Source organism: Bufo bufo, chromosome 3, assembly GCF_905171765.1.
Source record: "Bufo bufo chromosome 3, aBufBuf1.1, whole genome shotgun sequence".
Taxonomy (NCBI): Eukaryota; Metazoa; Chordata; class Amphibia; order Anura; family Bufonidae; genus Bufo; species Bufo bufo.
In genome coordinates this window covers 73,469,431-73,541,519 of record NC_053391.1, presented here as the reverse complement: position 1 = coordinate 73,541,519, position 72,089 = coordinate 73,469,431, and positions in this window count along the sequence as shown.

Genomic DNA, 72,089 nt, shown 5'->3' with positions numbered 1-72,089 from the left:
CTACTTTATGAATGAAGCAGGCGGTGCAGGCACGTGACGTCAGTGAGTGACGCACCAGCCGCCCGGCCTGCCTGCGTTGTACAGAAGCTGTTAGGGTGTATGGTAATATTAGGAGTGAGGGGGCATGTTTATTCACTTTTAATTGAATGAGACATTTTATATTTGTATACTGCAGCACTAGAGCGGTGGGGGGGATCTGTGGATGACAGTTTTATGGGGTGGGGGGTCTGTGGATGGCACATATATAACAATGCCATCCACAGATCCCCCATAACAGTGCCATCCACAGATCTCCCATAACAGTGCCATCCACAGATCCCCCATAACAGTGCCATCCACAGATCCCCCATAACAGTGCCATCCACAGATCCCCCATAACTGTGCCATCCACAGATCCCCATAACAGTGTCAGCCACAGATCCCCCCTGTAACAGTATCCTTCACAGATCCCCCCATTACAGTGTCCGTCACAGATCCCCCCCATAACTGTGCGTCATCCACAGATCCCCCCCATAACAGTGTGTCATCCACAGATCCCCCCATAACAGTGCATCATCCACAGATCCCCAGTAATAGTGCCATCCACAGACCACCATTAGTTCCAAACCCACCAAAAGCACATCTTTTGGTTAAAAATATTTTTTCTCTTATTTTCCTCCCCAAAAACCTAAGTGAGTCTTATGGGCTGGTGCGTCTTATAGGGCGAAAAATACAGTAAACTGAAACAGGCTGTTTTTTCAGCTTATCCACATTTTAGGACCACATGCCTTTAAAAGGCCAAATCTGTGCAAAGATGTGGATTCATTGTCATTTTCTGTCAGGTAGTCACACTTTGTGATGGCAAAGGCAAAAAAACTCTCCCTTTTTGAACGTGGTAAGGTTGTTGAACTGCATAAGCAGGGTCTCTCACAGTGCGCCATCGCTGCTGAGGTGGGACGCAGTAATACAGTCATTTGGAATTTCTTAAATGTCCCTGAGGGTTATGGAACAAAAAAGTCAAGTGGAAGACCCAAAAAAAATTCATCAGCACTGAGCCGGAGGATCCAATTGGCTGTCCGTCAAGACACTGGACGATCCTCGACCCAAATTAAGGCCCTTACTGGTGCTGACTGCAGCCCCATAACCATCAGACGACATCTGAGACTGAAGGGCTTCAAAAACAAAAAACGTCTTCAAAGACCTCATCTCCTTGAATGCCACAGAACTGCTCGTTTGGACTTTGCAAGAGAGCATCAAACATGGGACATTCAAAGGTGGAAGAAAGTTTTATTCTCTGATGAGAAAAAATTTAACCTTGATGGTCCTGATGGTTTCCAACATCACTGGCATAACAAGCAGATCCCACCTGAGATGTTTTCTACGCGCCACAGTGGAGGGGGCACCATAATGGTCTGGGGTGCTTTTTCCTTCAGAGGAACAATGGAGCTTCAGGAAGTGCAGGGGCGTCAAACGGCTGCTGGCTATGTCCAGATGTTGCAGAGAGCATTCCTCATGACTGAGGGCCCTAGTTTGTGTGGTAACGACTGGGTTTTTCAACAGGACAACGCTACAGTACACAATGCCCGCAGGACAAGGGACTTCTTCCAGGAGAATAACATCACTCTTTTGGCCCATCCTGCATATTCCCCTAATCTAAATCCAATTGAGAACCTTTGGGGATGGATGGCAAAGGAAGTTTACAAAAATGGACAACAGTTCCAGACAGTAGATGGCCTTCGTGTGGCCGTCTTCACCACTTGGAGAAATGTTCCCACTCAACACATGGAAACGCTTGCATCAAGCATGCCGAAACGAATTTTTGAAGTGATAAACAATAACTGCTGAGCTACTCATTACTGAGTTCATGTTTGGAAGTTGGATTTCTGTTTTGGGGGGGTTTAGTTTTTTTTTGGAGGTGTGGTCCTAAACTTTTGATCAGCTGAAAAACTGTCTGTTTCAGTTTATTCGTTGTTTTCATTAAATTGAATGCTCAAAAAATGTTTTGTCTCACTCCCATTTCTTCTTGTTGCATGTTGAAGCTTTACTTGGAACCTTGTTAAGATCCAGCCATGCTAAATATGATTTTTTGCCATTTTTCAAGTGGTCTTAAACTTTTGATCAGGACTGTATAACTTTAGACAGTATTAATGATGTATTAGTTAGCGGAGTTATTTTAGTAGGTGGAGAATAATCTGGATGTGTGAAAGGTTTATTTATTATGAAGACATGAGTATAAGAAAATGACAATAGCTGGTATGTAGAACAAATTTGTTCACACTGGGTTTTCTCCGCTGTGTATAGGGTTCCCACCCCAGAAAGTAGTATAATAAAAATCACAGCAGTGAGAGATTTTCTTTGATTGCAATTTATTTTTTGCAGGTTATATGTTTGCAGGTTATTCATGTGTGAAAGCGTTTTCGGCTATATTAGCCTTCACCAGACACTATGGAACAGAGAGTAATAGTGTCATATATATATATATATATATATATATATATATATATATATATATATATATATACATACATACATATACAAGGCATATACATAAACCTATGTAGTAAACCATGGGCGACAATAAATCATAAAACGACATAAAAGGTGAAAAAAGAAGAAAAAAGAAACAAACAAGCAAAAATAAAGAATAAAATGGCAAGCAGATAATTGATGAGAAATCACCCTGATGTAGAATTACAATTCAGTAGCTACATAATATTACACTAGCATATAACATAGGATTTACATGGCGATGCGATGGTTCCTAAAGAATAAAATTAAGGAAAAGCCATATCTAAACAGAGTCCTCTGATTCTAGTATGATGCCAATTCTAATAAGTCACAGACTAAGATTAATAACCCCAGGTATGCTAATGAGAACAACATATCAAACAGATAAATAAAGGAGCCTAATCCCCACTCAGGAGGACCTACCATTGCCGCTGGAGATGGAAGGAGAATGTGGAGGACACACAAGTGTAGATCAGGTGCTGTCAGCACCAGTGGTTTGAGGTGTGTGCCCATAGCAGTGCAATCCACTGCTTTAAATGAGTGCCAGGGAGCGCGCCAAGCGAGGGGGGCGGACCTGGGAGATGGAGCACGTGTGACGCCGTGCGTTCCATTGGCCGGAAGTGAATCGGCAAATGGAACGCATCGGGTCACGTGACTGCGTTCCAACGACCGGAAGTGAATCGGTCTGTTGGATGCAGTCATCTGAAACAACACTGGGGACTTTAGGAAGAAACAAAAGGATAAGGGATTGTATAGCATAATAGAAGGGAAAAGAAGATATGAACATGGCAATATGTGATTGTATGTGAAGGGATAATATTAATGGATGAGTGTACATGGTCAAATGTGTTAGTATATAAACTGGTAATATAGTGCAGTGTATATTGAGAGCTAAAGTGATGTAATAACAGTGTGAAGCTAGATGAAATGGTGTGAATGGTATATGTGAACGGCACTAATGTGTAGTGTATATCTACGTGATGTTGTATTGGTGTAAACTAATAGAAAATATAGATCAAGGATACAGTAGACGGCACGTGGTCCAAGAGGTGGGGATCAGGAAGCCTGTCAGAAAAAAGGAGAAATAGGAGTTAATATGATAATTGGACACACATACATAACCGCATTATAATAAACATTGGATCTCATATTCTTTGTTCATTCCTTTTGGATGGAGCGTCTGCAGTGTGTGAATCCAATAAGCCTCTCTGAATTTGAGGTTTCTGATCCTATTACCCCCTCTGCGAGGTGGAGGTACCTGTTCTATAATCTGGTATTTTAATTGGGATATAGAATGTTTGTGTTTATCGAAGTGCGCCGGGACTGGTAGCAGTAGATTTTTCCTCCGTATTGTTGATTTGTGTTGACAAATCCTGTCTCTCGCTTTTTGGGTAGTTTCTCCTACATAAGCCGTTCCACAAGGGCATTTTATGAGGTAAATGACAAAGTCAGTGTCACAGGTAAAGAAGCCATTTATATTAAACGCTTTGCCAGTTTGGGGGTGTGTAAATTGGGAGCCTTTCTGTATGTTAGAACACTGGGAACATTTGAGGCATGGGAATGTGCCTTTCCTCTGGGTCTGTAAAAAGACCTGTCTAGGTAAGCGTGTCTCGGAGCCCAGGTCTGCCCTCACCAAGTTGTCTCATAGATTGCGGGGACGACGATTGCATGAAAGTACTGGATTGTGAAATTCCTCTATTTTCGGATACGCCTTCTTGAGAATTGGCCAGTGGTTGCAGATGATATGTAAAACTTTGTTGGAGCTAGGATGAAAGGTGTGGACAAATGGGATTCTTTTATTATTATTTCTAGGACTCCTATTTCTGATGTTAGTCTTGAGGGTATGTTCTGGGTAACCCCTGGTCCTAAACCTCTGTTTCATCTCATCCTCCCTTTCTATTAGTATGAGGGGATCATCTACTATGGACTGTATTCTTTTAAATTGTGAACATGGTAAAGATTTTTTTGTCATGGGTGGATGGAAACTGGAAAAATGAAGTAAGCTGTTACGGTCAGTCGGTTTGCGATATAGATCAGTTTTGAGTTTGCCCTGAGAATTTATGGTGACGACTGTGTCCAGATAGGCTATTGATGAGTTGCTATGGTGGATAGTGTACTGGAGCTCTGCCCAAATGGAGTTTAAATGATTGTGGAATGTGAGGAGTGATTCTTCTTTTCCAGTCCAGAATAGCTGGTATGTGATTTATGTATTTTGGTATTATGATAGAAGTATTTACTGTGATAAGGTAAAAAAAAAAAAATTATTTATGAAGTTTAAAAAAGTGTTTTTTTAATCGAAGGGGGATGGGAAAAGGGCTGTATGTTATTCCAAGACCAGTATAAAAGGAAGGCCCAAATGTGGGTGCAGTATCTGCTCCTGATGAAGCTGGTGTGGCGAAACCTGGGTCGGGTGGTGTTATAACCACAGAGATTTTATCATGTTTTATGTCTACAGATTTTTTACCTTTGTGAGTATAATAAAATCAATTATAATTGGAAACATTGGTGGACCTTCACTATGTGCTTAACCTTTATATCTACAGAAGGGTGGTTTTGTGATCGAGATTATCCTCCTTTGGACCTTAGTTTTTTGGCATCACCAAAAAGCTTTTGTATCCTATCCTGATCAAGGAGTCATGAAATATAGCTAAGTGAGGCAGCGCGACTCCTTTTCTGAACTAACCTGCGAGATCCATGCCTCATTAATTTTTAAAAATGTGAGGTAGTCCACACTGTCGTGAGCTAGGCGAGTGCACTTATCGGTCATGATCCATCATGCTGTGCTGAACGTCCTTTCAGACAGGACACTCGACGATGGGCAAGCCAAGAGTTCCATGGCAAATTGTGCAAGCTCTGGCCACAGGTCAAGCCTGCACATCCAATAGTCAAGGGGTTCCTCGCTTCTCAGAGCGTCCACTTCGGTCGTTAACCCAATGTAGTCGGACACCTGTCGGTCTATGCATTCCCTGAGGCTAGATCCGGGGGGCTGCTGTCGATGGGTTGGCTGCAAGAATGATCTTATATCCAAAGTGACCAACACATCTTCAAACTGCCCTCTTCTTGCATGCGCAGTAGGATTGGTACCCACAACTGTTTATCTGTGGTTGGAAATTCCTCTACCAGTGCCTGCAACAGCAGAATGCAGCATCTCTCGCAGCAAGACCTGGAAATGCTGCATTCTGACAGCCCTCTGTGATGTTGGTAACATGTCCACAATTTTTGGTTTGTACCAGGGTTTCTAAGTAGGTTGTCACCCAGTACAGGTCCTTGATCTTTATGCTTTTAATATGGGGTCCCTCTTCAAACACTGGAGCATGAAGGCCCCCATTTGCACTAAATTGGAAGCAGTGGATTGCCCTGTCTCCTGCTCAACGCCCCGGGAGAATGTCATTCTCGGTCTCCTCCCCCCAGCCACGGACAACACCAGGGATCCCCGAAAAGTTTAAAGCCTGCTCTTCTTGCTCCTCCTCCTCCCCCCAGTCACCATTCTCCTCTGACTCCTCTACAGACTCCTGCTGACTTGTCTCATATGGAGTAGCCCCTCTGGGAATTCATTCAGCATTGCAACCTTCATCTTCAAGCTCCTGCTCCTCGACGGCTTGATCAATGACACGACGCAATGTACGCTCCAGAAAGAAGGCGTAAGGTACAATGTCACTGATTGCGCCCTGGCTGCGACTGACTAGTTTGGTGATCTCATCAAATGGCCGCATAAGTCTGCATGTGTTGTGCATGAGCAGCCACTGGCGCCGTGAAAAGAAACCAAGCTCCTCTGAACCTGTCCTGCTGTAGAGTTAGTACAGGTAGTCATTAACAAAAAGGAGAAGTGTAGCAGCTCTCACCTGCCCTTCCTTTGATTGTGACCACGGATAGCCCTTGTCAGGTGCGGGCAGCAAATGCAAAAAGAAGTTGAGAGAAATCCAGCTCCACTTGGATAAAGGAATATGCGTTTATTCAGCTTGCGGTTAAAAACTCATCCATGAATTACAAAATTAGCAGTCTTGTCTATGCGTTTCGGGCTACCAGAGACAATTCCAGCCCTTCTTCATTGCTGCCCGCACCTGACAAGGGCTATCCGTGCTCACAATCAAAGGAAGGGCAGGTGAGAGCTGCTACACTTCGTCTTTTTCTTATACTACAAGTCAGGATTGCGTGCACTCCCTGCCTCAGCTACATCAAGCGGTTTTCATAAGGGTGTTTTAGAGGACGATGAAGATAGACTACAGCAAATGATTGCTATTTATGATGCACCCAACAAATCCATCCAGGAGAATTTACAACTTACCATGTCAATGTCTTCACTTGAAAATCTTATGTCTAGAGAGCTCCGCACATGGTGGGATCTTACCTCCTTGAGAAAATATACAGATAAAGGAATGATCCCCAGAGGGCTCAGACTAAAGAAAAAACCTACCACCATATATTCGGATACCTTTTTACAGGAATGGGAAGTCATTTTGTCAGAGTGCTCTCTGAAATTGATGGACTTAATCATTACTAATGAGAGTCAAGCTCTTGTGGATTACAGGGCAAACATAAAAAAACACAAGAAACCCTATGCACACAGATTAATAATCCTGAATTTATTAACCTGGATAACAAGTTAAAAGATGATCTTCAAAAAATGGAGGACGATCTTATTAAATTCAAGCAAAGGAAATTTAACCGTGATCTGCTTGACTATCAGTCCAACCAGGTGTATACATGGACAGACTCCAAACAGAACACACCCCGTTCAATCCTAAAAAAGTTGCGCAACAAAAAGAAAAGAAACAACCAACAAAGAGTTTCCTTCAGCTCAACAGATTTGGACTCTGCCGATTCCGAACAAGATTTTATCTCGTCATCGACGCAGGCCACACAAAGTCAAGAGACTGTTTCACATAAAGCGGTTTAAAAAAACGGAGAGCAGGCCGAAAACATGGCAAACCGCCGATATCCGACAAGATACAAAAAGGACAGGATGAACTGGAAGTAATTAATCTATCCGCTTCCATATTGTCAGCTGATGATATCAGCATACTTAAAAGAGGCTTAACTTTTTCTCCTACCTGTCAATTTGACCTGTATAGGACGCTCTTGGATGTCAACAGGCTGGCCCGCGCCCTCACCCTCCGGCGGCATTTTCAGGTGGGTGGTAATGATGTTTGTGCTGCGGAGGCTGGGGATGCTGATCACCCTGTTGCATCCAATAGTGATCCCACCGTCTGTGCTGATGCAAATACTTTAAATAATAGACATATGAGTTTCCATGAAATGATGCATGTTTGCGAATTGCAAGAGTCTAATACAGTTCTGGATGATCTGGATTTGCACAACAGGTCTATGCATTTTCATACAAAGAATCGGGATTTTTATCCGATTCAATCCAGATCTCCAGCACTGGATAGATACCAGGATTTGGTGGAACGTGATTTAGTTTTGCTGCATGATCAGATCAATCATGATTCTGGGGGTTGTAGTAATATTACTAAAAAAGAAAAAAAGGCACTCCAGGATCTGAAAACAAGAGATGATGTTGTAATTAAACAATCTGATAAGGGGGGGCGGGGGTTGTCGTGCTGGACAGTGGTCTATACAGGACCCTGATTGAATCCATGCTCAGTGACACATCAGTTTATGTCACTCTCAGCGACAACCCCCTCCCCTCTTTTCAGAAGGAGCTGAGGGCCATCTTAGATTTAGGGATCCAATCAGGCTTCCTAACCAATAAAGAATCAGAGTATATTTATACCATGTCCCCAGTTATCCCAGTGTTTCATGCACTTCCAAAAATACATAAAAATGTTTTTCCACCTCCCCTGAGGCCAATTGTAGCGGGCATTGGTTCCTTCTCGGAGAGAATGTCACAATGGGTTGACTCCATCCTTCAGCCACTTATACCATTAATACGGGTCATCTCAGGGACACTATGTCTGTTTTGCAAACAATAGATAATATTGAATGGTCCTCAAATTATGTTTGGATCACAGCAGACGTAGTGTCCTTGTATACTAATATTCCTCATGAATTGGCCATTAAATCCTTAACTTGGTTCCTACAGATATATGGCAATATCACTGTAGGCTTGCAGGAATATGTCCTGATGGTGGTGGACTTCCTCCTCAGGCGCAATTTCTTCATGTTCAACAATAAATTTTATCTTCAGATATCGGGGGTGTCAATGGGGGCTAAATTCTCTCCCTCCATCGCCAATATTTTTATGGCATGGTGGGAGAGGTGTTTTCTCTTCATCGACACCCACCCATTTTGGCACCACATTAGGTGGTATGGCCGTTACATCGATGACCTGATCCTGATTTGGACGGGCAATGTGGCGGCCATACCATCCTTTTGTGGTTACATCAACTCCTGTGTGGACACCATCTCCTTTAGTGTCCACCATGACACATTGGAGGTGGCTTTTTTGGATTTGCGCCTGAGGGGGGACCCCGCCACCAGTCGGGTTTTGACCTGCACATACAGGAAACCTATGGCAGGTAATACAACATTACATGCGACATCGTGTCACCCAAAACATGTAACTGTCAACATACCCAGGGGGGAAATAATCCGTGCAAGAAGGAATTGCACGGAAGAAATAAGCTTTATGGAGGAGGCTGGATATATATCCCATAGACTGGGTAAAAGAGGCTATGGTGTAAAACATGTAAAGGATGCCATAGTCCAGGTTTCAACCATTGAAAGGGGATCCCTCCTCTATCCTAGACAGGAGGATCTATTGCAAAGGGAGACTCCACCACCTGATATAGGCACTAATAGTGAAAATAAAAATAGAAATAAAAATCATAATATCAAGGACAAGGGCAGAAGGAATAATCTGTTTGTGACACAATAAAGTACAGAGTACCAACAGATATGTCATATCATAAAAAAACATTTTCCTGTCCTGTCTTATGATAGAGAATGGACTGACATAGTTGCAGATGGGGTTAAATGCGCAGCTAGAAGGGTGCCCACAATTGCAAACTATGTCAGCCCCAGCCTATACCAAGAAGAGAAAAAAACGCAACCAGTGTGGCTTAGGACCAAGGGGAGTTACAGTTGTGGACACCACAGATGCATTTGCTGCACACACATGATAAAATCCCAAACTTTTTCCTCAACTGTAAACAACAGAGTTTTTCCAATGAAAGCGTATCTCAATTGCAATACAACCCACGCTGTTTATTTTATCACTTGCACAAAATGTAAATTGCAATACGTGGGCTGCACTATTAATGCAATAAAATCTAGAATACGCAAACACATCTCTGATGTGCCCCACCATGGCAGTCGCAATGTGTCTGCAGCTAGTCTGCATTTTGCTGTCTGCCATGGTGGGGACACATCAGACATGGTAGTACAAGGCATAGAAAAAGTTTTTCTGCCTAAGCGTGGAGGAGACTATAGAAGAAAATGATTAAACAGAGAATCTTTCTGGATTTTTTCGCTGAACACGTGTCAACCTGAGGGGCTCAACAAACGCTAAGATCTGATTTTGCAGCAATGATTTGCGTACTAACAATTTGGTGTATGATTTTCTCCTCTTCTTGAGAATTCTATAGCAACTAATTTTCTGGTGATCTGACATCCATTACGTTCCACCATATTCTGTTAAATTACTGTTATATATCCAGCATATATCCCATGTATCCTATTTATGTGTATACCCCTGTATGACATAGTTTTTGCATAGCTATTGCATGTGTGTATATATATATATATATATCTTTTCTATGCATACATCTGGTTATATTTTTGTTTTTTCTTTTATTTAATTTTCATGAGAAGAGTCAACTGAAGGTGTGGCACCTTTTCCTGGGGGCGGTTACAGGCCTGTGGAAACAATCAGTGAACACAGGTGCACCATCCCCTTTAAAAGGTCTCACTTTTAATGTCTTTCTGTGTCATGAAGAAGGGCTGGAATTGTCTCTGGTAGCCTGAAACGCGTAGACAAGACTGCTAATTTTGTAATTCATGAAAGAGTTTTTAACCGCAAGCTGAATAAACGCATATTCCTTTAGCCAAGTGGAGCTGGATTTCTCTCAACTTCTTTTTGCAGGTAGTCATTAACGGAACGTTTCTGCTGGATCAGCCTATCAATCATAAACAAGGTGGAGTTCCAGCACGTCAGGCAGTCACAAATTAGACGTCTGACTTGCAAGTCAGACGTCTGACGTCTGGCTTCTAAAATGGCCAGAGATTATCCTGGCCTGCTGCTAGATGTCCTGGACCCCGGGGTATTTGTAAAAGAATCTCTGCACGACTAAGTTCAGGACATGTGCCATGCACGGCACGTGTGTAATTTCTCCCTGTTTCAGCGCGCTCAGCAGATTAGCACCGTTGTCGCACACCACTTTACCAATGGTCAAATTGAGCAGGGTTAGCCACTGATCGGCCTGTGACTATAGAGCTGTAAGCAGTGCAGGAGCGGTGTGGCTCTTGCCTTTCAGTCACAACAGCCGCAGCACAGCATGGCAACGTCTCACCTGGCACGTTGAATAGGTTCTGGGTTGCTTGGGGTTGCAGCGGAAGAGGCGGTAGACGAGGAGGACACAGTGGATGGAGTAAGAGGAGGAGAAGAAGAAGCCAGCCTGCATGCAATCCGTGGTGGTAACAACAAATCCACATGGGTGCCATGGGTTACATGCTTGATGGCTGTCAGAAGGTTAACCCAGTGGGCATTAAAAGTTATGTACCTTCCCTGCCCATGTTTGCTACACAACGTGTCTGTGGTCAGCTGTATCTTGGCACCGACACTGTGTGCCAGAGATATATTAACTTGCGGCTGAATGTGGCCATATAGTTCACGGATGCCCTTCTGGGAGAAATATTTCCTTCTGGGGACCTTCCATTGGGCTGTGCCAATGGACACAAAATTTCTAAAGGCCTCCGAGTCCACCAGTTTATATGGCAGTAGTTGACGGGCTAGCAGTTCTGACAAGCCAGGAGTCAGCCGTTGGGCAAGAGGATTATCCGGTGTCATAATTTTTTTCCACTCGAACATTTGGTCCACGGAAGCCTGCCTTGTGCCAGATGAATGCGACAACGGCACGGTGAAAGGTGGAATGGAGGACAAATTGGAGGAGAGAGGAGAAGGATAAGAGGCTCTTCCTCTCTTGTGAGCACCCACGTGATGTCCGTTGACACGTCATCATCATCACCTTCACCACTACTGACATTAGAGATCTCGGAGTAGGCAGCAACAGCGGGGAACACTCTCCTTGGGCTAATCTGGATACTGTTGTCAGGCTGCTGGGTGGCGGCCGGTGCTACCTCCTCTTCCTCATCCAATGCCAAGAATGGCTGCGCATCGGTGAGGTCTGGGAATGGATGGGAAAATAATTCTTCTGACTCGAGTGGAGGGGGGCTATGGTGGTGGTGTCTTTGATGGCGCACACAGAAGAGAGTTAGGAGGGTGCAGATACAGAGGATGATTAGGGTGCAGAAGCGGAATCTGAGTGAGCCACTCAACCAACTCTGGTGCGTCCTTTGTCATAATCGCAATCACCTTCTCCCAGTTTCCACTTAGGCTCCTGCCTGACCCCTACCACCCTTGTGGAACAGCCTTCCTCTTCCTCTACCTGTCATTTTCAAAATGACCCTGTGCCAAAGTCCCTAGAGAAGAGCAGTATTTGTGGAAGCTGATATATGGCATGCCTCAATAATTTGTTAGTTGAAGCTGGTATATCACTCTCAAGCAGTAATTTTGTGGGCACAGGTATATGGAAAACCTCTATCACTATTTTGTGGAAGCTGATATATGGCAGGCCTCAGTAAGTTGTTAGTTGAAGCTGGTATATCACCCTCAAGCAGTAATTTTGTGGATGCAGGAATATGGAAAACCTCAATCAATATTTTGTGGAAGCTGATAGATCACAGCCCTCAATCAGTATTTTCTGGAAGCATACAAATGCACTATAATTAACTTTCTATATTATAAAAAGTATATTATAAGTATATCACACCCCTCTGTGTTTCACACCTATCGATAGCACAACGTTACCAGTCCTTAAAACAACTTTTGTGGCCCTATTATCTAGCGTTTAATGTCCATAAGTTCCTAAAAGCCTGTCCCTGCTCCAAAATGCAACCTCTCCCTACACTGTCAAAACATATAAAGTAAAATGCCTGACAGATCGGGTTCTGTTATAGGGTTGGGGGTGTGTCAATGTGCTGAAACATCTCAGTTGGCTGTCCCTCCTGATGTATGTGTCATGGGTCAAAGTTCTGACCACCGGGCGAACTGCAAGGCCATCACTAATGGTGTCCTCCAGACAGATACTTATCCATCATGCAATATCATCATGGAGGCATTTGATTGACTCCAAATTTATTCTGTAGCAGGACAATGACTCCAAACATACAGCCACTGTTATCAAGAACTATCTTCAGCATAAAGACGAACAAGGAGTCCTGGAAGTGATGGTAGGGCCCCATAGAGCACTGATCTCAATGTCGTTAAGTCAGACTGGGATCACATGAAGGGTGAGAAGGCCTACATCCACAAAAGATCTCTGGTTAGTTTTCCAAGATGTTTGGAACAACCTCCCCGCTGAGTTCCTTCAAAAACTGTGTGCAAGTGTACCTAGAAGAACTGGTGTTGTTTTGAAGGCAAAAGGTGGTCTCACCAAGTACTGATTTTATTTAGATTTTTCTTATGTTTATTCACTTCATTATTTTTTTATTTATTGGTAAAAATAAACTATTAACACTTCTATTTTTGCAACATTTTCCCACAGCTGCACAGTACTATATCTCCATTTCCACTAAACTAAACGGTTTCTTTTTTTATAATCATAATTGTCTGCAATTTTTTTTTCACTTTTTGCTGTTATTTTACAAAACAGATTGTCCTGGTCAATAAAAAAACCTGACAAAAGCCTAAAATAAGCTTATACTCTTCTACTGCTCCCTCGCCACCGATGTTGTGGCTTTCTTTAAAAATTATTTGCAAAACCACTATAACTTTCCTGTATCTTTGTATCATATGGTATTATATTTTACTTCTAAATATTTTTCTAGATTCATGCTTTACATAGTATAAATGATTATAATGTGAATGGATTTCTTGAAGGTCATTTTTCCATCCTGCCCAGAAAGCAAGCAAGGTTGAAACTGTGAAAATGTCATATGTATGTACCTAATGACAGATTAGACATTGCTAAACGACCAGGTGATAGATCTCAGGGTAAACAAATTTCAGCTACAACAGCATTGATGGCCACTGCGTTGTTCATTTGTGGTTGTCGGAATGGGATGAGATGTTTGATGCATAACAGAGGACAACGTTGAATAAAACTGATAACTTACAGGAGAATGTTAAATGTCAATCATTTCACTAAATAATATACAACCCTAATTCCAAAAAAAAGTTGGGACGCTGTGTAAACTGTAAGTAAATGTTCTCTTGAATCCAAATGACATGGGACCCATAATCTCCCCAAAAAATTGCAAATTTTAAATCATGTCATGTGAATATAGCTTTAGGACCTTACATGTATTAAATGAGCAATCTAGACATAAGGGGGTTTATCAACCCCTGCACTACTGAATTCTGGCTTCAAAAAGTCATAAAACTTTGCAACTTTTTAGACTTATTTGCTCAAAATGTTTGCAACATTTTTCATTTTGATACCACTTAGGGCTTGTTCACATCACCATATTGTATTCCTCAAGGGAGGTCAATGGCTGAAATCTGATTGGATGGAGAGGGTTGGTCAAGTTATTAAAGCAGAAACATCCAAGGAAGGCAGCAGGCGATCGGCAATCGGCAATTACCCACTCCCGACTCGGGGAGGTAGTGAAGTTTTTTATGCGTTGATCACCGATAATGGGGAATCATAGTTCGATTTCGGAGAGGGAGCGTGATAAAAGGCTACGGCTACTACTTCAAAGCAAGGCAGCATGAGTTGCGGGCCTGCATGTGAGCTGACCCTGTAAAAGATTTAAGTCGCAGGCCTGCATGTGAGCTGAACCAGTAAAAGATTTTAGGTGCGGGCCTGCTGGTGAGCTGAACCAGTAAAGGATTTTAGGTGCGGGACTGCTGGTGAGCTGAGGTGGAACCTTCAAACCCAACTTGAATTTGATGGCTGCATTAATCTGCAGGTGACGGTGATACAGCTCCACAGATTGTTTCCATCTGCATCTTTTTAAGCAATCTGTGGCCTTAGTCTTTTATCCAGACTCATTCATTGTGCCAATATGTGGCCTCCTCATGCTGCCATCTCCACACCATGTCAACTTGCCACTCATTTTTATCACCATGCTGCTGCTGATGCAGCTTTAAAAGACTTAAAGTGATCACCAGGCCCACAATCCATGCTGCCATCTCCACACCATGTCACCTTGCCACTCATTTTATCACCATGCTGCTGCTGCTGATGATGCTTAAAAGGCCTTAAATTGATCACCAGGCCCACAATTTAATTAAGCTTTTGGAATCGATAAACCCAACTTGCTTTTGTGGGCTGCATCAGTGGCGTAGCTAGAATTGACTGGGCCCCACAGCAAATTTTTGAATGGGGCTGCATCCCACATTAATTTTTTAGCGACCCCTTCCTTTCATGCCGCCCCCATTCCTGTGGCTTGTCCAGATCACTCTCTCAGACCAGGGACGACAGCTGTTCCATCAGTTGTATACACTGTCTATAATGACACTGTATCTAATTTCATTGTTTAATACTGTTGAGGGGGCCCTGACCAGATCCTTTAGTCCTCCTCCTCCTGGATGGGCCCCTTCTGGATCAGGGCCCCAAAGCTGCAGCTTCCCCTGCTTTCCCCTGTAGCTACGGCCCTGGTCTGCATTAATCTGCAGGTGACCGTGATACAGCTCCACAGATTGATTCCATTTGCATCTTTCTAAGCAATCTGTGGCCTCAGTCTTTCATCCAAACTCAGTCATTGTGCCACTATGTGGCCTCCTCCTGCTGCCATCTCCACACCATGTCACCTTGCCACTCATTTTTATCACCATGCTGCTGCTGATGCAGCTTTAAAAGACTTAAAGTGATCACCAGGCCCACAATCTAATTAAGGTTTTACGCACAAAACCAAAGTAAAAAATCTATTTTATCGGAAAAATGTATAGAATTTTTTTTTTCCTGTATATTTATTTGTATATAAAGTGCAAGTTCTGCTAAAAATTACAATGAAGAAGCATTCCGATACAACCTGTATATCACATAAAAGAGTGCATTCACATTGAGTTGCGGGCCTGCAGGTGAGCTGACCAAGTAAAAAATTTTAGGTTCGGGCCTGCTGGTGAGCTGACCAAGTAAAACATTATATTCGAGGGCCTGCTGCTGAGCTGACGCTCTAAAACATGATATGTGATGGCCTGCTGCTGAGCTGACCCTCTAAAACATTATGGGTGAGGGCCTGCTGCTGAACTGACCCTCTAAAACATTAGGGGCAAGGGCCTGCTGCTGAGCTGACCCTCTAAAACATTAGGGGCAAGGGCCTTTTGCTGATCTGACCCTATAAAAAAATAGAGTTGAGGGCCTGCAGATGAGCTGACGCTATTAAATAAAATTTAGAGTGGAGGGAATATAGACAATCTGGATGAGGAGGAGGAGGAGGATGAGAAAACAAGATTCAACCATATACTCTTTTTTTTGTGGTGGAAAAGGTGCATGGGAATACATTACAGTACATTATAAATGATAGATTGAAATTGCCTTTATGTTCATCATCAGCTCAGCTCTCCTCTGGTGGCGTTGAGAAGTCAGGGGCAATCCAGGCCTTCTTCATTTTTATCTGAGTCAACCTGTCAGCATTGCTAGTTGACAAGCGGATACACTTATCTGTTATAATGCCACCAGCAGCACTAAATACACGCTCCGACAAAATGCTGGTGGCAGGGCAGGCCAGCACCTCCAATGCGTAGAGCATAAGTTTGTGTCACGTGTCTAGCTTGGACACCCAGTAGTGGTAAGGCACTGAAGGATCATTTAGGACGCTGACGCGGGCTGCTATTTATTCCTTCATCATCTTCCAAAACTTTTCCCTCCTTGTACCACTAGGCCGCGCTTTAGGATGAGATTGCTGGTGGGGTGTCATGAAAGTGTCCCATGCCTTGGAGAGTGTTGCCCTGCCTTTGTTGAAACTGCTGTGTGTTCCCCTTGTCTCCCTTCCTCAGTTGCCTAAGGAAGTACGGACTCTGCCGCCAGCGTTGTCATATGGAAAATTTTGGAGCAATTTTCCAACAAGGATCTTCTGGTATTGCATCATTTTGCTCGTCCTCTACATCAGAGGAATGAGAGATGATAAGTTCTCTTAGTAGTGGGGGTCGAGAAGGGTGAACACCCATTAATCCGTGTTATCTAAAATTCGTATAAGGCGAGGGTCGCTGGAAAGGCAGCCTAACATGAAGTCAGCCATGTTTGCCAGAGTTCCAACAGGCAAGACGTCGATGTCAACATCAGGATGACTCTCCATCTCCTCTTCCTCCTCTTCCTCTTCTGCTCACCCACGCTGAACAGATGGAATTAAAGTTCCATGGGTACTACCCTCTGTAGCAGAGGCAACTGTCTCCAGCTCATCCTCCTCCTCCTCCTCTTCATGGTCCAATTCAAGCTGAGAAGACGAACTGAGGGTGGGCTGGCTATCACCCTGTGTAAAGTCCTCCCACATTTTCTCATCTGCCACATTCAGAGAGTCGTCCTTAATTGTGAGCAGTGATTGTTTGAGTAGACACAGCAGTGGGATGGTTACGCTGATAACAGCGTTATCGCCACTAACCATCTGTCTGGAATCATCAACGTTTTTTAAAACCTCACAAAGGTCTGACATCAATTCCCACTCCTTGCTTGTGAATAGTGGCAGTTGACTCAAAGGGCGACGACCATGTTGCAGCTGGTATTCCACAACTGCCCTCTGCTGTTCACAAAGCCTGGCCAACATGTGGAACGTAGAGTTCCAGAGCGTGCTCACGTCGCACAACAGTCGGTGAGCTGGAAGCCGCAAGTGCTGCTGCAGCGTTGACAGATCGGCTGAAGCTGTGGACGACTTGCGGAAATGGGCACACACGCAGCGCACCTTCACTAGTAGCTCTGGCAAATTGGGGTAGGTTTTGATAAACTGCTGAACCACTAAGTTTAAGACGTGGGCTAGGCATGAGATGTGTGTCAGGTTGCCGAGCTACAAAGCCGCCACCAAGTTACGGCCATTGTCAGACACAACCATGCCTGGTTGTAGGTTGAGTAGTGAGAGCCACTCCTCGGTTTGATCCCTTATACCCTGGCCACAGCTCTGCGGCGGTGTGCTGTTTGTCCCCTAAACTGATCAACTTCAGCACGGCCTGTTGACGCTTACCCAGAGCAGTGCTACACTGCTTTCAGCTAGCGACTGATGGCTGACTGCTGCTGGAAGTGGAGGAGGAGGCGGCAGAGGAGGAAAAGTGGGAGTTGGAGCCAGTAATATAGCTGATGGACGTAGCACCTGTGCCATCCCAGGGTACGACTGATTCCCAGCCTCCACAACATTCACCCAGTGTGCGGTCAGGGAAATGTAGTGTCCCTGGCCACCAGCACTTGTCCATGTGTCTGTGGTTAAGTGGACCTTCCCAGTAACTGCGTTGGTCAGGGCACGGGTGATGTTCTGGGACACATGCTGGTGTAAGGAGGGCACGGCACACCGTGAAAAATATTGGCGGCTGGGGACTGCGTACCGACATGCGAAGGTCCAGGTGCAGGGCGAGGGGCATCCGGGCCTGCGCCTGCGACAGGGGATTAGCCAGCAGTGCGTAACACAGGGGAAGAGGAGGCAGTCGTGTGACCAGCAGACCCAGATTGTGGACCCAGGCATTCGGCCCACTTGTTAGAGTGCTTGGAAAACCACGTGGCGGATCATGCTGGTGGTGGTGAGGTTGCTAGTGTTCACCCGCCGGCTCATTTTCATAAGGCACAGGTTGCAAACTACCACTCTTTTGTCGTCTGCACTTTCCTCAAAAAAGCGCCATACTGCGGAACACCTACCCCTTGGCAAGATAGATTTACTCATGGGGGAGCTCGGTGTAACATTTATGGGACTGTTTGGTGTGGGCCGACTTCTCACTTTTGCAACCCCACTGCCTCTTCCAGCCTGTTGCGGTGCTGCGGATCCCTCCCCCTCTGTAATGCTGTCCTCGCTCGGCTTTTCACCTTCCCATGTTGGGTCAGTGACCTCATCGTCAACCACCTCCTCTTCCACTTCCTGACTCTCCTTATCCTCCTGACTTGACCTAACCACAACCTCAGTGATTGGTAACTGTGTCTCATCATCATCCACCTCATGAACGAATGATTGCCTTTCACCACCTTCATCATCCTGAGACCGTAAAAGCTCAAGAGGTTGGGAATCAGGGCACAATATCTCAGGTCCCTCTTCAAGCGTGCTAGGCGTGAGTGCCAAATGTAATAGTGGCGCTAGATAGAGCTCCTCGGAATATCCGAGTGTGGGATCACTCGTTTGGCAAGCCTCAGAGAGAGGATTCGGTTGACCAGACTCTTGGGTACAGAGACTGGACTTGGTGAAAGAGAGGGTGGTGCTTAACCAACTGGAAGCATCTTCAGCAATCCAACCGACCAACTGTTCGCACTGGTCTGACTTGGACAATGTTGTCTTGCGCCGCCCAGCTAAGTTGGACATGAAGCTGGGTACAGTGAATGTTTTTTTTTCCTGGTGCACTGGCAGCAGGCACAGTTTCATTGCGCCCAGGGCCACTGCCTCTGCATGCACCATCAGCATCACACCCACTTCCCTGTCCCCTTAGTGCTCGCCTTCTTCATTTTAATAGTTTTGTCACTAAATTTGGCACAGATTGTTTTAAAGTCCTCTAAAGACACAGTTTTGTAATGCAGGACAGTATATGTCACAGAAACACACAGAATATGGACACTAGATTAGGCCCAAATTTTTGGAATTTGCCCTAAAGAAACAGTTTTCTGATGCAGGACAGTATATGTAACAGAAACACACAGAATATGGACTCTATTTTAGGCCCAGACTACTGATGTAGTTTATATTTATATTTATATTTTTCACTATATCTGGGCCTGACAACCACACAATCTATTGAAGCGCAGATCACACAATTCACGAATTACACCGTTGACAGCAAAAATGTGGATAGATTATGGGAGAAAAATTGTTTTATGTATTTTCATTTTTTTCCCTTTATCTAGGCCTGACAACCACACAATGTATTGAAGCGCAGATCACACAATTCATGGATTGCACCGTTGACATAAAAAATGTGGCTAGATTATGGGGGAAAAAAATTGTGTTTTCTGTATTCAAATTTTTTCCCTATATCTGGCCCTGACAACCACACAAGGTTTTGCAGCGCAGATCTGACGACTCACGGATGACACAGTTTACAGCAAAAATGTGGACAGATTATGGGGAAAAAAAAGTGTTTTCAGTATTCTAATTTTTTCCCTATATCTGGCCCTGACAACCACACAATGTATTGAAGCGCAGATCACACAATTCACGGACTGCACCGTTGACAGCAAAAATGTGGATAGATTATGGTAAAAAAATAGTGTTTTCTGTATTCTAATTTTTTCCCTATATCCTGACAACCACACAAGGTATTGCAGCGCAGATCTGACAACTCACGGATGACAGCGTTTACAGCAAAAATGTGGATAGATTATGGGAAAAAAATTATTGTTTTCACTAATATTTTTCCTACCTCTGCCCCAACACACAGAAGGTTTTGCACAGATGTCACAAGTCACTGCAGACACCCTCTATATTGAAAAATAATCACTATTTTGCAAAGTATGTAAAATAGATTTGATTACTACTTTGTTAAAATAAATTTCTGCCAACCACACACAATAGTCCTTAAAAGGACTTTTGGGTCTTTGAAACGTTATTCACTTGAATAAAATGCGATCACAAACTCCCTACACTATCTGTCCCTTCCTAAGCTCTCCCTGACTCGCAATGAGCTGAACCCGCGTCATTGGGTGCTATATAGAAACATAGAAACATAGAATGTGTCGGCAGATAAGAACCATTTGGCCCATCTAGTCTGCCCAATATATCTGAATCCTATTAATAGTCCCTGGCCCTATCTTATATGAAAGATAGCCTTATGCCTATCCCATGCATGCTTAAACTCCTTCACTGTATTTGCAGCTACCGCTTCTGCAGGAAGGCTATTCCATGCATCCACTACTCTCTCAGTAAAGTAATACTTCCTTATATTACTTTTAAACCTATGCCCCTCTAATTTAAAACTGTGTCCTCTTGTGGTAGTTTTTCTTCTTGTAAATATGCTCTCCTCCTTTACCGAGTTGATTCCCTTTATGTATTTAAAAGTTTCTATCATATCCCCTCTGTCTCTTCTTTCTTCCAAGCTATACATATTAAGGTCGTCCTTTTAACCTTTCCTGGTAAGTTTTATCCTGCAATCCATGTACTATATATCACCAAATGACACATACCGGCCAGCCAATCACTGTAATGCCAGTAGCCAACATGGCTACTGGCATTACAGTGATGGCAGTACTTACCTGTACATTTATTGGCTGCTTAGCAGCCGTAAAATGTACAGGGAGGAGTATTCGGCCGAGCATGCTCGCTCATCCCTAATCAAGATGGAATGCCTCTAAAGGTTCCATTTTGATTTCCGTCTTATGGATTCCGTTATTTTCCGTTATAACCATGTTATAACGGAAAGCTATAACGGAATAAATAACGGTGATGTGAACAAGCCCTTACTCTAATTTTGAAAAATAGGTGTGAAAGTGGGCAATCATTAGGTTGTCAAGCTGATTTAGGCCAGATTTATCAACTGAGTCTAAGAAATTGTACAAATTTCCACAATCTTATTACAGTAGAGAGTGACTAAAGTGTCTTTCAGTATTTCAGAATATATTTATAGATTTGTTTGTGAGATTTTTGGCACTGTGGTATCTGCTCTAGTAATTATCTTTTAATATGTTTCTTGAATAATTTATGAATTGTACAAAACGTACACATCTTATGTTATACTTTTGTAGTTTGCCTTTTAAAACATATGGCAGTTTTAACTACATACTTTCAAATGTCCGCGATTTCTCAGAGTGTTATAGAGAATGGCTTTTTTTTTGTTATTTCTGAAGGGATTTCTAAAAACTATACCTAAACTGAGAGACAGCAAAATAATAAAAATATACTGCAATCTTAGCCACTAGATCATTACAATTTCCAAAACATGACATTCTTCATGGGGATTAACTGTATATTTTATCTTGAATTCTGCATTGTTCCTTTAGGTTTAATTGATATTTTATGCATTTTGCATCTTCATCTACCCAAGTTTACACATGACTTTTACAAGCACCGACTAATGTGACTTTTAAAGTACTATTACAGTGTGCATTGATGTCTTGGGAGCCATTATTGTCATGTATGAACCCTTGTCTGTTCTACTAATGCTTGCAAAGACATTTTGTTGTCATGGCCTAGAGGTTTCAACAGCTTTATTTGATGCACCCTATAGGCTTTGACAAGTTTCCCCATATGAGTATCTGAAATGGGGCTCAACATCTGTTCACTTGGATTGAATCAGCGTGATAATAGAAATACAGCTTGCAACAGAAATGTTTGGCTTACAGACCTTAGTGTCAGAAAATGTTTACCGAGAATAAGTTTAACTGAATAAATTGCAATTTATATGATCATGAACAGCAGCTCAGAGTCATTAACTGCCCAATTTCTTATTAAATGATTTGGATTATGTATTGCAGAATTCAGATTTGGTGGAGCGTAATATTCTGTTTCTGTTTGTGAATAGTATTTATTTATTTCTGTTTAGAAACATTTTTAAAAGTACTTAAATGTAAGTTGACCGGTATAATAAACCATTTTGAAATATTTTCTAGTCTACATGTATTATTTATTAGAAAATATTTCCTAAACATAATGTTATGCAGATAATTTCAACAAGCCACTTATAGTTAAAGTTGAGCATGAAATTAAATTCAGACCCTAAGTAGGAGCTCGTTTTAAAATACATGATGTTGTAATATGTTATTTTTAATACCAACATTGCTTTTTAATGGCAAACTGTCTCCATCAAAATGGAGGGCAATCTGCATGCAGCATGCTATAGAGCAGGAGGAGCTGAGCAGATTGATATATAAATATGTCTGAAAAGATTAAGTAAAGCAGAATTTATTCATTTAAACCTCTAGTCTTTTTATGTTTAGGAGTCATGTCTCAGTGAGTGACAGCCTTCCCTGTATGTTTAGTCATGCAGAGTAAGGCTGGGTTCACATCATGTTTTTGTCCTATATTTATTGTTTAATTGGGGAAAAAAGGATGCAAAAGCGTAGTTCGACATGTTTTAACATGCTACAGAGTCCAGCAAAGAACTCTTTGGTGATGGATGTTCCTGTATGACATTCATCTAAAGCATATATTAAACACAAGACACAAACATGATGTGAACCCAGCCTTAGCTGTCAGCTACTGAGTGGCACCACCTACATGACTCCTAAGCATAAAAACAGCGGAGATTTAGATGAATACATTATAAGTAGAGGTGGGACGAATCCAATTTTTTTTCGAATCCGAATCCGAAAAGGTTCTCGAATCTCTTGAATCTTTCGAATCTCGAATCCTACGAATCCTGTACATGAGAATTGTGTGAACGGTGTAAGAAACAAAGTGATCCAAACTCAATATTCTTTTAATATGAAAAAATAAAGAATCCTTACTTTTTTTAACAAAGTATTCGGATTTGGATTCGAAAAAATTTGGAAATACAGGGTAATACAGCGCCACATACCTCTTACATCCAGTGATGTCTCTTTGACGTAGATGTTCTCTTTCCTCATCTTCTCCTTTCAGACCTTCAGATCAGACCTCCAGTTTTCAGCCATTTTTCGTCTCTGCAGTTTGACAAAAAAATAAATCTTAGTTTACTACTTTTCCATCATTCTCGCATCTTTTGGACAAATCCTCCTACCACCCCCAATACTGTGCTGCTGTGCTCCCCAATACAAAACTGCAGAAACAGATAAACCCCCTGATAATACTAGTACCATACAGAGCCCCCCATATAAAATACTCCTTCTTTGTGGCCTCAGTAGATGCCCCCATAGTGCCCCCCAATAATGTGCCAGTAAAAATGGACCCCCATAATGCCCCTCAATAATGTGCCAGTAAGTGTCCCCATAGATGTCCCCCCATCATGTGCCAGTATCAAGTGCCAACCCCCCCATGTGCCAGTACCAACTGCCTCTCTCCCCCCTATGTTCCAGTATCATAGTGCCATCCCCCCAATGTGCCAGTATTAAGTGCCTCTCCCCCCCATGTGCCAGTATCATAGTGCCATCCCCCACAATGTGCCAGTATCAAGTGCCTCTCTCCTTCCCACCCACCTCCCCATGTGCCAGTATCATAATGCCATCTCCCCCCAATGTGCCAGTATTAAGTGCCTCTCTCCCCTCCTATGTGCCAGTATTATAGTGCCATCCCCCCCAATGTGCCAGTATCAAGTGCCTCTCTCCCCCCCCCATGTTGCAGTATCATAGTGCCAAACCCCCCCCATGTGCCAGTATCACAATGCCATCCTCCCCCAATGTGCCAGTATCATAGTGCCACCCCTGCCAATGTTCCAGTATCAGGTGTCTCTCTCCTTTCCACCCCCCCCATGTGCCAGTATCAAGTGCCTCCCGCTCCCCCCATGTGGCAGTAACAGTCCGGTATTAAAAAAAAAAAAACACTTATACTGACCTCCATGTCAGCGATGCGCTGTATCTCCATATATGGAGTCAGTGCTTGTGTATTTCAGAAAAGTTTCTGCTGGGACTCGAACCCACGACCTTCTGCATTCGAGACAAGGCACTTACCCACACAACTACAAGATCTGCATAGCCTCTGCCTGAAAAAATATGACACTTCTACTGTAGACTCTGTTTTAGCTTTAATAGCCAGTGTACATCCATACACATGACACCTGCCCAGCACACTCAGCACTGCTACATCTATACCCATAACAGCTGCCCCAGCACACCGAGCTCTGCTACATCTATACACATAACAGCTGCCCCAGCACACCAAGCTCTGCTACATCTATACACATGACAGCTTCCCCAGCACACTCAGCTTTGCTATATCGCTATATATGGTAGCTGCCCCAGCACACCCAGCTCTGCTACATCAATACACATAACAGCTACCCCAGCTCTGCTACATCTATACACATGACAGCTGCCCCAGCACACTCAACTCTATAGTAATACTATAGCAGAGCTGATTGTGCAGGGGCAGCTGTCATGTGTATAGATGTAGCAGAGCTGAGTGTGCTGGGGCAGCTGTCATATATATAGAGATATAGCAGTGCTGAGTGTGCTGGGGAAGCTGTCATATAGAGATATAGCAGAGCTGAGTGTGCTGGGGCAGCTGTCATATAGAGATATAGCAGTGCTGGGTGTGTTGGGGCAGCTGTCATATAGAGATATAGCAGAGCTGGGTGTGTTGGGGCAGCTGTCATGTATATAGATGTACACTGGCTAGAACAGCTGACAGAGTCTAAGTCTCATATTTTTTCATTCAGTAGCTATACAGCTCTAATAGCTGTGTGGGTAAGTGTGTTGCCTCTGATACAGAAGGTCGTGGGTTAAAGTCCCAGCAGACACCCATCTTTCTCTCCTGCCGCAGCACAGGCAAGGCATCTGTATCGCAGTCCTAAAGACGGCAATACAGATGACTATGCCTGGGATTCGTCGGATTCGAATTTTGAAAATGAGGTCAGGATTCAAGTCCACAAATCCTTCAAATCCAGCAAGATTTAAGGGATTCGTGGATTCGACGGATTCATCGTCTCATCTCTAATTATAAGGATTAGCAAATTGATTCTATGAGTTTAGAATTCATCACAAATTTCCCAAAAAGTTCAGACTCTAAGGAAACCCCAATTTTTTTTTCTAATTTGTTTAAGACTAGAGTTGAGCGAACACCTGGGTGTTCGGGTTCGACGAGTTCGGCCGAACTTGAAAAAAAGTTCTTGTTCGGGACCCGAACTTGACCCCGAACCCTATTGAAGTCAATGGGGACCTGAACTTTTGGGCACTAAAATGGCTCTAAAATAGTCCTGGAAAGGGCTAGAGGGCTGCAAAAGGCATCAAAATGTGCTTAAGAGCATAGCAACTGTTCTGCAAACAAATGTGGATAGGGAAATGACTTAAAATAACATAAAATCTGGATCTAGGAGTAGGAGGTTGAGGAGGAGGTGGATGGGTGGATGTGGCGCTGTAGGTTGACGTAGTGGTGTAGGTGGAAGCGGCGGTGAAGGAGGAATAGGTAGCCAACACTGATTTGTGTTATTTTTTATTTTTAAATTGGGGTATCCCCCAAAATATTGGGACATATAACAAATTGAAACAAAGAATAAGTGCACTTGAGTACAAGAATGGATGGTTGAGGCTGGTATAAATGTCTATTCTGCACAAGGTACGGACAAGTCCTGTGGGATCCATGCCTGGTTCATTTTCATAAACGTAAGCTTGTCCACATTGGCTGTGGCCTGTGATAATGCTCTCTGCCGTGCTAAACACACGTTCACACTATACACTGGCTGCAGGGCAGGTCAGCACCTCCAAGGCTGACAAAGCTTTTCCACATTTTGGCCATGCTAACCCTGCCTACTGAGGTGCTGGCGGTGCCCCAGCTGCGTTGGCGACCTTTTCCTCCTCCTCTGCCTTCGCCTTGTGCTTCCACTGTGCCCCCGCTGTCAGGTGGGAATGCTATCATCAGCGTGCGCTTGTAGTCGCGCATCTTCCGATCAGTAACAGATGATTTCACTAAATTAAGTTCCCTGTCAGCAATGCAGATCAGGGGTTCATTCACGGCAAAAGGTGGTTCATGTCACCCAGCAATAGAACAGAGGATTTTGAGAGAACGAGGCCTATGTCACCCAGGCACAGCAGGGGTTCATTCACGGCAAAAGGGGGTTCATGTCACCCAGCAATTGAACAGACGATTTTGAGAGATTTAGGCCCCTGTCACCCAGGCACAGCAGGGTTCATTCACGGCAAGAGGGGGTTCATGTCACCCAGCAATAGAACAGAGGATTTTGAGAGATTTAGGCCCCTGTCACCCAGGCACAGTAGGGGTTTGTATACACCAAAAAAGGTAAAATGTCACCCGACAATTGAAAATAAGAATTTTTTCAATTTAGGGCACTAAAATTGGCACTTTTTTGCATTAAAATGGCTCTAAAATTGTCCTTGAAAAGGCTAGAGGGATGTAAAAGGCAGTAAAATGTGCTTAAGAGAATGGCAACTGCTCTGCAAACAAATGTGGATAGGGAAATAACTAAAAATTACAAATTATTAACCTGCAACTCAGAGAAGGAGGTGGATATGGAGTCGGAGGTTGAAGAGGCGGTGAATGTGGTGTTGTAGGTGGAGGCAGCAATGGAGGAGGAGGAGGAGGCATCCAACAATGTTTTATTTTTATATTTTATTGGGGTAAGTAGCCCCCAAAATATTGGGACAAATTAAAAAAAAGAAAACAAAGAATCATTGCATTTGGCTTGAGCACAATAATGTGTGTTTGATGGTGGTATAAATGTTTATTCTGCACAAGGTACAGACAAGTCTTGTGGGATCCATGCCTGGTTCATTTTAATGAACGTGAGCTTGTACACGTTGGCTGTGGACAGGCGGCTGCGCTTGTCTGTGATGACGCCCCCTGCCGAGCTAAACACACGTTCAGATAATACACTGGCTGCAGGGCAGGCAGGCACCTCCAATGCGTAAAGGGCAAGCTCAGGCCATGTGCCAAATTTGGAGACCCAGAAGTTGAAGGGGGCAGACCCGTCATTCAGTACGTGTAGGCACACATACTGCTTCACCATGTTGGTGAAATGCTGCCTCCTGCTAAGACGTTCCATATCAGCTGGTGGTGCTGGTTGTTGTGGCGTGTTGACAAAGCTTTTTCCACATTTTGGCCATGCTAACCCTGCCTTCTGAGGTGCTGGCGGTGCCCCAGCTGCGTTGGCGACCTCTTCCTCGTCCTCTGCCTTCGCCTTGTGCTTCCACTGTGCCCTCGCAGTCAGGTGAAAATGCCACCAGCAGCGCGTCTATCAGCATGCGCTTGTACAAGCGCATCTTACGATCAAGCTCCAGTGACGAAATTAAGGACGGTACATTGTCCTTGTAACGGGGATCCAGCAGCGTGGCCACCTAGTAATCAGCACAAGTTAGAATGTGGGCAACTCGGCGGTCGTTGCGGAGACACTGCAGCATGTAATCGCTCATGTGTGCCAGGCTGCCCAGAGGAAACGGCAAGCTGTCCTCTGTGGGAGGTGTATTGTCTGTGTCCTCTGTATCCCCCCATCCACGCACCAGTGATGGCCATGTGCTGGTCTGGGTGCCACCCTGCTGTGAACATAGTTCCTCCTCCTCATCCTCCACCTCCTCATCCTCCAGAACTGTGCCCTGGCTGGACAATTGTGTACCTTGGGTTTGTGGGTGCAGGAACCCACCCTCGGAGCCACTTGGGAATGACTGGCCAGAAACCATACAAAATGATCCCTCTTCCTCCTCCTCCTCCTGTGCCACATCCTCTTCCATCATCGCCATGAGCATTTTTTCAAGGAGGAATAGAAGTGGGATAGTAATGCTGAGAACAGCGTTATCGGCACTGGCCATGTTGGTGGAGTACTCGAAACAGCGCAACAAGGAACACAGGTATCGCATGGAGGCCCAGTCATTGGTGGTGAAGTGGTGCTGTCCCGCAAAGCGAATCAGCCGTGCGTGCTGCAGCTGAAACTCCACTATCACCTGCTGCTGCTCGCACAGTCTGGCCAGCATGTACAAGGTGGAGTTCCATCTTGTGGGCATGTCGCATATGAGGCGGTGAGCGGAAGGGCTGAAGTTACGCTGCAGTGCTGACAAGCGAGCAGCAGCAGAGTGAGAACGCTGAAAGCGCGCACAGACGGCCCGCACTTTATGCAGCAGCTCTGACATGTCGGGGTAATTTTTAAGGAATCTCTGCACCACCAAATTCAGCACATGCACCAGGCAAGGAATGTGCGTCAAACCGGCTAGTCCCAGAGCTGCTACGAGATTTCGCCCATTATCACACACCACCAGGCCGGGCTTGAGGCTGACTGGCACAAACTACTCATCGGTCTTTTGTTCAAGGCCCGTCCACAGCTCCTGCGCAGTGTGGGGTTTGTCCCCCAAACAGATAAGTTTTAAAACTGCCTGCTGTCGTTTACCCCTGGCTGTGCTGAAATTGGTGGTGAAAGTGTTACGCTGACCGGATGAGGAGCTTGTAGAGGATGAGGAAGCAGGGTAGGAGGAGGAGGAAGCAACAGGAGGCAAACTTAAGCGCCCTGCAATCCTCAGTGGTGGAAGGACATGCGCCAAACTGCTATCCGCCTCCGGCCCAGCCGCCACTGCATTTACCCAGTCTGCTGTTATGGAGATATAACGGCCCTGACCGTGCTTACTGGTTCACGTATCCGTAGTCAGGTGCACCTTGCCACAGATGGCGTTGCACAAGGGAAGGGATGGCTCGCCTTGAAAAGTAGTGGCGGCTGGGCACGACGTACTGTGGGACAGCCACCGCCATAAGGCCTTTAAAACTATCCGTCTCCACCAGGCAAGTAATTTTGAAATGCTGGCATTCAGGGCCAGGGATTGCAGGTGGGTAGGGGGGTACTTCCTCTTCCGCTCCAGTGTTTCGGAGATGGAGAGCTGAACGCTTCCGTGGGACATTGTGGAGATGCTTGGTGACCCAGGTGTTGGTGTTGCTGGCAGATCCTCTGTTTGCGGGGTGCCAGGTGGCACTGTCACTCCAGAGGTGGATGAAGAGGCCGTGACTGCAGCAGAAGAGGAAGCAGGAGGAGCCAGAGACCTTTCTTGGTTTTTGAGGTGTCTACCCCACTGCAGCTCGTTCTTTGCACTTAAATGACTGGTCATTCAGGTTGTGCTCAGGTTGAGAACGTTTATGCCTCGCTTCAGGCTCTGATTGCACAACGTGCAAACCACTCGTGTCTTGTCGTCAGCACATTATCTGAAGAACTGCCACGCCAGGGAACTCCTTGGAGCTGGCTTTGGTGTGCTCGGTTCCTTGCTGCGGTGGGAAGTAGGAGGCGTACTCTCTAGAGGACGGCCGCTCCGATTTTGCACCCTGCTCCCTCTTCTGCTGTGCTGGTGGCTCTGTGCGACCACCGCCTTATCTTCCGAACTACATCGGTCACTCGCATGACCTTGATTCCATGTGGGGTCGAGAACCTCATCGTCCTCCACATCATCTTCCACTCAGTCTTCACCCCTGACTTCCTTGTCGGTCTGCACACTTTTGAAAGCCCCAGCAGTTGGCACCTGTGTTTCGTCATCATTTAAGACGTGCTGCGATGGTCCTCCCATGTACTCATCTTGAAAAATAAGTGGTTGGGCATTGGTGCACTCAATCCTTTCCACTTCTGGGGCAGGGCTAGGTGGATGGCCCTGGGAAACCCTGCTAACAGAGTCATCAAAAAGCAGAAGAGACTGCTGCATGACTTGGGGCTCAGACTGCTTGGCTGATTTGCAAGGGAATGAGGTGAAAGACTGAGGGACATCGGCTGCAGGTGCCAACTTTGGTCTTTCAGCAGGAGACTGGGTGGGAGACAATGTGAAGGAACTGGATCCACTGTCAGCAACCCAATCTACTATCGCCTGTACTTGTTCAGGCCTCACCATTCGAAGAGCAGCAATAGGCCCGACCAAATACCGCTGCCGGTTTTGTCGCCTACTCGCACCTGAGGAAGGGGTTTCACTTGAGCGTGTAGCTGGCACAGATCAACCACGTCCTCTCCCTGCAACAGGAGCTCCACCAGCAGCACCACGACCTGGGCCACGTCCAATATTTGATGCTCTCCTCATATTTTTTGAATTTAGGATCTTGCCCTAAATGGGTGTTTAATTATTAGTAGAAAAGAACGACAGTATGTAAAGGGTGTATCTCACACGGCCTGATCCAGACTAGGCCTCAATTAAAGATTTCTTTGCACAAAAAGGCTGTATTTAAAATAGCTGTATTTCAAATGCCTAATTCAAACCCCTGTATGTATATGGGGGATCACACACGCCCTGAACCAGTGTAGGCCTTCAGTAAATATATCTTTGCACAAAAAGGCTGTATTTCAAATGGCTGTATTTCAAATGCCTAATTCAAACCCCTGTATGTATAGAGGGGATCACACACGCCTGAACCAGTGTAGGCCTGCAGTAAATATATCTTTGTACAAAAAGGCTGTATTTCAAATGCCAAATTCAAACCCCTGTATGTATAGGGGGGATCACACACGCTCTGAACCAGTGTAGGCCTGAAGTAGAAACATAGAAACATAGAATGTGTCGGCAGATAAGAACCATTTGGCCCATCTAGTCTGCCCAATATACTAAATACTATGGATAGCCCCTGGCCCTATCTTATATGAAGGATGGCCTTATGCCTATCCCATGCATGCTTAAACTCCTCCACTGTATTTGCAGCTGCCACTTCTGCAGGAAGGCTATTCCATGCATCCACTACTCTCTCAGTAAAGTAATACTTTCTGATATTACTTTTAAACCTTTGCCCCTCTAATTTAAAACTATGTCCTCTTGTAGCAGTTTTTCTTCTTTTAAATATTCTTTCCTCTTTTACCTTGTTGATTCCCTTTATGTATTTAAAAGTTTCTATCATATCCCCTCTGTCTCGTCTTTCTTCCAAGCTATACATGTTAAGGTCCTTTAATCTTTCCTGGTAAGTTTTATCCTGCAATCCATGTACCAGTTTAGTAGCTCTTCTCTGAACTCTCTCCAAAGTATCAATATCCTTCTGGAGATATGGTCTCCAGTACTGAGCACAATACTCCAAATGAGGTCTCACTAGTGCTCTGTAGAGCGGCATAAGCACCTCCCTCTTTCTACTGGTAATTCCTCTCCCTATACACCCAAGCATTCTGCTAGCATTTCCTGCTGCTCTGTGACATTGTCTGCCTACCTTTAAGTCTTCTAAAATAATGATCCCTAAATCCCTTTCCTCAGATACTGAGGTTAGGACTGTATCACTGATTTTATATTCTGCTCTTGGGTTTTTACGTCCCAGGTGCATTATCTTGCACTTATCAACATTAAATTTTAGTTGCCAGATTTTTGACCATTCCTCTAGTTTTCCTAAGTCCTTTTCCATTTGGTGTATTCCTCCAGGAACATCAACCCTGTTACAAATCTTTGTGTCATCAGCAAAAAGACACACCTTACCATTGAGGCCTTCTGCAATTTCGCTGATAAAGATATTAAACAATATGGGTCCCAGAACAGATCCCTGAGGTACCCCACTGGTAACAAGACTTTGGTCTGAATATACTCCATTGACTACAACCCTCTGTTGCCTGTCCCTCAGCCACTGCCTAATCCATTCAACAATATGGGAGTCCAAGCCCAATGACTGCACTTTATTGATAAGCCTTCTATGTGGGACAGTATCAAAAGCCTTACTAAAGTCTAGATAAGCGATGTCTACTGCACCTCCTCCATCTATTATTTTAGTCACCCAATCAAAAAAATCAATAAGATTAGTTTGACATGATCTCCCTGAAGTAAACCCATGCTGTTTTTCATCTTTCAATCCATGGGATTTTAGATGGTCCACAATCCTCTCCTTAAGTATGGTTCCATTAATTTCCCCACTATTGATGTCAGGCTTACTGGCCTATAGTTGACCGATTCCTCCCTACTACCTTTCTTGTGAATGGGCACAACATTTGCTAATTTCCAATCTTCTGGGACGACTCCTGTTGCCAGTGATTGGTTAAATAAATCTGTTAATGGTTTTGCTAGTTCACCGCTGAGCTCTTTTAATAGCTTTGGGTGTATCCCATCAGGCCCTTGTGACTTATTTGTATTAATTTTAGACAGTTGACTTAGAACCTCTTCCTCTGTAAAGACACATGCGTCAAAAGATTCATTAGTCTTCTTTCCCAACTGAGGTCCTTCTCCTTCATTTTCCTTTGTAAAAACTGAACAGAAGTATTCATTGAGGCAGTCAGCTAGTTCTTTATCATCTTCCATATACCTTCCTTAAATATATCTTTGCACAAAATGGCTGTATTTCAAATGCCTTATTAAAACCCCTGTATGTATAGGGGGGATCACACACGCACTGAACCAGTGTAGGCCTGCAGTAAATATATCTTTGCACAAAAAGGCTGTATTTCAAATGGCTGAATTTCAAATACCTAATTCAAACCCCTGTCTGTAGAGGTGGTATCTCACAGGGCCTGAACCAGTGTAGGCCTGAATTCAATATTGGTGCACCAAATGGCGGTATTTAAAATCTCTGAATGTAACCCAAATGTATTAAGGGTGTATCTCACAATGACATCTGCATCAAAGGCTGCCAACTAAATTTTTTGTGCCCAAATGAGTGTTTGTTTAAAAACTGAATTTGACAGCAGTATATAAGCCTGTAATTTCACACGTGCTGATGCTGCAAGGCCTGAAAATAGTGTTTTTTGTCAAAAGAGTGTGTTTTTCAATCCCCAGAAAATGATGGGTGTATTTCTACCTTAAATTACACACTGACTAATACAGATGTTGTAGATTGCCCAAAAAGTCTTTTTTTGCTAACAGAATGTGAAAACTGCATATATTAAACTTGAATTTAACACTTGAAGATCTGGAAAATACAGTCTTTTGAAGAAAGAAAAGTGTGTTTTTCAAACCCCAGAAAATGATGGGTGTATTTCTACCTTAAATTACACACTGACTAATACAGATGTTGTAGATTGCCAAAAAAGTCTTTTTTTGCTAACAAAATAAGAAAGCTGTAGATATTAAACTTGAATTTACCACATGCAGATCTGGAAAATACAGTTTATTGAAAAAAAAAGTGTGTTTTTCAAACCCTAGAAAATGATGGGTGTATTTCTACCTTAAATTGCACATAGACTAATACAGATGTTGTAGTTTGCCCCCAAAAAATTGTGATTTGCAATGTCCCAAAAGCTCAGATGCAGTGCTGGTGCACTGAGCATGCATAAAATGGCCGCCGCCGCCACCCACCTAACTAACAGAATTCTAAAAGTTTGTATTTTTTGGTTAATGAGCTCAGGGCAGGGTAAAACGATATTGCCCTGCACCCACACAACTATTTGTCTGTAGATCGCTGAGTTAGATTCTCTCCTATGCTCTCCCTAAAATCACAAGTCCAGCAGCATCCTCTCCCTACACTTGCAACAGCAGAGTGACGTGCAGCGCTACGTGACTCAAACTTATATAGAGCCTGGGTCACATGCTGCTCTGGCCAATCACAGCCATGCCATTAGTAGGCATGGCTGTGATGGCCTCTTGGGGAAAGTAGTATGACGCTTGTTGATTGGCTGCTGTGCAGCCTTTCAAAAAGCGCCAAGAAAGCGGCGAACACCGAACCCGAACTTTCACTGAAATGTTCGGGTTCGGGGTCCGAAAATCCTAAAGTTCGGTACGAACTTGAACTTTACAGTTCGGGTTCGCTCAACCCTATTTAAGACTAACAAGAGAGACTGTTATTTTGGGATTACTTTCCGATGAACCAGAGATACATACAAAGTAACATTCACCTGAGTGAGACAAAAGAACTAGAATATCCCACTCGGGATTTATACTCTTAGTCAGACATGTCAGCTAACTCTCTTCCCAGAAGTACAAACAAACCAGAATGTCTCAAGACAAAATTTCCACACTCAGCTGAGCTCAATCCTTGGAGGGTAATCTGCCAGGGTGCTTATTATCATCAGGGAGACCAAAAAATATGAATGATGACTATTGTATGTCAAGTGACACTACTCTTGGTTTCTATGAAGAATATATGTAAATTCCTAATTTGGCTGGCGTGATAAAAGATTAGTGTCCTTTTTGTTTTTGTAAGAAAAGATAATTTGAATATCTTTCACAGAAATCTAAAGGTATGCAAATTAGCTTGCCTGACAAAAACAAAAAGATGGGATATCCTGTGTAATGCCAGCAGAATTAAGATATGTGAATTTGCATCTGTTTTTGCCAGAAAGTGAGAGCAGTGTTTCCTATCATGCAATACTCATCATGAATATTTTTTGGCCTCACTTATAATAAAGAGCACCACAAAGAGAACTCAAGGTCACTCAACTAAGCTAGGCATTTTTTTCTTGAGACATTTTGCTTCTTTTGACTTTCTGGAAGGATAGCTAGCTTGCATGTCTAATTTAGAGAAATATAATCCCGGGTGGGATATTCTAGTTGTTTTGGATGGAAAATTAGATTGCCTGACTCTATTTCAGTTCAGAATTGAGCATATTGGGTCTCTCTCTTATATGCTTGTTATAAAGCAGATCTGGCAGGCTGTTTTGGCCGTGAACAGCCTGCGGGTCTATGAATACTGTACGCTGCCAAGATACCGTCCAGCCCCATTCACTATAATGGGGACCTGTGGAAATCCGGCCACAACCCGCCAAATATTCAGAGGAGTGGCCGTACAAATAACGCTGTGCGCAGCAATTTTCGTCCGGCCGCCTCTTGGCATATTTGCTGGGTAGCAGCCGAATCATCGCCGGTCCCCATTATAATGAATGGGGCCAGGCAGTATCTCAGTAGCGCATGGGTAGCACCTCGTATTCATGGATCTGTTTTAACACAGATGTGAAACAAGTCTTATACTCTATGTTTATTTGGTAATGCTATGTTTCTTCATAGTTATTTTTTCTTTTGGGGGGGGTAGATTTTTTTTTTGCTTTCCCCCATATCTATTATACTGAAAGTGTCCACATACTGATCTCCAGATAGTGATAGACTGCCTACTCCCAAATCACTTAAGAAGGCACAAGGCAACCCACTATTCACACACGCTGGGAGCATCCACTACTCAATATGCTACTACTGGCGCAATGTAATCTGTTCTATACTCATGCTGGCAGAGTCCACTACTCAATATGCCTCATCCTTTATCAGAGGAGTAGAGGGTGTAGAGGAGTATTAAGTATGTAGTTGACTTCTGTCTTTAAAAGAAAACTGTTTGTTGCCCGCAGTAACCAATCAGAGCTTGGCATTTATTTCTTAAATTGCTTTGGTAAAATTAGACTGTGTTGTCATTGGTTGCTTTGGGCAACAAACAGTTTGGATAAATTTACTCATTCTAAATACAGTTTACATATCATAATACATTTATTAGAATAATACATGTTAGGAAATGAGAGGCAGGCTGAGAAGCTATGCCATAGCACTTACATTTAGCACAATGCATGTCTTCTTCAGCATGCCACTGATCGCTGAAGTGGTTACACCATTTGTCCACTGGAACCAATCAGAGCAGAGGTGAATTGTTGGGAATGCGGTATTCCTTTTATACATTAGTATGATTAGTTAGATATTACTTACCGTATTTTTCGCCCTATAAGATGCACTGGTCCATAAGACGCCCCTAGGTTTTAGAGGAGGACAATAAGAAAAAAATATTTTTCTTTAGACCTCAGAGCAGCAATCAGACCCCCAATGTTAATCAGACCTTAGTTCACAGCCCCAATCAGATCCCCAATGTTAATAAGACCTCAGATCAGACCTCAGATCAGAGCCGAATAATAAAGAAGACCCCCAATCAGACCTCAGATGAGACCCCCCATGCCTCATATCAGTCCTCCATGCCTCATATCAGCCCCCAGTCATATGTGATGAGCCCCCAGCCATAATTCAGCAGCCCCTAGCCATATGTAATCAGCCCCCAGTCATATAATCAGCCCCCAGTCATATAATCAGCCCCCAGCCATTATTCAGCAGCCCTCAGCCTCATATCACAAAATAAATAAACCACTTACCTCTCCTGCTCCTGGATGCCGCCGCTCATCACCGTCTTCTTCCTCCTGCTGTCAGCTGTGCTGTGAACCGGCGCGCACAGCGTGAGGTCACAGAGCGCCCTCACGCTGTGCACAGCCACTGCACAGCCGAAAGCCGAGGACCAGAGCCTTCACCGCTTCCCGGCCCTCGGATACTAATGAAGGCTTCTATAATAGAAGCGCTCATTAGTATTCACCCCATAAGACGCAGGAACATTTTCCCCCCCACTTTGGGCGAAAAATACAGTACATAAAAATACAGTGATTATTACATAGATAGGGGCTGGCCCAGACAGGGTTTAATATCAAATTTGAAGTTTTTCATCCTATAGTATGCCAGCAGTTACATTGACAAGTCTATCTAATTGCTCATTAAAATCAGATGCTTAACTTTTTTGGCACTGATCTTAGTGGCACATCTATAGAAAAACAATACTGCACAAATCAACAGTAATTGCGAGGCCTACAATGAAACTAAAATATGTTTACTTCTTTATTAAATGGTAATGCTCCTTCATCTTCACAGTAATTTAAATTATTCTGACAACGGAATACTCCAGGTAAGATTGTGCTTTTTATCTTCACATTGAAATGTTACAAAGGACAAATTGAATCATTGAAAATGTGCAATGCACTTTGCTAATTCCAACTATAATTATATTACTTCTATCCAGCAGCTGTCTTGAATGAATCATCAAAATCCTCTCTTTCTGCACTAACCGCTTTACTTGAGCAACTTCTAGTTCTACAACATTTGTATTTAAAAATCACTGAATAAAGTGGCCTAAATGGGAGGAAATGCTCAACCCCAAACACTGTAGCGTGTTTATAATCGGGGGAGCAATTCCTCTGCAAGTGATCCGTTGCTAACGGCAATCCCCAGCAAAAATGCATACAATGGAGGATGCCGGCAGCAGACCACATGCACCACAAAAACATCCTACACAAGATGAAATAATGTGTGGATAAAAATATAAAAATACATCAGCATGAGGGTCTGGCCAGTATGGTCAGTCGCATATTATTGTTGTGCACCTTTTTTCAGTGATTTATATATTTTTATATTTTCATCCACACATTATTTCATCTTGTGTAGGATGTTTTCGTGGTGCATGTGGTCCGCTGCCGGCATCCTCCGTTGCCGTTAGCAACAGATCACTTGGAAAGAATTGCTCCCCCGATTATAAACACGCCACAGTGTTAGGGGTTGAGTATTTCCTCCCATTTAGGCCACTTTATTCAGTAATTTTTCTTTACATGTATTGAATGTGCTAATGCTTGTCATTGGTAACATTCTGTTGCACCTGGTAACCTGTGTCACATGGCCTCTTATAGGTGGGGCTCGCAGCCTCCTCCTCCTTCCCATTGTATTAGGGATCTTACTATGGAGGTATGTAGGAGCTTGGCTGTGAGTCAGTCCTTAGCACCTATCAGACTGTGTTCACACAATAGGTAGTTTAGCGGTAGGACCCACGCCACACTGAGATACCCTGACCCAGGTCTCCGATATGTTACTGACTGGAAAATATTGGCTAAAGTCTCAGCTTTTAACATCAGCGTGAGGGTCTGGCCAGTCGCATATTATTGTGGTGCACCTTTCTTTAGTAATTTAAACATTTGTATTTAGTCAAGGACTTGTTTTGTCATCTTTTTGATATTTCAGAAATTCTTTAAAAAAATTTAACATAGAAACATAGAAAACTGAAGGCAAAAAAGACCACTTGATCTAGTTTGCCCTTATATTTGTTTATTTTTTTATTCATTTTTGTTTTTGGATAGATATGTTTATCCCCTTAGTGTATAAATTCACTTACTGTTGATTTCTTATCCACTCCCTTAGAAGTTTCAAATATAATTTTAAATATAATCCATTTGCTATTGTTCTCTTTTTCCAACAGATCTAAATTAGGGCTCTTTCACACTTGCGTTGTTGTGTTCCGGCATAGAGTTCCGTCGTCGGGGCTCTATGCCGGAAGAATACTGATCAGGATTATCCCAATGCATTCTGAATGGAGAGTAATCCGTTCAGGATGCATCAGGATGTCTTCAGTTCAGGACCGGAACGTTTTTTGACCGGAGAAAATACCGCAGCATGCTGCGCTTTTTGCTCCGGTCAAAAATCCTGAACACTTGCCGCAAGGCCGGATCCGGAATTAATGCCCATTGAAAGGCATTAATCCGGATCCGGCCTTAAGCTAAACGTCGTTTCGGCGCATTACCGGATCTGATGTTTAGCTTTTTCTGAATGGTTACCATGGCTGCCAGGACGCTAAAGTCCTGTTTGCCATGGTAAAGTGTAGTGGGGAGCGGAGGAGCAGTATACTTACCGTTCGTGCGGCTCCCGGGGCGCTTCAGAGTGACGTCAGGGCGCCCCACGCGCATGGATGACGTGATCGCATGGATCACGTCATCCATGCGCATGGGGCGCTCTGACGTCATTCTGGAGCGCCCTGGGAGCCGCACGGACGGTAAGTATACTGCTCCCCCGCTCCCCACTACTACTATGGCAGCCAGGACTTTAATAGACGGATCCGTCTTCAAATGCTTTCAGTTCACTTGCGGTGTTACGGATCCGGCGGAATGTATGTTGAATTTCACCATCTGATCCTTTTTTTTTCCCAGGGGATAGGCCACAACCAGAAGTATTTGTCAGTGGCATGATCCCCTCTGCCTATAGAAAACACAGATTCGGTTGAACTGAGTGTGTACATGTATTGCCAAACAAGAACCTCAAACTTTTTTTTTCCTACCTAATTACATTACTTATGTCTTATTTATTCCCTTGTTTCAAAAATGAGTTGAAGATCAATCCTTGATTTATTACAAGATAATCACCAACAGGTTAATCAATCTATCACCCTATATTATTAAAGAAGACAGAGCGGAATTTATAAATGAAAAAAAATAGGCAGACAATGGATGGCACACATAGGCATGTTGACATTATTCATTTTACAAAAAAAAGACAAGTGCCTTCTCTTTTCCTTTCACCAAATACAGAGAAAGCATTGGGCCTACCTCCAAGCAGGATTAAAAAGACCAAATTTTAGAGCAATAACAGCTTTATATAACTATCCCTCTGCACCAGTATATTCCTCCAGATTCTTATCACCCGATTTTATTTCCAATGAAAATAGACATGGTGCCCTTTATGGCCATTCATTTTTGTACTACTCATGAAATTCATTAGCTGAAAAAAAGAAGCAGCTCATTAATCAAGGGAATTAAAATTGGAACACCACATGAGTACTGCTAAGTATCAGTGAGTCTGGACCCACTGCACTAATTAAATGATTTGACCTAGAGCTAACTATAAGGGCGTGTAATGACCGGCGTCACGCAAAGGGAGGGAAATGGGAAGGCCCTGTCCAAGGGAGAGGGAAAGGTGGTGACCCCTGACTCACCTTGCGGCTGGCACCTGACTGCCCTGACGTCCCTAGACAGGTTCCTCACCCGTACGCCGATCACGTGCCTAAACCCTGGCTTTCCCTAAGATGAGCCCTGTGTAGTGAACGGGGCGGTGGGATCACTAGTCCGCACCACTGACACTAAGAGGAAAACACCAAGGAGAGGACAGACAATACAGACAAACATATAATCCCAGGTGGGCGACAACAGCAGACCACCAAGGGCCGTCCTGCGTCATCGCTGCGGCGGCGGGTGCAGGCACCGGCGGTATGCGGAGGTTTGCGCGCCACATTCAACGAGACTGAGATCTTAATAGCTACACAGGTGAGGACTTACATCATCCGTCCCGCCACTTTGTCTGAACGTCATCCATTGGTTGAATGCATTGAATTACGCCCACTCTTGTGGCCATATATACCTGGCTGGGTATGCAATATCATTACCCCTTGAAAAAGCTGACGGCGAAACGCGCGTCGGGGCACAGTCTGACGGGTTGTGGCAAAACTTTGGGTCAGTATGCAATATTCTCTGCTGGATATATATACTTTATTATGGCAGTAGGTAGGTCAATGTCCCATCGATCCAGGATCGGAATTCTGATTCTGTGACCAAACTATGTGGACAGAATAACAAACCCTGTATGCACTGATTATATTCTCCCATGTATATTACTGCACTTGCACTTTATATGATTGTATCAATAATTGCCATATACCCACAGTCTGATTGTAATTTTAAATGTTCTTAAATTTTCTGTGTGGCCAGAAATGGTTATGACTCTGTGAGTATTAATAAAATTGAGTATTATTTGAACTATAACTGACTATGGAGTTATAATTTGTTATTTAGGAATTGATATATGTATCTTTATTGGTTTCGCTAAAGGTGATACTGGATTGCTTACGCAGTGAGTATAGGGAAACAGTATTGGTTTTTCATGACTATTTTTTTCCCTAAGATGAGCCCTGTGTAGTGAACGGGGCGGTGGGATCACTAGTCCGCACCACTGACACTAAAGGAAAACACCAAGGAGAGGACAGACAATACAGACAAAACATATAATCCCAGGTGGGCGACAACAGCAGACCACCAAGGCCCACAGGGATCCGGAGGGTAACACTCTGGAACAGCAACCAAGGAACACAGTTACACAGCTCCAGTAGGTCAGTATAGAAGTCCAGGCAGGAAGCTCTATATCTGGCAACCAGAGAAGTGTGAGAGTGGAATATAAGGAGGTTGGAAGTGCTGGACAAGAAACAGCTGAGGAGAAGGAGCTACGGATCCCTGAGTGAACCAAAAAGGGTTGCAAGGCAAACCCAGAAAGCTACCATAAAGAAACAGCACTATGTTTCTACATAGAGCGCGCAGCCACCCGCTGCGACTTCCTGACCCCGGGTATAACGGAGTCAGGCGTGGCTCTTGACACCCTCATGACAGGGCGTTATTCTGGCACTTCCCCGGTATTTACCCATTGACCACTGTACAGGGATCTGGACTTTGATGTAGGTTAGCAACCAGACTGCTACCTCCTGTGTAGTAGGCAGCTAACTCAAAGGGGTCATGGGCTCTAGTGCAAGCACCAGAATCTCAGGATAACAAACAAACTAATAAATAAATATTTAAGAATTCTAGCTTTGTGGTAGTCTTTGTAGTGGTGAAAACACAGGCAGGGCAGGAATACAGACTAGGCAGATGGACTGGGTAAACTAAGCACAAAGAAAACTAAACTTGACTAGAAAGTGAAGGAGTACACCGACAGTACAGGACAGGTTAGGAGTACACCAGGAACACAGGCAGGAGATAACACAGTATAAACACAGATAAGTTGCAGAAGCACTAGACTTGACAACACTTTTGCTGGTCACCAGGAAACCTAAAGCTCAGGCAACCTCTGACTGGGGAGGGTGCCTTAAATACCCAGGGATCCCTAGCCATTGGCTGGGGAAGGATTTGGAAGCACAAACTGGCCTTTTAAGAGGACAGAGGTAAGAGCATGGGCATCCAGAGGAGTGCAGGGCAGCCGTGGACATTGACAGCTGACCTTAGGTTCATTTGCAGAAAATGTGATTATAATTTGCCCACATCCCCTTACATCCCTACTAGAGATAACTATGATCATTTCTGACTTTCAGCATGCATCCTATTACAATATTAACAGCATAAAATCCCAGATTTTAACACCGTTAATCTTTTAGAATGAAAATATTCATTGATATGAGTTTTTTCTGCCCTCTCATATAAGGAAATAAACCTTACTTATCCCACATAGTTTATATAATGCAAATTATCTCTATTCCATTTATTAAAGGATCTGTTACCACAAAATACGGTGAAATCTGGAGGCAGCATGTTATATAGGAAGAGAAAATGAGCAGATTTATACATAGTTTTGTGGGAAAAGGTTCACTAAAACTTTACACATTTAGGGTCCATTCACACGTCCGTTTTTTCTTTCCTGATCTGTTCCGTTTTTTCAGGAACAGATCTGGACCAGATCTGGACCCATTCATTTTCAATGGGTCCTGGAAAAAATCGGACAGCACAATGTGTGCTGTCAGTTTCCGTTGTTCCATTCCGCATGTCCGAAAAAATATAAAACATGTCCTATTCTTTTCCGCAAAAATCGGATCCTGGACCAATACAAAGTCAATGGATCCGCAAAAAACGGAAGACATTCGTATGTCATTACGTATGTCATCCGTTTTATGCGGATTCCGTTCCTGGAAATTAGGCTTCCTCCCCAGTATTAAATATGACCAGTGCGGCCCCCCTCCCTCTATATTCATTGGTGGCCAGTGCGGCAGTGCGGATTCCCAGTAAGTTTTCTACAGATCAGATTTTTCACTTCTTGAAAAACTCAGATCCGACAGTATATTCTAACACAGAGGCGTTCCCATGGTGATGGGGACGCTTCTAGTTAGAATATACTGAGAACGGTGTACATGACTGCCCCCTGCTGCCTAGCAGCACCCGATCTCTTACAGGGGGCTGTGATCTGCACAATTAACCCCTCAGGTGCAGTGCCTGAGGGGTTAATTGTGCATATCATAGCCCCCTATAAGAGATCAGGGGCTTCCAGGCAGCAGGGGGCAGACCCCCCTCCCTCCCCAGTATTAAATGTGACCAGTGCGGCCTCACCTCTCCCCTCCCCCCCCCTCATTGGTGGCCAGTGCGGATTCCCAGTATTAATAAATGTGCCCAGTGCGGTCTCACCTCTCCCCCCCCATCATTGGTTGCCAGTGCGGATTCCAATATTAATAAATGTGCCCAGTGCGGTCTCACCTCTCCCCCCCCCATCATTGGTGGCCAGTGCGGATTCCCAGTATTAATAAATGTGCCCAGTGCGGTCTCACCTCTTTCCCCCCCCCCCATCATTGGTGGCAGCGGAGAGTTCCGATCGGAGTCCCAGTTTAAATCGCTGGGGCTCCGATCGGTTACCATGGCAGCCAAGACGCTATTGCAGTCTTGGCTGCCATGGTTACTTAGCAATAAATAGAAGCATTATACTTACCTGCGACTGTGAGCTGCGATGTGTGTCCGGCCGGGAGCTCCTCCTACTGGTAAGTGACAGGTCTGTGCTAAAAGCAATGCGCCGCACAGACCTTTCACTTACAAGTAGGAGGAGCTCCGGTCAGACATCGCAGCTCGCAGTCGCAGGTAAGTATAATGCTTCTATTTATTGCTAAGTAACCATGGCAGCCAAGACTGCAATAGCGTCTTGGCTGCCATGGTAACCGATCGGAGCCCCAGTGATTTAAACTGGGACTCCGATCGGAACTCTCTGCTGTCACCAATGATGGGGGGGAAGAGGTGAGACCGCACTGGGCACATTTATTAATACTGGGAATCCGCACTGGCCACCAATGATGGGGGGGGGGGGGGAGAGGTGAGACCGCACTGGGCACATTTATTAATACTGGGAATCCGCACTGGCAACCAATGATGGGGGGGAAGAGGTGAGGCCGCACTGGTCACATCCGCACTGGCCACCAATGAATATAGAGGGGGGGGGGGGGGGCCGCACTAGTCACATTTAATACAGGGGAGGGAGGGGGTCTGCCCCCTCCTGCCTGGCAGCACCTGATCTCTCACAGGGGGCTATGATTCGCACAATAATTGTGCGGATCACAGCCCCCTGTAAGAGATCGGGTGCTGCCAGGCAGCAGGGGGCAGTCATGTACACCGTTCTCAGTATATTCTAACTAGAAGCGTCCCCATCACCATGGGAACGCCTCTGTGTTAGAATATACTGTCGGATTTGAGTTTTCACATGTTCCGCAAAAAACGGATGACATACGGAAACATTTTCAGGAACAACGGATCCGCAAAAAACGGACCGAAAATCGGGATGTAGCAAAATACGGACGTGTGAATGTAGCCTTACTGTAATTCTCTGCTTTTTCTGAGTTTAGCTGTGGGTGGCTGGCAGAGATTGACAGCTATCTCTGTATACCCACACAGAGAATGCTATCTATCATCAAGTTGGACGTCTTGAGCACAGAGATTTAAATGTAGAAAATTTTTACAAAATTAAAAAGTTTTTTTTAATCTTTTACCACAAAACTATGTATTAATCTGCTCAACTTCTCCCGTACTATAACATGCTGCCTGCAGATTGCATTGCATTTCATGGTGACCAGTCCTCTTTAAAGCAACTTTAGAAAATGATACAAGAAAAATGTTATCTTGGCAGAATTGTCACAATTAATACTGCTGCCAATCAATGTTAATACTGACTAAGATTTTATATATTTTTATTTGAACTGAAACTTGGTCTAGTATGAAAGCTGAGGTATAGATATGTTAAGGAGGGTATAATATACCCAACAAGAAGCTACAGGACAATATTATTGAGCGACTACATTATATTGGGCCGACTACAACTTCTCTGGCTTAATGATAAATGCAAATTATGGGTATGTTTAAAATTATCCTATTCTGGATAAATATCCTATAGATACTTTTCTAAACACCTCTTACCTATTTTGTAAACCTGCACAATCCTCACATCCCATTACTAAAGCTGTCATGGATCTATGGCATACCATAATCTTTAAGAGAACTTTTTATGCTGGACTACAATGATTTACAAAGCAGACATACCATACCTAAATCTAACAACCTGGAAAATCAAAGGTATCCATTTATTATCTGATCTTTGGGTAAATAGTAGTGATGAGCGGTAGGGGCAATATTTGAATTCACAATATTTTGTGAATATTTTGTAGAATATCAGTCATATATTCGCAAACTTGCGAATTTGAGATTATATTCTTGATTGTGAAAATCGGCAATGTATTATTCGCGTAATGCGAGCAAAATACCGGCGGGGGTCACTTATGCTACATTTTTCAAGCTGGTATAAGTTTCCTGAGACTTGCAAATTTTTGGCAATTAATGATGCGCATATTTTTTCTCAATACGTGTAACTTGTGACATCACAGCACTATGTCTGTAGCATGTATGTATGGACAGCAGAACCTATTACACTGCCTAACACCGTGCACTGGAACCTATCAGCTACACTATAGATCAATCTAACCTTCACTGACTATCTCCTCCTAACTATCTTAATTATATATACAAGTTAACTGTCTAATGTAATAACACAAAGCACAGAGCACAGCAATGACACTGATGTCTCTTTCATAACTGCAATAAACTTTAGAAAATAGCTACTGGGGAGGTTCTTATATATTAAGGGGTAGGCTACTTTTCTATTGGTTGCTAGGGATGTTGCTAAGCTGTGACAAAGCCTTCTCATTGGCCCACAAGCTAGAAGAAGGGAGGAATGATCACCTGATGTGTACTGTGTTAAAAAAAAAATTATATTCGTCATTACGAATATATAGCACTATATTCTAAATATTTGCAAATCTCAAAGTGCCGATATTCACGACAAAAATTTGCTTTTCGAATATTCATGCTCAACACTAGTAAATAGTACTATTACATCTTTTGAAAATATGTCTAATAGATATCCATTAAAATTGTAAGGATTTTTTTAGGTCCATCATGAGTCATCTTCAAAAGCTTGGCCATCAACATTTCAAAATTGGCAATTGCATAAATGGCTTTGTTCAACTGTGTCCTCTAAAAAGAAATATTTGTCTGGTATAGCCTTCTATTTAGTACTTACACAAATTGAATAATTTCTACAAACTCAAATGGTAATCAGATTTAAATAAAACATTTACAGATCATCAATAGTTTTTGGCCTAATCAGCCACACCTCATTACCTCAGTCTCCAGACTTTAGAAAACTTCCATACTGTTGCTCGATTCTGTAAATGTAACAAAATAGACACTTTGATCCATGTGTGGTGACAATGCACAGATGTTATTAACATTTGAACAAAGATAGTGAATTTCTTATCCTCTATTATAAGGAATTTTGATTCTTCAGACGCCCCATTGGTTTTTCACACACTCACAAGACAATTGTTTTTACTCAGGTTGACTGTGGTGAGGATAAAATAGCAAAGCACTGGAGATCCAATAGAATCCCCATGTTAAGAGGGATTATCAAAAATATCAACTGCAACGGTTGGTACAAATAAAAAATAGCTATAACTCTAAATAAAGGGATTTTTAGTTAGACATAAATGGGTTGATTAGCTTTAATCTAAACCAGTGCAATTTCCAAATTTGACATAGCACATGGTGCCGGAGCTGTTGTCTAACTCAGGGATGCTCAAACTGCAGCTCTCCAGCTGTTGTAAAACTATAACTCCCACCATGCCCTGCTGTAGGCTGTCCAGGCATGCTGGGAGTTGTAGTTTTGCAACATCTGGAGGGTCGCAGTTTGGTGTCACAACCCTCCGATCAACTAGTAATGGCCTATCCTGAGAAGAGGCAATCATTTAAAAGGATATAAACAATGTAACTTGCCCAGTGTTAGGTTATTTATCTAGACAGTAGCAATGTTTATTTCATTTATTTTTTTTATTGAAGGTCTTTTTGATAAAATATAATAGATTTTATATACATCTAAGTGATTGATGTTGCAAAGTTGTTTACTTGTTAATGTCTCCTTCAGGGGACAATTTCTTATCCGTGTCTATTATATTTTATAAAAAAAATACCTTCATTAAAAATAAATGGAAACAAACAAAACATTGCTACTGTCCAGATAAGTAATCTAACATAAAAGTGAGAAGGTAACATCCTCCATATTCTACCTGACACTGCAAAGTCTTTTATTTATCCAGCCTATACAAATTCATTAATAGCAGCCTCCAGTATATAAAAAAACTTCTTTGAAATTCATATTGGACTATTACAAATTAAATAAAGTACTGGTAGTAAAACTATCTTAGTTTCTTTTATGCGCATCACCAGATAGTAGTAGTTTGGTCCTGTTTGTCCTGTCTGGATCTGATTCCCCCTCATTGCTGAGATATGCCTCCCGATATTCTGGGTGCGCTATATACAAATACACTGTGGCTTGCCATGGGGGCAGCAACCATTGCTTTTCTTTAAGGGTGGATTCTTCTGATTGGCTCTGACACTGACCAGTCATGGATTGATATTGTCAAAATAGTCTGGCACAGTGTGTTCTTGCAAGATCTGCCTTATAACTCGTGACAATTGCTGTATACATAGTACATACATTGCGGCCATCTGATCCCTCCTGTGGTCTGTCTGGTGGTCTAGAGGTTCAAATCTAAGATCAGTAGCAATGCCTCATACTAACATTATGCTGGACTCTCCCACAGTGTGGAATGCAACAAATTACTGCTTGTTATGGATTTTTATTTTTGTCATTTGTATGAGCTCCTGCCTTGTCTCTTTAAAGGAAATCTGTCACCAGGATAATCCTTATTGAAGTAAAGCCATAGCCTAATATTAAATAGTGGGGGATTCAATCAGCACAACCCTATATGCAGGTGCACATCGCTATGGCGAAATACATATACAAAGAAAAAGACACAAGTGCAATAGCACTCTGCAACCAGCACTCCGCCCTGCCTCCATGCTGGATGTTGAATGAGGCATTGGTGTACATTTTGGCCAAAGCGTAATAAGCCACTCACCACGTCAAGGTCGCCTCTATGGAGTGGTCCCTAACACTAGTTCCTACCTGTTTATGGGCCATGACAGCCACACAAAGTCCAGGGAATGCAGGTGCAGCCTAAGAACTAGTGTTAGGGACCACTCATAGAGGCGACCTTGACGTGGTGAGTGGCTTATTACGCTTTGGCCAAAATGTACACCAATGCCTCATCCAGCATAGAGGCAGGGCAGAATGCTGGTTGCAGAGTGCTATTGCACTTGTGTCTTTTTCTTAATATTAAATAGTACCTTATTTCTAGATGTGCCTTTGTTTCAGCAATAGATGTTTTCTATCTTCTAAAAAAATCCAGCTTATTTGATATGGAAATGAGCCAGTAAGGTGCCCAGAGGGGTGTAATTCTTGCAGGAAGTAGCCCAGGCACGCCTCCTGTTAGTGCCCAAGCCCACCCTCATGCAGAGCCCAAGCCTGCCCTCCTGCCACAATGTGTCCACCCACCCCCTCCTACATCACAATCACATCACATCAGATTTACATCGGAAACCTTTTTTTTTACACAGAGAAAAAGTCCTGCATGCAGGATTTTATTGTCCTCTATCACACGGTCAATATTTTTTCAGTATTTTGCATCAGTATTTGATCAGTATTTGTAAGCCAAAACCAGGAGTGGGTCCATAAAATGTAATGGAAATATTTGCATCTCTTCTTTGTTTTGGACTAACTACTGCTTTTGGCTGACAAATAATGATCAAATACTGACCAAATACTGACCGTGTGAAACGGACCCTATGGATGCTCACAATTCAGGAATATTTTTTCGTTTGTTTTTCAGAGCAACGAAAAAATGAACAGTGGTCAAAACACAATAACTAGAAGACAGTAGTAGCTCTGGCCTGTTGCTGCAGCTGCTACCACCCCCTTCTTTTGCTGCTACTTGTGTTGGCTACAGCAACATTTTTGCCACTGCCATTTCTTTGGAGGGCCCAGACAACTGTCTGTTGGCCAAAGTGTACAGTAACTGTATCACTAAAATAACAGATTAACTCTGAATGTTAATGCACTAGAAAATACTGCACACGCCGATACATCACACCTGCCTTTAATACTGACGCACACTAACTGTAACAACAAAATAATGATTTAACTCTGAATGTTGGTGCACTAGAACGTGATGCACATGGTGATACACTCTCCCTGCAGTCTCCCTGCACTCTTCCTACTGATTCGCTACCACGAAGAGTGAGGAAATTCAGATTCGATACAAATGAAAGTTTTCCTAAACTTCAATCTAAATTCCACTTTGAATGCTTTACTTCGCTCAAAACTACTATTCAGTCTATTAATTAGCCACATTTTTTTAACAACTGGGTTCAGATTAGAGAGAAAGCAGCACATGATGTCATCTTGAACACATAAGAAGGAAAGTATTCAAACTATTTCACTTTGGGAATAGTTACAATGATATTTTAAAAGGGAATGCGCCATCAGAAAATAACCTAAATCAAGTGTTTTATGTTACACAACTGTTAATCCCTTCATGATGCCCCAATTTTCAATTTTTGTGTTTTCATTTTTCACTCCCTGCCTTAACTTTTTTTTATATTTTTCTCTTCACATAGCAATGCAATGGCTTATTTGCCACTAGACAAATTGTACTTTCTAATGGCACCTTTTAATATTTTATACAATGTAGTGGGAAGTTGGACAAAAATTCTAAATTGGGTGGAATTTTTATTCACTCATAGTTTTATGTTGCATTTTAACAATGTTCACTGTGCAGTAAAAATGACCTGTTACCTTTATTCTCTCTACTATATTTGTATTTTTTAGTTATGTTTTAAAACTTAAGTTTACAAATATAATATTTTTTTTGACCCCCATAACTTTTTAATATTTATGTCTATGGCACTAAATGCTCATTTATTCAGGGGTGATCCTTAGTTTTCACTGATGCTATTTTGGAATGTATGGCATTTGATTACTTTTTATTTAACTTTTTGGAAAGATGAAGTGACTAGGGATGAGCGGACCCGTAGATGTTTGGGTTCACCGGGTTCGGCCGAACTTCGGGTCAAAGTTCGGGTTCGGGACATGAACTTGACCCGAACTCGAACCCCAACCCCATTGAAGTCAATGGTGATCCAAACTTTGAAAATGGCTGTAAAATAGTTATAGTAATGGCTAGAGGGCTGCAAAAGGAAGCAAAATGGGGGTAAGAGCAGGACAATTGCCCGGCAAACAAATGTGGATAGGGAAATGATTTTAAATAACATAGAATGGAAAAAAAAAAAATTAAATAATAATCTTGAACTAGGAGGCTGAGGTCAAAGTGGAGTAACGGGTAGAGGAGGTGGTAGATGTGGTGGTGTAGGTGGAAGCGGCAGTGGAGGAGGTGGAGATAGCCAAGACTGTTTTTGTAGTTTTTTATTTATTTATTTTTTATAAATTTGGAAAGGCCCCAAAACATTGGGAAATGGAAAAGAGAACGCAAAGAGAAAGTGTGCTGGAGTATAACAATGGCTGGGTGCGCCCGGTATATTTGTCTATTCAGCACAAGGTACAGACAAGTCCTGTGGGATCCATGCCTGGTTCATTTTAATGAATGTGAGCTTGTCCACGTTGGTTGTGGACAGGCGGTTGCGCTTGTCTGTGATCACCTCCCCTGCCGTGCTAAACACACGTTCGGACAATATGCCAGCTCCTCCAAGGGTAAAGGGCAATCTCAGGCCATGTGCCCAATTTGGAGACCCAGAAGTTGAATGGGGCAGACCTATCAGTCACTACATATAGGCGTGTGCACAAGTACTGTTCCACCATGTTGCTGAAAGGCTGCCTCCTGCTAAGTGGTTCCATATCAGCTGGTGGTGCTGGTTTTTGTGGGCTGGCGTCCTGACAAAGCTTTTCCACATTTCGGTCAGCCACCCAATCTACTACCGCCTACTTGTTCTGGCCTCACCATTCGTACACCGGTATTCGGGCTTACAAAATAACGCTGAACGTTCTGTCACCTAAGTGCACCTGAGGAAGGAGTTTCATTTGGGTGTGTAGCTGCCACAGATTGACCACATCCTCTACCTGCAACAGGAGCTCCACCAACATCAGCAGCACTACGACCAGGACCCCATACCTTATTTGATGCTCTCCTCATTCTTTGAGATCATCCACTGAACTAACAGACAGATTAACTATATTAATTTCCCTGTCACAGATGCAATGCAGGTGTACCTCACACCAAAAATGGGTATATGTCACCCACCGAACTAACAGACAGATTAATTATTATATTTTTGTGTCAGGGGTACAAAGATGGTGCATTGCACCCACAAAAAATCACTATAGGTCACCCACAGTATAAATAGCCAGATGAGATTCCTAACACTCTACCTCACTTCAGCTGCCTGCTTCCTGTCCCTGCACTACTCAGAGATGATGGGCGGTGCTACACTTGATCCAGCTTGTATAGAGGCTGGGTCACATGATGCACCAGCCAATCACAGCCATGCCATTACTAGGCATGACTGTGATGGCTTCTAAGTGCCCACAGCTTAAAAGCTTGTTGATTGGCTGCTCTGCAGCCTTTCAACAAGCTTTATTAAATGCCCGAACACCGAACTCGAGCCCAAACTTTTGCTGCAAATCAGCCATTTTTATTTATTTTTATTTACAGTGTTCACCATACGTAAGGGATAAATACATTTATGCTTTAATTTTTCAGGTGTTGTAGGACACAGCAGTGCAAATTATGTTTTTTTATATTGATTATTTTCATAAATTTTTATTATGGGGAAAAGATTTGAATTTGTATATATTTTTTAAAACTTGTAAAAATATTTATTTTTAAAAAAAAATTAAATCCTGCGTTCAGGGACCTAAAAATGCAATTTAATAAAGTAGTATATGGATATGGGAAATTCTGTATTTTCTTATGGAGCACTGCCACCTGCAAGTGTCCGCAAGAATATATGAATAAGAATATATGATAGGCCTAGTAGCCGCTAGAAGTCTCTAGCATTTCACTTCCAACTAACAGCTACCCCGATCTCAGCCGGAAAGCTGTTTGGGCACTGGAAGAGCAGGGCTCCTGGGAAAGCTGTCTCAGATGTTTTGGTCACAATTGACCATGGCATGGTGTGAAAATGGAGCAGGTGCCATCTTTAAAGTGACAACATGCACCATACAAGAAGGTGGTTAAAGAGGTTTTGGGGGAAGTTAATTAGAATTTTCCATGTCATTATCTGTATTTAAAAAAAAAAAAAAAGCTTAAATCCTGCTGTAAATCCTTTCAAACAGTTGTGTCATTATCATCACAATATCACAGGCAGGATGACAATAAGTTATGGTCACAACTTACAGTGAGGAACAGAAGTATTTGAACACCCTGCGATTTTGCAAGTTCTCCCACTTAGAAATCATGGAGGAGTCTGAAATTCACATTGTAGGTGCATTCCCACTCTGAGAGACAGAAAAAAAAATATAAAAAATCAGGAAATCACATTCTATGATTTTTTAATAATTTATTTGTCTTGCACCTCTGAACATAAGTATTTGAACACCTGAGAAACATCAAGAATTCTGGCTCTCAAAGACCTGTTACTGTGCCTTTAAAAAGTCCACCTCCACCTGTCTGAGCTCTTTAAAGAAGGTAAGAGTTGAACGGCACTCCTCTTTGGTGTGGACGGTGCTCAGTGGTAAGTATAATACCAATGTTAATAAGAAGACCACGGCACTCAAAAGAGAATGTTGCGTAAATTTCTTATTTATTTTCTTATATTCTTATATTTTTGTATATATATATATCCATCCGGAAAATTAATTCATAGTAGTAAACTGGCCAAAGTTTCGGTCTTATCCAAGACCTTGTTCACGGCCTGAGTATTACTAGTAATGGAGGCATCGGATGACGTTATCCGATGCCTCCATTTCTAGTAATACTCAGGCCGTGAACAAGGTCTTGGATAAGACCGAAACGTTGGCCAGTATGCCACTATGAATTAATTTTCTGGATGGATATATATATATACAAAAATATAAGAAAATAAATAAGAAATTTTTGCAACATTCTCTTTCGAGTGCCATGGTCTTCCTATTAACATTGAGCTCTGAAAGACACCTGCCCCCCCCCCCCCACAGTCAGTCAGACTCCAACTACTACCATGGGCAAGACCAAAGAGCTGTTAAAAGACACCAGAGACAAAATTGTGGACTTCCACAAGGCTGGAAAGGGCTACGAGACAATTTCCAAGCATCTTGATGAAAATAGATCAACTGTTGGAGCAATTGTTAGAAAATGGAAGAGGCTAAAGACGACAGTCAGTCAGTCTCCCTCGGTAGAACACTACGCCGTCATGGTTTCAAATCATGCATTGCACTGAAGGTTCCCCTGCTTAAGTTATCACATGTCCAGGCCCGTCTGAAGTTTTCCAATGACCATCTGGATGATTCAGAGGAGGCACGGGAGAAAGTCATGTGGTCAGATGAGACCAAAGTAGAACTTTTTGGTCTAAACTTCACTCGTTGTGTTTGGAGGAAAAAAAAGGATGAGTTTCATCCCAAGAACACTATCCCTACTGTGAAGCATGGGGGTGGTAACATCATGCTTTGGGGGTGCTTTTCTGCGAAGAGGACAGGGCGACTGCACTGTATTAAGGAGAGGATGAATGGGGCCATTTATTGTATGATTTTGAGCAACCTCCTCCTTACCTCAGTCAGAGCATTGTAGATGGGTCGTGGCTGGGTCTTCCAACATGACAATGACCCAAAGCACACAGTGAGGATAACCAAGGAGTGGCTCCGTAAGAAGCATATCAAAGTTCTGGAGTGGCCTAGCCAGTCTCCAGACCTAAATCCAATAGAACATATTTGGAGGGAGCTGATACTCTGTGTTGCACAGTGACAGCCCCGAAACCTGACAGATCTAGAGGAGATCTGTGTGGAGGAGTGGGCCAACATCTCTCTTGCAGTGTGTGCAAACCAGGTCAAGAACTACATGAAACGTTTGACCTCTGTAATGGCAATCAAAGGATTCTGTACCAAATATTAACACTGATTTTCTCAGGTGTTCAAATACTTATGTTCAGTAGTGTGAAACAAATAAATTCTTTAAAAATCATACAATGTGATTTCCTGATTTATTTTATTTTTTTATTCTGTCTCTCAGAGTGGGAATGGACCTACAATGTGAATTTCAGACCCCTCCATGATTTCTAAGTGGGAGAAATCGCAGGGTGTTCAAATACTTCTGTCCCTCACTGTATCTACTCTTTCCTTGCACAATGACCTGTGCACAAGTCACAGACCATGCCTAGAAAACTCTCCCATAGAAATTTCTCCAGAATATTGTGTCCCATGGTAGCTGCTGTAAAACATATCTCTAAATGCTGTTATCAACAGCTCAGGCAATATGGCCGCCGCCATAATCATGTACAGATGAAAGAATTTAAAAGAAAAATCAATCAGAAAAAAAATCTGATTATAATAAAAAAAAATTGTGATTTTAAGTGACATAAAAATAAACATAGATAGGTTAAAAGCAAATAAAAAAAGGTAGATCTTTATGGAACATCCACCTTTCCAAACACTGGTACATTTGTTAGGTTAAGTAGTAGAAGACAGATGGAAGGTGTGACACAGTGAAGGGTATGGTCTGGGGGGACAGGTATTTTCCTCTCAGTGTGTACTGCTGGCCTGATTTGCAGCCAGGTGGGGTCAAACACCGGACTGGATTTTAAGTGGCGGTCCGGGTTTTGACAACACCTAGCTGTCCTTAACCACTTAAGGACCACAGGTTTATACCCCCCTAAAGACCAGGCCCTTTTTTACAAATCGGCACTACACTACTTTCACCGTTTATTGCTCGGTCATGCAACTTACCACCCAAATGAATTTTACCTCCTTTTCTTCTCACTAATAGAGCTTTCATTTGGTGGTATTTCATTGCTGCTGACATTTTTACTTTTTTTGTTATTAATCGAAATTTAACGATTTTTTTTGCAAAAAAATGACATTTTTCACTTTCAGTTGTAAAATTTTGCAAAAAAAACGAGATCCATATAGAAATTTTGCTCTAAATTTATTGTTCTACATGTCTTTGATAAAAAAAAAATGTTTGGGTAAAAAAAAAATGGTTTGGGTAAAAGTTATAGCGTTTACAAACTATGGTACAAAAATGTGAATTTCCGCTTTTTGAAGCAGCTCTGACTTTCTGAGCACCTGTCATGTTTCCTGAGGTTCTACAATGGCCAGACAGTACAAACACCCCACAAATGACCCCATTTCGGAAAGAACACACCCTAAGGTATTCGCTGATGGGCATAGTGAGTTCATAGAACTTTTTATTTTTTGTCACAAGTTAGCGGAAAATGATGATTTTTTTTTTTTTTTTTTTTTTCTTACAAAGTCTCATATTCCACTAACTTGTGACAAAAAATAAAAACTTCTATGAACTCACTATGCCCATCACGAAATACCTTGGGGTCTCTTCTTTCCAAAATGGGGTCACTTGTGGGGTAGTTATACTGCCCTGGCATTCTAGGGGCCCAAATGTGTGGTAAGGAGTTTGAAATCAAATTCTGTAAAAAATGACCTGTGAAATCCGAAAGGTGCTCTTTGGAATATGGGCCCCTTTGCCCACCTAGGCTGCAAAAAAGTGTCACACATCTGGTATCTCTGTATTCAGTAGAAGTTGAGGAATGTGTTTTGGGGTGTCTTTTTACATATACCCATGCTGGGTGAGATAAATATCTTGGTCAAATGCCAACTTTGTATAAAAAAATGGGAAAAGTTGTCTTTTGCCAAGATATTTCTCTCACCCAGCATGGGTATATGTAAAATGACACCCCAAAACACATTCCCCACCTTCTCCTGAGTACGGCAATACCAGATGTGTGACACTTTTTTGCAGCCTAGGTGGGCAAAGGGGCCCATATTCCAAAGAGCACCTTTCGGATTTCACAGGTCATTTTTTACAGAATTTGATTTCAAACTCCTTACCACACATTCGGGCCCCTAGAATGCCAGGGCAGTATAACTACCCCACAAGTGACCCCATTTTGGAAAGAAGACACCCCAAGGTAATCCGTGAGGGGCATGGCAAGTTCCTAGAATTTTTTATTTTTTGTCACAAGTTAGTGGAAAATGATGATTTTTTTTTTTTTTTTTTTTTCATACAAAGTCTCATATTCCACTAACTTGTGACAAAAAATAAAAACTTCCATGAACTCACTATGCCCATCAGCGAATACCTTGGAGTCTCTTCTTTCCAAAATGGGGTCACTTGTGGGGTAGTTATACTGCCCTGGCATTCTAGGGGCCCAAATGTGTGGTAAGGAGTTTGAAATCAAATTCTGTAAAAAATGACATGTGAAATCCGAAAGGTGCTCTTTGGAATATGGGCCCCTTTGCCCACCTAGGCTGCAAAAAAGTGTCACACATCTGGTATCTCTGTATTCAGGAGAAGTTGAGGAATGTGTTTTGGGGTGTCTTTTCACATATACCCATGCTGGGTGAGATAAATATCTTGGTCAAATGCCAACTTTGTATAAAAAAAATGGGAAAAGTTGTCTTTTGCCAAGATATTTCTCTCACCCAGCAGGGGTATATGTAAAATGACACCCCAAAACACATTCCCCACCTTCTCCTGAGTACGGAGATACCAGATGTGTGACACTTTTTTGCAGCCTAGGTGGGCAAAGGGGCCCATATTCCAAAGAGCACCTTTCGGATTTCACAGGTCATTTTTTACAGAAATTGATTTCAAACTCCTTACCACACATTTGGGCCCCTAGAATGCCAGTGCAGTATAACTACCCCACAAGTGACCCCATTTTGGAAAGAAGAGACCCCAAGGTATTCGCTGATGGGCATAGTGAGTTCATGGAAGTTTTTATTTTTTGTCACAAGTTAGTGGAATATGAGACTTTGTATGAAAAAAAAATAAAAAATAATAAATCATCATTTTCCACTAACTTGTGACAAAAAATAAAAAATTCTAGGAACTCGCCATGCCCCTCACGGAATACCTTGGGGTGTCTTCTTTCCAAAATGGGGTCACTTGTGGGGTAGTTATACTGCCCTGGCATTTTCCAGGGGCCCTAATGTGTGGTAAGTAGGTAAATGACCTGTGAAATCCTAAAGGTGCTCTTTGGAATATGGGCCCCTTTGCCCACCTAGGCTGCAAAAAAGTGTCACACATGTGGTATCGCCGTATTCAGGAGAAGTTGGGGAATGTGTTTTGGGGTGTCATTTTACATATACCCTTGCTGGGTGAGAGAAATATCTTGGCAAAAAACAACTTTTCCCATTTTTTTATACAAAGTTGGCATTTGACCAAGATATTTCTCTCACCCAGCATGGGTATATGTAAAATGACACCCCAAAACACATTCCCCAACTTCTCCTGAGTACGGCGATACCAGATGTGTGACACTTTTTTGCAGCCTAGATGCGCAAAGGTGCCCAAATTCCTTTTAGGAGGGCATTTTTAGACATTTGGATACCAGACTTCTTCTCACGCTTTGGGGCCCCTAGAATGCCAGGGCAGTATAAATACCCCACATGTGACCCCATTTTGGAAAGAAGACACCCCAAGGTATTCAATGAGGGGCATGGCGAGTTCATAGAAATTTTTTTTTTTTGGCACAAGTTAGCGGAAATTGATATTTTTAATTTTTTTCTCACAAAGTCTCCCGTTCCGCTAACTTGGGACAAAAATTTCAATCTTTCATGGACTCAATATGCCCCTCACGGAATACCTGGGGGTGTCTTCTTTCCGAAATGGGGTCACATGTGGGGTATTTATACTGCCCTGGCATTCTAGGGGCCCTAAAGCGTGAGAAGAAGTCTGGAATATAAATGTCTAAAAAATTTTACGCATTTGGTTTCCGTGAGGGGTATGGGGAGTTCATGTGAGATTTTATTTTTTGACACAAGTTAGTGGAATATGAGACTTTGTAAGAAAAAAAAATAATAATAATTCCGCTAACTTGGGCCAAAAAAATGTCTGAATGGAGCCTTACAGGGGGGTGATCAATGACAGGGGGGTGATCAATGACAGGAGGGGTGATCAATGACAGGAGGTTGATCAATGACAGGGGGGTGATCAGGGAGTCTATATGGGGTGATCACCACAGTCATTGATCACGCCCGTGTAAGGCTTCATTCAGACGTCCGTATGCGTTTTGCGGATCCGATCCATCTATCAGTGCATTTGTAAAAATCATGCGGACATCTGAATGGAGCTTTACAGGGGGGTAATCAATGACAGGGGGGTGATCAGGGAGTCTATATGGGGTGATCACCACAGTCATTGATCATGCCCCTGTAAGGCTTCATTCAGACGTCCGGATGCGTTTTGCGGATCCGATCCATCTATCAGTGGATCCGTAAAAATCATGCGGACGTCTGAATGGAGCTTTACAGGGGGGTAATCAATGACAGGGGGGTAATCAATGACAGGGGGGTGATCAGGGAGTCTATATGGGGTGATCACCACAGTCATTGATCACGCCCCTGTAAGGCTTCATTCAGACGTCCGGATGCGTTTTGCGGATCCGATCCATCTATCAGTGCATCCGTAAAAATCATGCGGACATCTGAATGGAGCTTTACAGGGGGGTAATCAATGACAGGGGGTGATCACCACAGTCATTGATCATGCCCCTGTAGGGCTTCATTCAGACATCCGGATGCGTTTTGCGGATCCGATCCATCTATCAGTGCATCCGTAAAAATCATGCGGACATCTGAATGGAGCTTTACAGGGGGGTGATCAGGGAGTCTATATGGGGTGATCACCACAGTCATTGATCATGCCCCTGTAAGGCTCCATTCAGACGTCCGTATGCGTTTTGCGGATCCGATCCATCTATCAGTGGATCCGTAAAAATCATGCGGACGTCTGAATGGAGCTTTACAGGGGGGTAATCAATGACAGGGGGGGTAATCAATGACAGGGGGGTGATCAGGGAGTCTATATGGGGTGATCACCACAGTCATTGATCACGCCCCTGTAAGGCTTCATTCAGACGTCCGGATGCGTTTTGCGGATCCGATCCATCTATCAGTGGATCCGTAAAAATCATGCGGACGTCTGAATGGAGCTTTACAGGGGGGTAATCAATGACAGGGGGGTAATCAATGACAGGGGGGTGATCAGGGAGTCTATATGGGGTGATCAGGGGCTAATAAGGGGTTAATAAGTGACGGGGGGGGGGGTGTAGTGTAGTGTAGTGCTGCTTGGTGCTACTTTACTGAGCTACCTGTGTCCTCTGGTGGTCGATCCAAACAAAGAGGACCACCAGAGGACCAGGTAGCAGGTATATTAGACGCTGTTTTCAAAACAGCGTCTAATATACCTGTTAGGGGTTAAAAAAAACACATCTCCAGCCTGCCAGCGAACGATCGCCGCTGGCAGGCTGGAGATCAACTCTCTTACCTTCCGTTCCTGTGAGCGCGCGTGCCTGTGTGCGCGCGTTCACAGGAAATCTCGGCTCACGCGAGATGACGCCTATTGGCGTTAGCGTAGCCTGGGGGAGCCGCCGCAATGACACCTTTCGGCGTTAGCGTGGTTGCAAGCGGTTAAAAGACAGCTGGGTTCAGCAGCAAAGTGTTTTGGGATCTGAGGAATGGTGCCGTGCTAAAGGGCTGAGAGCCGAATGCGGGGAAACAGGACCCCTAAAGCCTGTTGTGGACCGCTGGAAAAAAAACTGCTAACAAGGTGATTGTTTTGCTCTTTGGACTTTCCTTTGTGTGAGTTAACACTAAGACTGAAAAATGTTGCTTTGTTTTTGCCTTGTGTGTTGATAAACACTGAAGTTTTTTTTTACAAACAGTTTTTTTGCCTCTGTTCTGCATCCGCTTACCCTGCCTACCAGAGCGAATACCCACAAAGGGATTATGGCTGTAGGTTCAGGGTACACAGGATTTGTTTGTAGTTTGTAACCAAAAAGACACATGTATCTGTATAGGTGCTGTAGACATAAAATGGAAGGGGATTTTTTTTTTATCAATACTATATATAAAGTTGCTTATGCATCATGGAAATGCATTGGAAAAATCTAAAAGTGGTTGCAAAAGTGTACATATCCCTACTTCCCTGGTAACTTAGAGATATTCAGAGAACATTACAATCACTTGTTTTTTAATGATATAATATAGAGTTCATCATAAATAGCTGCTAATTAGCACTGCAGAATGTAAAATTCCATTCTGTTCAATGGTAGTCTAATAAAATGACTCCATGGACTGCAGATCATTGCCTCCTTTCTTCACAAATCTATGTACAGTATGCTAAGCAAATTTAATTGATTCATTTAGTGACTTTACGCCAGGTAAGAAGTGTCCTGCCAAATATTAACTGACTTATGAGTCAGGTAATGCACACATCTCTAATTATTACTTTGGCAGAGGATTTCGATTATTAGATTTGTCATACAAACCTATTATATCTGTATCCATAAAACAGGGAAATTACCAAGCAATTTATTGTGTCAGAAAGGCAGGAACTCACCATTTTATATGTTTTATACATTATGAAGAGAGCAATGACGGTGGAAAGAGATACTGTCTAATTTTAATGACCCAAATGAGAGCTGGAAAAATGCCAAAAGCTGATTTTATTACTGGCAGGGTTGTTTCTGCAGAAATATGTAATGTCATTACAGTAGGAATTGTCTGGATACTGCAAAATGATGAGAGGCAGGACTGTTAACATCCATGCAGTCCTGTGGAATAATGATCTAGCTAAATATGGTCCAGGTATACATTTACAGTAATTCATACAGTGTATCAGAAGCTCCAGGCAATGAACCCTGAAGTCAGGACACTTAGAGGTTCTTATAAAGAACTGCTAAACAATAGAGATGGCCTTGAGGTTCGCCCGGCGGTCGGTTCGCGGCGAACTTTGCTAGTTCGCCATTCGCCGAACATATGGCGATAATCGCGCCCGCCATATTATTTTACATTGTGAAGAACTTTGACCCATGTCACATCCATCAGGTGGTACAGGACAGCCAATTGAGAGATTTCAGCACATGGACATACCCCCTACCTTATAAATAAACCTGATCTGGCCGCCATTTTACATTCAGTCTTTTTCCAGTGTAGGGAGCGGTTGTTGTGTGGAGCAGGGACAGACTGTTAGGGACACCAAACGCTAGCTAATATGGCCACAAAAGTCCTTTTAAGGACTGGTATAGGTCTGCTATCGATAGGTGTGACTTACTGAGGGGTGTGATATATACTTATAATATGCTTTCTAACATAGAAAGCATATTATAGTGGATTTGTATAGTGCAGCATTGTGACTGGTGATCGGTTCTGCAGCGATACTACAACTACAAAGAGTGACAAACGCAATTAGAAAAAAGAATTATAACTGGTGTGATAGACCAGTGCCCCCCCCAAAACGACAGATTGAAGCGGGGTGTTATATACCAATAATATACTTTCTTTATAGTGTATTTGGGTACAGCAGCATTTGCTTGCTGTTTTGCTGCATTCCCTTTGTTACACACAGTGACAAACGGTACTGGAAAAAAAATATTATAACTGGTGTGATATACCAGTCGCCCCCCAAAACGACAGATTGTAGCTGGGTGTTATATACCAATATACTTTCATAATAGTGTATTTGGGTACTGCAGGACAGCAGACCGGGTTTTTACGGTCCGTAGTTGTGAAAAAACACGCGCGTGTGCATGTGGCCTTACTGTTATGGTTAGAAGATGTGATTATATTACGACTGTATGTAGGTGGGGTCTGAGCTATTAGATATTGTCCAGCTAAGCAGAGATGTACCTGTCTAGTGAAGTGACGGTATGGTATGGGTTGTAAAGCTGGTTCGCCTCCCCGTGGTGCACCCTGGGTAACTCTAAATGAACCAGCAAATACTGGCGATCTGACAAAGAAAGCTTCTCCTGAGTCCTGACCAACAGTATACAAACTATGTGTGTGTGTGTATGTGTGGTTTATAGTGTGTGTATGTGCGGTATATAGTGTGTGTATGTGCGGTTTATAGTGTGCGGCATTACAATGGATGTGCAATGTGCATGTGAAACATATTTCTCTGCTTTCCATACAAATATGCTACTAACATTCTGGGTGTGATGTCACAGGAATACTTACTGCAACAATCACTAATATGATATCTAGTGAGACCTTATAAAATGTGTAGTTTGGTACACTTAAGAAAAATTTGAATCGCAGAAAGTCGTACTGGTGATTTTTTTATAACACTCTTTATGCATTGTGAGACAGTGACAGGTCTCACTCAGGTTAGAGGCAAGGAAGGGGTGGATAGTGCGGTCCACACCCCTGTTCCACCACAGGTGAGAGAAGCTGGAGGTAATCAGCCTGGCATAAGGCACCTCCCAGAGTGTCAGAAAGGGAGTGTGTGTTATCTGTGGACAGAGGCCTGGAGGCTCTGTCTGTGTGGTCTCAGCTGGGCTAGGCTGAGGGACCACGAGGCTAAGTGACAGCCTGGAATTTAGGGGATGCAGTGACGCCCCTTGGTACAAGGGCCACAAGGTCAGAGTCGGGAGGACTGCTGGACCACAATCCCCCAAAGGGACTTGCATTTGCTACAGCCTGGAGGCTGCTGGACTATTGGGCTGAGAAAGCCGCATGTTATGACCATGTGTGAACGGTCCTTTAGGTGAGTCAGGTTATTATATGTTTAGTTAGAGCCCAGCCGGGCAGGTGTTTATTTTGTATCATTTATGTTTGGTTTGCTGAGGTGCCAAATACAGCGATGTTTGGACCTAAAACTTGGTGTCTGTCGACGATACTGGTGTGAATGACCCCCGGAGAAGAGCTAACCCCCCACAATTGGTGTCGGATGCGGGCAAGCGTCCCTGCTGAAAGGAGACAACTGGTTGCTAGGGGCAACGGCAAGAGCAGGTGCTGCTGAATTCTGCTGTGTTGCAAAGGAAATTGCTGTGTGGATTTAAAGGGCCAGCAGCCCTGGGAAAGAGACTGTGAATGCTGAAATTGTTTCTTGAGAGTGAGACACCTGGAGGCTGGGTCTCTGTTAGTGGACTTGTTGCTGAAAATTTTTCTGGTGCCTGGGCTGTCTGCTGCTATGGGGTGGATGGAGGATCTCACCGAGCAGCTGAGGCAGGCCAATCTGGAGGCTAACCAAAGGCACCTGAAGTGGCAGCAGGAGCATGAAAAACTCATGGAGGATTATGAAAGACAAAGAGAACTCCTAACCCAAAGCGTTTCCCAGGGTAACAGCTGTGCTGATGCTTTGAGGACGCCATTGCAGGGGGCCCTGGAGAAAAAACCTGCAAAGCTGAGTGGACAATTTGTAAAAGTCCAAAGTGTCGATGATGCGGCTGAAAAAACAGTCAAAAAGGTGACGTGTGCCGTTGCCAAGGGCAACCGTCGGGAAGAAAAGGATGTCCGGAGGAGCCTTGATGCGGGTGCTAGGTGCAACCAACCACGACGGCAGGCAGCTGTCCTGCAACAAAGAGAGCGTTGTTGGAGATGCCGTCAAGTCACAAAGTGTGAACCTGATTGTCCTATGGTCAGAAGTCAGGTAACCAGGAATCCATGGCAGGAGGTTCCTAATGTCCAGGAGAAGGACTGTGACCTCGGGGAAGATGTTCCTGGCTCTCCCTCATCGCCTGAGACTGCCGAACCAGTGACGTCTGTGGGTAAGACTGTTCCGTGTTTTTCTGGTGTAAAAGACAAAGTGACAGTGAGCACGGTTCTGGAGACTGGGCAGGTTGCTGACCAGTGCCCTGGGGCTTCAGAAGCCGTGAACTCTGGTGTGAACCGGCGTCAGTTGCTATCTGCCGAGCCGGGAGGTGTTGAGACACCAGGACTGGAGACTGAGCCTCAAATGATAGATGTGCGGGACAGTCATGCGGATAATGAGGACTATCCGGTGGTTCTCACTCAGTGTGAGACTCCACTGAGAACTGGGACTTGTGAACCTCATGTGATACATATGCTAATACATGAGGGAATGTTGGGCCGTGATTTCCCGTTGTTCCGTGACTTGTGGGGAAGTGGAAACACTTCTGCAGTCAGTGACGAAACTCCTGCAGAACTGGTACCTAATCCGTTAAGTGAAGTGACCATTAAAAACAATGGGGCAGATAAAGTGCAAGGTGATTGTGCCAAGTTGGCGGAAATGCATAATGAAAGGGGGATGTCATGTGAAATATCTGATGTTGATAACATGCCTTTTCCGTTGCAGATTGTGGTCAGGGGAGAAGCGCCCCCTGGTGGTAAAAATGTAAATCTCGATGAAGCTTTATTTTCATCTGCTATTTTTCATGAAGTGCTATATGACTTGATCAAAAGGTTTGAAGACATGCATATAAGTAGTGTGGAGCAAAGCCCAGCTCCAGCTCAGTGTTTGAAGGTGCAGGAAAATATGATAGGGTTAGAGGGTATACCACACGTACCAGAGGTGGAAATGCAGTCTCCACAATGTTGGTTGGTTACTGGGGAGGTGTCCCAGGTGGGGATTGGCTCAGCGGTGCCCCTGGAGGTCAGAATTGATAGTGACACGAGCGGTATGGGTGACGTATGTGCTGTGACCGATAGCAACCCGGGGAGTGAAGCTACCATGTCAAGGTCCTGCGAAACAAAGGTGGTTACTAGTAGCAACCAGACAGTTATATTTGACGAAATGGGAATTAAGTCGGGTGACGTCAGCCTAGTGTCTGAGGCCCATGTCCAGGCAGTTATAGATGACCTGACACGACAGTACAGCTGCAAACAGGAGTTTGATCTCTCACGCTCCCTAGAAACATCAGAGAAAGGACTAGCTGTCTTCACAAAGAAACGGATCTCGGCTCGATATGATGAAAAATGTAACCAAGCAGAGACTGATGATTGGGAAAAGGAGACCAAGGCCCTCTCCTTGGCTAGAGCCCTTGAAGAAGCGCTTGAGGAGTGTGCTGAATTAGAGAGGCTGAACAAGCAACTCAGAGCAGAGACGGAAAATCTCATGAGCGTAAAAATTGAGTTGGAGAAATCTAAGTGTGCTCTCGAGCAGCAGGTGGAAGGTGAGAAACCTGAAGAGAGTTCTCTGAAAGACGTCATGAAGCCAGAGCCTGTTAAAAATGGGACGGGAGATAGTGGCACTGTGGCGCTGGCTGTGGCAGAGAAGATGGAAGATGCTTCTGCTAAACCAGTTGATGGGGCTGATGTGAATGCCGAAGACCACAGACCCGTGGTAGCGTGTAACCTAGGCCTGGAAGACGTCCCCTCTGCATGCAAGGCCTTCCAAATAGCCAGCAGGCTGCTGGGGAAGAAGTACGAGAAGGATGAGAAGGCGGTCAAGGAGACTGGAGACTCCAAGAAGACAAAGGCTGAAAAAGTTAAGGCCGATGTGTTGGTTGACATGAAGTGTCCAGGTGCTGCAGAGACCAAAGTTAAGCCAAAGGGGGCCGCGGCCGAAGTGGAAAAAGCCACTAAAGAAGCGAGTAGGGGCAAGCAGGCTCTGGTGAAGGAGCCCTGCAAAGCAAAGGAGGAAGTGTCGGGACGTGACCATGACTGGGAAGAGTTCAGTCAAGAGCGGCAGCAGTCCAAGAAAGGACATGAGGCGCAAGTGCGGGAGCCAGAGGATCAAAAACGAGAGAGAGATCGAAGAGTGCGAGAGCGCATCATTATCACCCACGAAAGAGTAGGAAAAGAGTACCTGACCATGAGATGGGCACATGAGGCCTTTAGGCAGATTAGATTGGGCAAGATGCTAGTTTGGGTGATAAACCAAGCTCTGCTGGCGTGGGTCTGGCAGAACAAAGGGAAGGTACGTGTCACCGAGTTTCCTGGCCTCGGTGAAATAAGAACCGGTAATTTTATGTGTCAGCGGCAGCTAGTGCTCGCTGACACTGTGTTACTTAGTGTGGCTGTAAAGCCAAGCTGGGCCGGTTCTTATTGGGAGCAGCCAAAGAGCAGGGTGGGTGGCTGTTCCCCACGTCCAGGCCAGGTCGATACCCTCTCACCAGCCTCCCGTGGTTATGCAGGTGTTCACCCTCACGGGCTTGAACAAAGGGGGGGGATATGTGAGACAGTGACAGGTCTCACTCAGGTTAGAGGCAAGGAAGGGGTGGATAGTGCGGTCCACACCCCTGTTCCACCACAGGTGAGAGAAGCTGGAGGTAATCAGCCTGGCATAAGGCACCTCCCAGAGTGTCAGAAAGGGAGTGTGTGTTATCTGTGAACAGAGGCCTGGAGGCTCTGTCTGTGTGGTCTCAGCTGGGCTAGGCTGAGGGACCACGAGGCTAAGTGACAGCCTGGAATTTAGGGGATGCAGTGACGCCCCTTGGTACAAGGGCCACAAGGTCAGAGTCGGGAGGACTGCTGGACCACAATCCCCCAAAGGGACTTGCATTTGCTACAGCCTGGAGGCTGCTGGACTATTGGGCTGAGAAAGCCGCATGTTATGACCGTGTGTGAACGGTCCTTTAGGTGAGTCAGGTTATTATATGTTTAGTTAGAGCCCAGCCGGGCAGGTGTTTATTTTGTATCATTTATGTTTGGTTTGCTGAGGTGCCAAATACAGCGATGTTTGGACCTAAAACTTGGTGTCTGTCGACGATACTGGTGTGAATGACCCCCGGAGAAGAGCTAACCCCCCACAGCATATAAAGCGATTGTTCAGACATGCAGGTGAAATGTAATCAAATACACTACTTTAATGTAAGATTACTTACAGTCACCAGGAGTTCTTTTTCTTCGTCGCTGAATTGGTTCCAACCATTGCATCCATGTAATTTCTAGTCGGTGCAAACCAGTTGCTGTAGGCCACGCCTTCCTAGCGCATTAATACTTTGCCGAAATTTTGCATATAAAAAAAAAAATGCTTGTAGATCGCAGATTCGCTTAATACTTCTGGTATGTCAGTGTCCATGTTGTGGGACTATGTGTGCACATTTAGTAAGTATTTTATGGCTGTAAATATGACCTGGAGGTTTTTCAGGTTCTCCTGCCATTAAAATGAATGGGACCCGCCACGAACCTGCGGTGCGCGAACATTTGATCGCGTTTGCAAACCGTCCCAGCAGATGTTTGTCCATCACTACTAAACAATACAAACAAGACCATTATTATCCATAGTTGTTACCAATTCACAATACATAGTTTATTCTGGTTTACTATACATTTTGCTCTATAGGCTAAGTTGTGTTCTATAATTTGTTATAAATACGATTGAAAAGTGTTGTTTCAGATTCATTACCTGAATGTGACTCTTTGTGTGTGTGTGTGTGTGTGTGTGTGTGTGTGTGTGTGTATGTGTGTTTGTGTTTAAAGCACTATTGCTGGCCATTATATGATTTGTATTCTGAGTTTACCACAGTTTACACCTATCCAGGCTTCGTATCCAATTGACATTCAGTCCCTTTGGAGAGAGAACTGACTTGCACATTTCTTTTCCAATAAGTATTACGTATGGGTCTCTAATTTGCCTGAACGGAATCACAAAAAATGTTGCTTTTTTTGGAATCAGATTTTTTTTTAGAAATTCAGGACAAGGAACTAAGAAGCTTACTACAGATAGAATATAAAAAAGGATTAGCAGACTACAAAAATCTCGCCTTTATCTCTAACCTCTTGGAAAATCTAGTCTAATCTCACCTAATAATTTACCTATCTGCAAACTCTCTCCTTGCAACCCCTTTCAATGTGGCTTTCGCTCTTTACATATTACAGAACTTGACCTTACCAAAGTGTCTAATGATCTTCCTCTGACAGTGAAAAGGAATGGCAACTACTCTCCACTGATTCTTCTAGTCTCAGCATTTGATACTATCGACCACAGACTTCTCCTCACCATGGTCCACTCTATAAATCTAAAGAACACTACTCTCTCCTAGTTTTATTCCTATCTATGTGGCTGCTTTCTCAGTCAATTCCTTACGGAGGGGAATCTCTCTTGAACAATAAACCCCCCTTCCCCCGAGAAAGAATTGTTCAGTAGAGATGGTCTTGTGGTTCGCCCGGCAGTCGTTTTGCTGTCACTTTGCACGTTCACAATTCGCCGAACATGCGAACATACCGTATTTTTCGCCCCATAAGACGCACTTTTTCTCCCCCCCAAAATGGGGGGAAAATGCCCCTGTGTCTTATGGGGCGAATGCTGACAGTTTTACATCGCAGGCTGCGATGTACGAGCGAGCGGGGAGCGACTGGGAGGAGGAGCTGGGGGTCGGCAATAGCGGCGGGGCGGTGCAGTCACTGTACTATAGCCCTGCCGCTCCAGTGCTGCAATATTCAAATATAAAATGTCTTATTCAATTAAAACTGATTACACATGCCCCCTCACTCCTATTATTACCGTACATCCTAACAGCTTCAGTAGAATGCAGGCAGGCCGGGCGGGCGGCATCGTAACTCGCTGATGTCACGTGCCTGCGCCGCCTACTTTATGAATGAAGCAGGCGGCGCAGGCAAGTGACGTCAGTGTGTGACACGCCGGCCGCCCGGCCTGCCTGCCTGGGTTGTCCAGAAGCTGTTAGGATGTACAGTACTATTAGGAGTGGGGGGGGGGGGGGGGCATGTGTAATCACTTTTAATTGAATAAGACATTTTATATTTGTATACGGGGGGGGCGGGGGGGGGGATCTGTGGATGACAGTTTTATGGGGAACATCCATGGATGGCACAGTTAAGGGGTGGGGGGGGGGGGGGCTGTGGATGGCACTGTTATGGGCTGGGGGGGTCTGTGGATGGCACTGTTATGGGGTGGGGGGTCTGTGGATGGCACATATATAACAGTGCCACCCACAGATCCCCCCTGTAACAGTGCCAGCCACAGATCCTCCTGTAACAATGCAAGCCACAGATCCCCCCCCATAACAGTGTCCATCATCCACAGATCCCCCCATAACAGTGTCCGTCATCCACAGATCCCCCCCATAACAGTGTCCATCATCCACAGATCCCCCCCATAAGTGTCCGTCATCCACAGATCCCCCATAACAGTGTCCGTCATCCACAGATCCCCCCATAACAGTGTCCGTCATCCACAGATCCCCAGTAATAGTGCCATCCACAGACCACCATTAGTTCCAAACCCACCAAAAGCACACCTTTTGGTTAAAAATATATATTTTTTTTTATTTTCCTCCCCAAAAACCTAGGTGCGTCTTATGGGCCGGTGCGTCTTATAGGGCGAAAAATACGGTATGCCGATGTTCGCCGGCGCCATATTCTTTTGCATTGTGCTGAACTTTGACCCATGACACATCCATCAGGTGAAACAGGACAGCCAATTGAGACATTTCAGCACATAGACACCCCCCCCATCCTATCACAGAACCCGATCTGGCAGCCATTTTACATTCTGTGCTTTGTCAGTGTAGGGAGAGGTTGCTTTGTGGAGCAGGGACAGACTGTTAGGGACACCAAACAAACTTCTGATTAAGGGGATTGATATAACTGTTTTCACCAAAAATTGATTGAGGCCTGAGAGATACCTGCTTCCACAAAATACTGATTAAGGGGTTTGATATACATGTTTCCACAAAATATTGATTGAGGCCTACAATACACCTGCTCCCACAAAATACTGATTAAGGGGTTTGATATAACCGTTTCCATAAAATATTGATTGAGGCCTGCAGATACCTGCTTCCACAAAATACTGATTGAGGGCTTTGATATGCCTGCTTCCACAAAATACTGATTAAGGGGATTTTTATAACGGTTTCCACAAAATAGTGATTGAGGCATACGATATACCTGCTTTTACAAAATACTGATTAAGGGGTTTGATATACAGTACAGACCAAAAGTTTGGACACACCTTCTCATTCAAAGAGTTTTCTTTATTTTCATGACTATGAAGGCATCAAAACTATGAATTAACACATGTGGAATTATATACATAACAAACAAGTGTGAAACAACTGAAAATATGTCATATTCTAGGTTCTTCAAAGTAGCCACCTTTTGCTTTGATTACTGCTTTGCACACTTTTGGTATTCTCTTGATGAGCTTCAAGAGGTAGTCCCCTGAAATGGTCTTCCAACAGTCTTGAAGGAGTTCCCAGAGATGCTTAGCACTTGTTGGCCCTTTTGCCTTCACTCTGCGGTCCAGCTCACCCCAAACCATCTCGATTGGGTTCAGGTCCGGTGACTGTGGAGGCCAGGTCATCTGGCGCAGCACCCCATCACTCTCCTTCATGGTCAAATAGCCCTTACTTTCAAAGTTTTCCCAGTTTTTCGGCTGACTGACTGACCTTCATTTCTTAAAGTAATGATGGCCACTCGTTTTTCTTTACTTGGCTGCTTTTTTCATGCCATAATACAAATTCTAACAGTCTATTCAGTAGGACTATCAGCTGTGTATCCACCTGACTTCTCCTCAACGCAACTGATGGTCCCAACCCCATTTATAAGGCAAGAAATCCCACTTATTAAACCTGAAAGGGCACACCTGTGAAGTGAAAACCATTTCAGGGGACTACCTCTTGAAGCTCATCAAGAGAATGCCAAGAGTGTGCAAAGCAGTAATCAAAGCAAAAGGTGGCTACTTTGAAGAACCTAGAATATGACATATTTTCAGTTGTTTCACACTTGTTTGTTATGTATATAATTCCACATGGGTTAATTCATAGTTTTGATGCCTTCAGTGTGAATCTACAATTTTCATAGTCATGAAAATAAAGAAAACTCTTTGAATGAGAAGGTGTGTCCAAACTTTTGGTCTGTACTGTACCTGCTCCCACAAAATATTAATTGAGGCCTATGATAAACCTGCTTCCAGAAAATACTGTTTAAGGAAATTGATATGCCTGCTTACAGCAAATATTAATTGAGGCCTGCAATATACCTGCTTCCACAAAATACTGATTAAGGGGATTGATATACCTGCTTCCTCTAAATATTGATTGAGGCCTGATTCCACAAAATACTGATTAAGGGCTACGATATAACTACTGCCACAAAATACTGATTAAGGGAAATAATATATCTGCTTCCACAAAATATTGATTAAGGACTGCGATATACCAGCTTCCACAAAATACTGATTGAGGCCTGCGAGATACCTGCTTCCACAAAATACTGAGGGGTTTGATATACCTGCTTCAAAAAAATATTGATTAAGGGGTTTGATATAGCTGCTTACACAAAATATTGATTGAGGCCTGCAATATACCTGCTTCCACAAAATACTGATTAAGGGGATTGATATACCTGCTTCCTCCAAATATTGATTGAGGCCTACGAGATACCTGCTTCCAAAAAATATTGATTGAGGGGTTTGATATACCTGCTTCCACCAAATATTGATTAAGGGGATTGATATACCTGCTTCCACAAAATACTGATTGAGGCCTGTGAGATACCTGCTTCCACAAAATACTGATTAAGGGTTTTGATTAGAGTTGAGCGAACACCTGGATGTTCGGGTTCGAGAAGTTCGGCCGAACTTCTCGGAAATGTTCGGGATCCGAACCCGAACCGAACTTCGTCCCCAACCCGAACCCCATTGAAGTCAATGGGGACCCGAACTTTTGGGCACTAAAAAGGCTGTAAAACAGCATGGGAAAGAGCTAGAGGGCTGCAAAAGGCAGCAACATGTAGGTAAATCCCCTGCAAACAAATGTGGATAGGGAAATGAATTAAAATAAAAATAAAAAAAATAAAAATGACCCAATATCAATTGGACAGAGGTCCCATAGCAGAGAATCTGGCTTCACGTCAGCAGAGAATCAGTCTCTTCATGCCATTGCAAAGAATCTGGCTTCATGTCAGCACAGAATCAGTCTTTTCATGCCATAGCAGAGAATCTGGCTTCATGTCAGCACAGAATCAGTCTTCATGTCATAGCAGAGAATAAGGCTTCACGTCACCCACCACTGGAACAGGCCACTGTCACACATTTAGGCCCAGGAACCCAGGCAGAGGAGAGAGGTCCCGTAACAGAGAATCTGGCCTTATGTCAGCGCAGAATCAGTCTTCATGTCATAGCAGAGAATCAGGCTTCACGTCACCCACCACTGGAACAGGCCACTGTCACACATTTAGGCCCCGGCACCCAGGCAGAGGAGAGGTTCATTCAACTTTGGGTTGCCCCGCAATATAATGGTAAAATGGAAATAAAATTAGGATTGAATGAGGAAGTGCCCTGGAGTAGAATAATATATTGTTAAGGGGAGGTAGTTAATATCTAATCTGCACAAGGGATGGACAGGTCCTGTGGGATGCATGCCTGGTTCATTTTTATGAACGTCAGCTTGTCCACATTGGCTGTAGACAGGCGGCTGCGTTTGTCTGTAATGACGCCCCCTGCCGTGCTGAATACACGTTCAGACAAAACGCTGGCCGCCGGGCAGGCCAGCACCTCCAAGGCATAAAAGGCTAGCTCTGGCCACGTGGACAATTTGGAGACACAGAATTTGAATGGGGCCGAACCATCAG